The 69,439-nt window shown below is 42.7% G+C and overlaps 1 long non-coding RNA gene across 2 annotated transcripts; it reads right to left on the reverse strand.

Moving 5' to 3' along the window:
- Positions 1–20,056: 20,056 nt before the first annotated feature.
- Positions 20,057–54,620, reverse strand: LOC112640318 (uncharacterized). 2 transcript variants are annotated; one of them, XR_004816456.2, is made up of 7 exons: positions 53,370–54,620; positions 52,666–52,778; positions 52,222–52,320; positions 51,588–51,753; positions 49,193–49,282; positions 21,496–21,580; positions 20,057–20,454 (listed from the first exon to the last, which is right to left on the reverse strand). It is a non-coding gene; the product is annotated as an uncharacterized LOC112640318 (long non-coding RNA). The 2 variants fall into 2 exon arrangements; XR_003123969.3 differs by lacking the exon at positions 21,496–21,580.
- Positions 54,621–69,439: the final 14,819 nt, after the last annotated feature.

Here is a 69,439-nt window from a genome sequence, read left to right on the forward strand (position 1 = left end):
CCTGGCTGTGTTGCCTTTCTTTCTGTGGGCAGAGATCCTGCCCAGGTCAGCCAAACCCCTAAGATCCCACTTCCAATAAGAATTCTCTCCCTGTCAGAGTGGAGAAACCAGCTGTATTATATCCTATTCTTCTTTTTTTTTTTTTTAAGATTGTACTTATTTCAGAGAAAGAGAGAAAGCCAGAGCACAAGCATGGGAAACAGCAGACAGAGGGAGAGAGAAGCAGGTTCCCTCCTGAGCAGGGAGCCCAATGCGGGGCTCAATCCTGGGACCCCAGGATCATGACCTGAGCCAAAGGCAGATGCTTAACTGACTGAGCCACCCAGGCGCCCCTATTATATCCCATTCCTTAACATTCCCTGCTTAAAGCGTTAGCCTGGGGCTCAGAGCCTCTGGTGCATCTATGAAAGACACAGAAGGGGGTGCAGTTTTCAGATAACAAAAGACTGCATGCAGTCCAAACATCCCTCCCTCTCCCCACGTGAACCCTCCTCCTTTCTTCACTCCTTTCTTCCCTCCTCTCCCAGCCCTGACTCTCCCTTTAGCCAGTCACACGTAACCATCCCCACACCCCTGGGCAGACCAGAGGCCAGGCCCCTGTAGCACCCGCTTTATACAGAACACTTCCTATCCTCAATTTCATTCTAAAAAGATAATATAAAAATATCATTCCACGTGTACTGTCTCCTATCTCTCCAAGCACAGTTTGAATTTAATTTTTCTAGGAGACGAGGAAGAACTCTCAATATCCCTCTTTTATTCTCTGATTTCATTATAAATTGTGAGAATTAAAGCAACATAATTGTATCACTTAGGGAAGGTTTTCAGGAAATTGACATTACGAGGAAATTGAAGAAAAAGAAAAACCTGTTCATTTTTTATCTATTCAGTAAAAATTTGGAAAGAATACTACTCTGTACCTACACCTGCCTGTTCTCTCCAGTTGATGCTTTCCAACAGTGTTTAGAAAGTAAATGACACCTGAGGCGCCTGGGTGGCTCCAGATCGAGTCCCACGCTGGGCTCCTTGCATGGAGCCTGCTTCTCCCTCTGCCTGTGTCTCTGCCTCTTTCTCTGCATCTCTCATGAATTAATTAATTAATTAATTAATTGTAAATGACATCAATATCAAAAGTGGGAATGTATAAATATAAATATCCCCACTATTTTAATCAAAAGAAATGTAGTTTAGTAAGAAGTTTACTTTTTTTAAAATTCTTATTGATTTATGATAGTCACACAGAGAGAGAGAGAGGCAGAGGGAGAAGCAGGCTCCATGCACTGGGAGCCCGACATGGGATTTGATCCTGGGTCTCCAGTATCGTGCCCTGGGCCAAAGACAGGCGCCAAACCGCTGCGCCACCCAGGGATCCCTAGCAAGAAGTTTAAAGCAGTAAAGGCAAATTGGTGGCTCTCAGGCTGGATGTGGTCCATAGACACTCTGTGTGGTGGGATTTAAAAAAAAATAATTGCTTTATAGTTTTCTACCCCAATAACTATTTCCAACTCCTTTCTCACCAGTCATTGACTCTAGAGATTGAAAAAAGCCAGATACTTGTATTAATGTGTCATTTCCTGAATTTGATTATTCTACTGTGGTTATGTGTAAGAAGAAACTTGTACTTGGGAAATACACTCTGGAATGTGTAGAGATGAAGGGCATTCTTTTTGCAACTTTTTTTTTTAACTTTTTTATTTTTTAAGTGAGCTCTAGGCTCAATGTGGGGCTTGAGCTCATGACCCTGAGATCAAGAGTCACATGCTCTACCAACTGAGCCAGCCAGGTGCCCCTGCATCTTATTTTTAAATAATTCAGAAAAAAATTCGATATGAAAAAATACAGAATTATAAAGCAAAGGTGGCAAAAAGTTAAATGTTGGGGGATGTGGGTGAAAGATATTTGGAAGCTCTTTATATTATTCTTGCAAATTTACTATTTGAAATTATTTCAAAATAAGGTTACCAAAATTAATAAAAATAGTGGAAAATTTTTTAAAAGAAAAGAAAAGGGCAGCCCAGGTGGCTCAGCAGTTTAGCACCGGCTTCAGCCCAGGGTGTGATCCTGGAGACCCGAGATCGAGTCCCTCGTCAGGCTCCCTGCATGGAGCCTGCTTCTCCCTCTGCCTGTGTCTCTGCTTCTCTCTCTGTGTCTCTCATGAATGAATAAATAAAACCTTAAAAAAGAAAGAAAAAGAAAAGAAAAAAGTCAGATACTGTGTTACCCTATCTTGAAGCCAAAGGTGATCATGTGACCAAACTCTGATAAAAGGCACAGCCTGAGTGAGGAGCACTCAGGAATGCCATCCCATTCTCTTATTCCCAGCTGGAATGGAGATGTGATGCTGGAGCTATCGTGGCAATTTTATTGTCAGGAGACAAGACAAAGGGGGGGAAAAAAGCCAGTATGGGAAGGATGACTACAGAGAGAAAAAACCTGGTCCTTGCTGGACACTGGAATTACTGGGTCAGCTCCGTGACTGCCAGTCATTGGTTTCTTGTGTTTTTATGTTTTAAGTTATTCATAGAAACTTGCAGCACAAAGCATTCCTAATATAGTTACTGTGCTCAATCTTTGTTTAACCTCCCAGCATTTAAACTCTCAAAAATAGGACTCTCCAATAGGTCCTTCTTCCATTTCAAGGAAGTCAGAGTGAAAGATACTTCCTCCTTCAGTTCCTGGGACATGTGACCCAGGTGCACCACTTGAAGCGCACACTTAGTATTATGAATGGGGGAAGCAGTTGGAAGATGTCAAAAGTAATGTGTGTGTTGGGGGGCGCCTGGGTGGGTCAGTTGGTTAAGTGTCTGCCTTTGGCTCAGATCATGATCCCAGGACCCTGGGATCAAGCTCTGTGTCAGGCTCCCTGCTCCCTCTCCCTCGGTTCCTCTCTGCTGCTTGTACTCTTTCTCTCTATCTCAACTAAATTAATAAATAAAATCTAAAAAAAAAAAAAAAAGCCAGTGGGACTGATGGGCTGGGGCAGCGGGGGCATTGCCCAATGTCTCACAGCAGTGGTACCAATGTTAGCTTTTTACCAGCCACCTCTGTTGGCACAAACTGGCTATGTCCCCAGCTACTGGGCCTCTCATGGTTCTTGCCCATTTCCATTTTCCATTGCTCCCCACCTTCAGGTCAATTTTCTGAGCTAACTGGTATACCTTTCCCATGAACTCTCCTTTAGCTTAAGCCAACCAGAGAGAATTCTATTCACAGTTGATAAACCCTACTGCTGTAATTACACACATCTAAAAATCAGAAAATTCACATCAAATCCCACATTTCCGACTTGTTTTGAAAAGTCAGAAGATTATTCAGTAGTGGGGCTTACTTCCCATGCAGGAACAATAGACTGGTGCTGATAGCAGCTGCTTCCCACCTTTAAATGATATATTTTGAACCAAAAATAAATAAGTAAGTAAGTAAATAAATAAATAAATAAATAAATGATATATTTTGGTTTTTGGGCTTGTGTCTTCCAGTCATGGCTATCCATATTAAATGTTTTCTTTCCTTCATTTAAATCTTATCAAAAATACTCAAAACTTCGACGCCTGGGTGGCTCAGTGGTTGAGCATCTGCCTTCGACTCAGGTCATGATCCTGGGGTCCTGGGATCAAGTCCTGCATCAGGCTCCCCGCAGGGAGCCTGCTTCTTCCTCTGCCTGTGTCTCTGCCTCTCTCTGTGTCTCTCATGAATAAATAAATAAAACCTTTTTAAAAGGGAGAGAGATACTCAAAACTATAACACCCAGCTAACCCATTTAAACTCCATGTCAAAATTTACCAGAGATAGGTCAAGTTCAGTGACTGGATGTAGTAAGCACCACTAAAAATACACTAAACGTGGGTGAATAAATGAATATAAAGAATGATTGTAGCATCTGGAGGTATCCAGCCTGAAGAAAAGGACACTAAGTCTGTAAATAACCAAAGAGATAATAGGTGAAAGAAGAATATGTGTGTTTTGGATTGACCCAAAAGTCAGAGCTAGAATCATAGTGTGGAATTTATACAAAAGCGAATTTCCATTTAGACTAAGAAAAACTGCAAATAATTTGAACTGCTCATCATGGAAGCATCTGGCTCCTGAAGTACAGAATAAGACCCGAGGCTGGAGGCATTCATGCAAAAACTGAATCAGTATTGGGTAAGGATGTAGGAATCTCTGAGCTCCGTGGAGGACAAAGTAGGATTGCACAAAGTTGAATGTGCTGAGAAACCTCCCGGGAATCTTGTTAATGTGTAGACGGTGGTTTAATAGGTTTGGAATGCAGCTGGAGGATTTGCATTTTTTTAAATTGAAGAATAGTTGACACACAACATTACGTTAGTTTCAGGTGGAAGAGGTTCTGCATTCTTAAAATATTTATTTGTTTGAGAGAAGAGCAGCACAAGAGGGAGAGGGAGAGGGAATCTGAAGCCGACTCCACTCGGCACAGAAACCTTACAACCCTGAGATCCTGACCTGAGCCAAAACCAAGAGTAGGATGCTTGACTGTCTACACCACCCAGGCATCCCAAGAGGTTCTGCATTTTTAACAAGTTCTCAGGGAATGCTGATGTCCCTGGATCCAAGAGCACACTTGGAGTAGCTAAGAGGTTCTCTCCGGACCCCCTGAGGCCCCTAATGTTCTATGAACCTACTGAGAATGTCTGTAAGCTCCAAACCAAAAAAAACCACACCTGTCTTGTATTTTGTTATATCCCAATACCTAGCATGGAGCATGGCACATAGTAGGTGCTCAAAAAAAATCTGGGGATCCTTGGGTGGCTCAGCAGTTTGGCACCTGCCTTCGGCCCAGGGCATATTCCTGAGGTCCCAGGATCGAGTACCGTATCGGGCTCCCTGCGTGGAGCCTGCTTCTCCCTTTGCCTCTCTCTCTCTCCCTTTGTGTCTCTCATGGATAAATAAATAAAATCTTTAAATAAAAAAAAACACACAACAATGTCATTGAGGAATACTACTCAGCAAAAACAAAACAAAAAAAATAAAAACAACAAAAACCCATAATTGAATGACAAGAATCAGTCTCAGAATATTATCTAATGTTGTGTACTCACATCTATATGACATTCTTGAGAAGATAAAGCTGTAGCTTATCAGCATCTGCCAGGAGTTAGGGATGTGGGGTTAGAATGTAATTATAAAGGGAAAACACAGCAGAGTTTGTGATGGGACTGTTTTGCATTCTGATGGTGGTGGCAGCTATAGAGATCTACACTTATGTTAAATTTCATTGATCTGCACATCAATCAAGGCCATATATACGGTATGATGATTTTAAAATAGATATTTTTCAAAAATGACTTTTATTATTGAACACAACATGTTCGGAATCACATTAATTGGATACTTACCCTGGGCCAAGCCAGAGCCAGGTACTGAGGATTCAAAGACAAAGAAGACAAAAACCCCTGCCCCCAACCTGGTTCCTGGTTGTTACTAAAACAACTCTAGGACAACAATGATCCAAGAGCCGTGTGACCCGTGGAGGTGGAGAAACCATCGATGCTTCCATCAAGTCGTAATCATCATTGGAGACGCTGGGAATTAGGACAAGTGCTGATGACATTCTGCATGTTTGATGGGCTTGGAAAAAAAAAATCCAGGAATGCTGTTCAAATTGCCTTATTTATTAGCCTGGCCCCACTTGACAAGTACACATGCTTGCCTCCGGACTCCACCTCGTAGATTGTCAAATCCATCCAAGGGGGGAAGCCAATTCGCATAATCCAGTCTAGCTGCCAACTGACAGATGAAACAGATCCAGCCCAGAGCAGAGGAGATCTTGACTCAGAACTTGTAAAAATTCAAATATAGAAATCTAAAATGTAGAGACAGCCACTGCTGACAGTTTGGTATATATTCCTCCAGAGATTTTGTTTGTGTGTTTTTTTTTCCTATGCACATACTAGCATCGGTACAGAAATTATTTGTTCTACATCATGTGATCACACTGAGAGCACTGTTTCACAACTTGCTTATTTTTTGCACCTACAACAATATGAACAGTTTTCCATCTCAGTTTTAGAGATGGATTTTTGTTTGTTTTGGCAAGAGCTGCACTAAAAGACTGTTCTGGAAATATACCATCATTTATTGACTCAGTCCCCTAATGACAGATACTCGAATCTCTTCCAGTTTTCACTGTTACAAACTCTGTTGGTCGGGATGGGCCGGGTTAGGCTGCTGTAATTAGTACCTCAAACTGTAGTAACTGAAGACAAGGAAGGTTTATTTCTCGTTCGTGATGTATTCCCAATATTTCCACAGCTCTGCCCTATGTCGTGCCTGCTCCAGGATCCAGCCTGATGGAGGAGCCATTATCTGAAATGTGCAGCCACAGTGTAGCATGGAGAAAAGAGAAGGTGACAAGACACACACTGGCTTAAAGCTTCTGACAGGAAGTGACACGTGTGACTTGCTCACTTTGGGGGGGGAAGGGGGTGTGCAAAACAAGTCACATGACCAAGCCATTGGTCATTCTTTGCAAATGGCAAAGAAGTATAATTCTCCTACAGGGAAGGGAGCCAGTTGGGGTAAAAAGTCAATCTACCAGTGGACATCCTCCCACATGTATCTATATGTTCCTGGGTAGCTTTTCAGTAAGACAGATTCCTACACGTTGAATTGTTAGTCAAAACAAAGGCACACACTATATGTGTTTACTTGAACCATTGAGTAATAGATAGCAAAGGTGGAAACCAAGGTTTTCATTGTTGGAGTGGGAGATTATAAATAAGCAAGCAGAGGGGTGCCTGAGTGGCACAGTCGGCTGAGCAATGGATTCTTGGTTTTGGCTCAGGCCATGATCCCAGGGTCTTGAGATCGAGCCCCACATCAGGCTCCTCAGTCAGCACAGAGTCTGCTTGTGTTTCTCTTCCCCTCTCTCTCTCTGTCCTTTCCCCTGTCCATTCTCTCTCTCTCTCTCTTTCTAAAATAAATAAAATAAATACTAATAAGTAAAAAAAAATAAACAACCAGAGAAGGCTAGAATGACCTGTGCAGTAATGGTCTACAGTTGGAAAGATCAGTGGAACTCACGTGGAGTTTAATATAATTCAGATGGTTCCATATAGAAATATTTACTATTATATAGTATATAGACAGGTTAGAGTACAGATACTTTGCTTTACACTATTCTCTGAGAGGACCAAGAGGCAGGGACACCTCAGTAGCAACAAGCACATTTAACTCTCAGATCCAGGTTTGGTTGCTTTTTTAAAAGATTTTATTTATTTATTTGAGAGACAGAGAGAGCGTAAGCAGAGGGAGAGGGAGCAGCAGGCCCTTTGCTGAGCGGGGAGCCCAACATGGGGCTCGATCCCAGGATCCAGAGATCATGACCTGAGCTGAAAGCAGACGCTTTGTATGAAGAAGAGCAGTGGGAGGCACCTGGGTGGCTCAGTGATTGAGCATCTGCCTTCAGCTCAGGTTGTGACCCCGATGTCCCGGGATGGGGTCCCACATCAGGCCCCCCCGTAGGGAGCCTGTTTCATCTTCTGCCTATGTCTCTGTCTCTCTCTGTGTCTCTCATGAATAAGTAAATAAAATCTTTAAAAAAAAAAAAAGAAAAGAAAAGAAAATGGAACCAACTGAAAGAGTCCCAGTAGCCAAAGCTGAAATAACTTGAGATTCAAAATAAATAAAATAACATTGGATTATAGCCTAAAGTTTAAAAAGAAGAAGAAAAGAAAAAAGACTCAAGAGCACATACTGATGTAAATAAATAAATAAATAGGGAGATTTGACAAGAGATTCTCAAGGTGAGAGAATTCTAAATAATTTAGATAGATAAATAAATAAATAAATAAATAAATAAATAAATAAATAAATAAATAAATAATTTCGATAGATACTTTGCCCGGAAGGAGGCAGAGCAAAATGCTGTACTCGTCAAATGGGAATTGCACATCCTGACTTCCTCCCAGAGAGCACAGTATGAAAAGGGGAGCAGGCTCGTGTAAGCCACTCTGATTATCATCTTTTACTAAATGAACCCCTTCCTGCACTCAGAACAGGGGAGGCAGCCTCCTTGGAGGGGCAGGGACGTACAGATCAGACATTTCCTAGCTGTGTGACCCTGAGCACTTTGTTTCTCTGAGCCTAAAAATGCTTATACAGTGCTGGGAGCCAAGTAGACGTTCCATAAGTGCTCCATTCTAGTATACGTGAGTAGGGCAGCCTAGAGCACCCCAAGGGTGGGTATCTGTGGTTTAAGCCATCAGTTCCACTCTGGTCTTGAGACAAACTATAACCGATGGGGAAAAATAAAGACCAAAACTAGGGATCCCTGGGTGGCGCAGCGGTTTAGCGCCTGCCTTTGGCCCAGGGCGCGATCCTGGAGACCCGGGATCGAATCCCACATCGGGCTCCCTGTATGGAGCCTGCTTCTCCCTCTGCCTGTGTCTCTGCCTCTCTCTCTCTGTGTGACTATCATAAATAAAAAAAAAAAAAAAAAGACCAAAACTAGTATGTGTGAATCAGTTGGGGGGCCGTCCATCAGCAAGTGAGAGGAAACCCAACTGCCTGTGCCTTAAATCTAAGCATTCCAGGGGCATCCCAGTCAGTTAAGCATCTGCCTTTGGCTCAGGTCATGATCCCAGGGTCCTGGAATCAAGTCCCATATGGGGCTCCTCTCCATCTGCCACTCCCCCTGCTTGAACTCTCTCTGTCAAATAAATAAATAAAATCTTAAAAAACAAACAAACATAAGAATTTGAGCAGCAGAGAGCATCCAGGGCCAGTCAGTTCCGTGGCTCAACAAAATCATCCAGTCCTTCTGTCTTCCTGCTCTGCCACCTGCGTCTCCTCCTCTGATTGACCTGTGTTGTCACAAGACGGGTGCTTCAGTTCCAAGCATCGTGGGCAGGCAGGAGCATGTTCGGGGGGTGGGGAGTGTGGGGAGGAACAGGAGACTTTTTCTTCTTTGTGTAGATCTTTGGAAAGCAAAAACCCTTTCCCAGAAGCCCCCAGCAGACGCCCCTCATGTGCCATTGGGCCGAAAGCACATAAGGAAGGCTGGGCAGTGGGTGAAATTCAGGACTTAGACAGAAGAGCAAACGTGGTCTTCTCCAGCATAGCCTTGTGCATACAAGCAAGAATGAAGAGGATGCTTCCTTGTGTAATTAGAAAACCGAGTGAAGGGGTCCCTGGGTGGCTTAATCAGCTAAGCCCTGGACTCTTGGTCTCAGCTCAGGTCTTGATCTGAGGGTCCTGAGTTCAAGCCCTGAGTTAAGCCTACATTAAAACAGGGGATCCCTGGGTGGCGCAGCGGTTTGGCACCTGCCTTTGGCCCAGGGCGCGATCCTGGAGACCCGGGATCGAATCCCACATCGGGCTCCCGGTGCATGGAGCCTGCTTCTCCCTCTGCCTATGTCTCTGCCTCTCTCTCTCTCTCTCTCACTGTGTGCTTATCATGAATAAATAAAATTTAAAAAAAAAATAAGTAAATAAAACAACAAAACAAAACAAAACAAAAAACCCAAGTTAATAACCATGTTCCCATGACCACCACATACACCTCCAAAGCTAGATTTTCTCTAGAAGTCAGGCTACCTATGGTCCTACCCAAATGCAGAGAGATGAAAAAGATTATCATTTGAAGAAGACCTTTCTAATCTAAAGAGGCTAAGATTCTAAAACCTCATCTGTCTCTTTGACCTTGGACAAGTACCTGCCTTCCCTCTGAACTCCAATGTCTTTGATTATACGATAAAGGTGATACTATGTCTAATTCCTCACTTTTTTTTTAAGATTTTTAAAAATTCATTTATTCATGAGAGACAGAGAAGGGAAAGAATAGGCAGAGGGAGAAGCAGTCTCAGGGAGCCCGATGCGGGACTCGATCCCAGGACCCCAGGATCACGACCTGAGCCAAAGTCAGACGCTCAGCCACTGAGCCACCCAGATGCCCCTAATTCCTCACTTCTTTTTTTTTTTTAATTCCTCACTTCTTGAACTCAATCCTCACAGAGATTCCTTTTAAATGGCCAAGTGTAGTCTTCTAATTAATATTTTGTCATCAACATTACATTTTTTTTTATTTTTTTATTTTTGTCTAAATGTTTTTATTTGAAACAAATAGTTGCACCGAGCAAGAGCTTACTTCCCCACTCCAAATTAAAACAGAGTGTAATAGGGGCAAACGTCAGGATAGTTCCAGTACGTGAACATCCTTCTACTCACTGGGCCATTATTACATTTATTAAATAGGCACACAGCCAATTGATTAAGCATGCAGACTGTAGGACGATAAATCCGCAATTTACAGCAAATCCATTATCAGTGGCAGCGTGACATTAACTAGGTTAATCACTCACTTTGAACTTCTATTTCCTTGGCTGTAAAATATTACCATTTGCCTCCTAGAAGAATCATATGAGATGAGGCCTATGAGGTGCCTGAGATGTGTCTGGCACATAAACACTCGATAAACGGGACTCCTTGTATTCACGTTGAATCCATACTGGTGTCCATGCTCCCATTTGTATCTTCTCTTCTGCCATCATGTGGACACAAATTAGAATGATCAGGTGAGGGGTGCAGGGTGCATGTGACAGTGAGAATGATGGCCGCCCCAAATATGCCCACATCCTAATTCCCTGGAACTTGTGACTATGTTACCTTACGTGAGGGAAGGGCCTTTGCTGAGTAGCCTGGATCATCCAGGTGGGCCCAATCTAATCCCTCAAAGATGGTGGAGGAGGGAAGAGAGTCAGCCAGAGGAGTTAGATGTGAGAGATTCAACTCCACGACAACACTGGCTTTCTGGACAGAGAAAGGGAACCAAGGAAGGCACCGGCTTCTAGAAGCTGAGAACAGCCCTCTGCTGACAACCAACAAGAAAACAGGGGCTTTGGCCCCATAATCACAAGGAACTTAATTTTGCCAAGTCAAACAGCAGGGAAGGGAATCTCCCTCAGAACCTTGGCAGAGAGGCAGCCCTGCTGAGCCTTGATGTGAGCCCAGTGAGACCTATTTTGGGACTTCGGACCTACAGACTGGTAAGATAATAAATTTGTGGGGTCTTCTTAAAATTACCGTGTGGTAAACAAATAAACAAACAGGCAAAAACTCATAACAAAATTTACCATCTTAACCACTTTTAAGTGTACTGTAATGTTAACTACATACACGTTGTGCATCAGATCTCTTGAGCTTTCTCATTTCACAAAACTGAAACTCTGCCCTTGGAACAAACAAGGCCTCATTTCCCCTCCTTCCTCCCCCAGGCTCTGGCAACCACTGTTCTACTTTCTTTCTCTCTCTCTCTCTTTTTTTAAAATTTTATTTATTTATTTATTCATGAGAGACAGAGAGAGAGGCAGAGACACAGGCAGAGGGAGAAGCAGGCTCCATGCAGGAAGCCCGATGTGGGACTCGATCCTGGGACCCTGGGAACATGGACATGAGCAGAAGGCAGACACTCAACCACTGAGCCACCCAGATGCCCCTTACTTGGTTTCTAAAAGGGCGACTACTTAAGGGGCACCTGTCGAGAGCATGCGATTCTTGATCTTGGGGTCGTGAGTTGAAGTTCCACGTTAGGTGTGGAATTTACTTAAAAATAAAATCTTTAAATATAAAAAATAAGGGGTGTCTGGGTGGAACAGTTGGTTAAATGTCCGACTCTTGATTTCGGCTCTGGGCATGATCTCAGGGTGGTGGAATCGAGGTCCAAGTGGGGCTCTGCACACAGTGGGGGTGTCTTCTTGAGGATTTTGTCTTTCTCCTTCTGCCCCTCCCCCTGCTCATACCCTCTCTCTCTCTCAAATAAATACATTTATTTTTAAGGATTTTATTTATTTATTAATGAGACACACACACACACACACACACACACACACACACACAGAGAGAGAGAGAGGCAGAGACACAGGCAGAGGGAGAAGTAGGCTCCATGCTGGGAGCCCAAGGTAGGACTCGATCCCAGGGCCCCAGGATCACACCCTGAGCCGAAGGCAGACAATCAACCGCCGAGCCACCCAGGCGTCCCACAAATAAATACATTTCTTAAAAATAAATAAATAAAAAGCTGACTACTTTAGATACCTCATATAAGCAGAATCACACAGTATTTGTCCTTTTGTGACTGCCTTATTTCACCTAGCATAATGTCCCCAAGGCTCATCCCTGGTGCAGCGTATGACAGGATCGCCTTCCTTTTTAAGACTGAATAATATTCCATTGCATGTGTACAGCACATTTTGCTTATCCATTCATCAGTTCATGGACATTTAGGTTGCTTCCACTCTTCAGCTATTGTGACTAATGCTGCAGTGAACATGGGTATACAAATACCTCTTCAAGATCCTGTTTTTAATAATAATAATAATAAAAAAAGATCCTGTTTTTAACTATTTTGAACACATACCCACAATTGGGATTGCTGGATCATATGGTAATACTATTTATAATTTTTTTTAAGGAAACTACATAGTGTTTTCCATAGCAACTGTACCATAAATTCGTGTTATTTTAAGCCACTAAATTTGTGATAATCTGTTATGGCAGTGATTGGAAACTAATATGGAGACTTTATTGATTTTCCTTTTTTTTTTTTTTAACCTCTTGATGTATAACACACACACAGAAAAGTACACCTACTGCAAGCACACAGCTTTATAAATTTTCACAATCTGAGCACACCTGTATAACCAGTATCCTGATCTAGAAACGGAATTTTTCAACCTTCCACCCCCACCCAGGACTTCCTTCTTGCCTAGAGGGAGTCCGGAAACCATCTCTTCTGACTCCATTCTACAGAAGGAAAAACCAAGGCCCGAGAAGGTTGCAGGCAGTACCACCATATATTTATTTTTACACTTGATCTTAGTCAAAAGGCTGAGAAGTAACATTTATTTCTTAATTATGCAAGTTTCATGGGGCACCTGGCCGGCTTATCAGTGGAGCATGTGACTCTTGATCTCGAGGCTGGGAGTTCAAGCTCCACGCTGGGTGTAAAGATTACTTAAAGAAAAAATCTTTTTTAAAAATTAAAATATCCACATTTCAAATACAGAGTGTTCTTCAAAAATATTTAATACATGAGATTGTTGGGGGCACCTGGGTGGCTCAGTCAGTTAAGCATCCACCTCTTGGCTTCCCGTTCAGGTTGTGATCAAGCCCCAGTCAGGCCCCACACTCAGCATGGAGACTGCTTAAGATTCTCTCTCCCTCTCCTTCTGCCCATCCCTTTTCCCTTTTTCTTTCTCTCTTTCAAATAAATAAATAAGTCTTTAAAAGAAAATAGATGAAATTGTTGGAGGAAAGAAAATCTTTCCTCCTCTAGGGAAATTCATTTAAGATACCCATCTTTAAATGAGTTTTAAAAGATCCCCGAGAGGACTTTTAATGTGCCATGAACAGAAATCGTTCCACAAATTTGTGGAAAATTTGTATAAACCATTTCTATAAATGCAAACCCACACATGATCTAAATGAATGTGAACACAGGTGTTTTTTGTGTTTTGTTTTTTGTTTTTTTACTTTTCAACTATGGCCTAGCCTCTTGCGCCACCTGCTGGTGTGTTGTGGGAACCTCGTCACCGCATCCTGCTGTAGGCAGCGGTTTATTTTTTCAATAAATGCGTCTTGAGCACACAATATCTTGCAGAGGAGACAGACGCTCATATACATGTAATCAATGTAAAACTACGAGTTTAGTAAATTCAATGATAGCAAGTGATTCTCTAATCTGGCTGTTCATCATATTCCCTGTAAAAATGTTAGAATAAACTTTCACCAAAAAACCCACTCCCAGAGATTTGTGTCCACTGGTCTGGAGTAGAGTCCAGGAAATTGGTGTTTTCTACCAACACCCAGTAAGACTTTTGATGCACAGACACATGTGGACAAAGTAGATGTGTCCCACATCGGGCGCCCACAGGGAGCCTGCTTCTCCCTCTGCCTATGTCTCTGCCTCTCTCTCTCTGTGTCTCTCATGAATAAATTAATAAAATCAATAAGAAAGAAGAAAGAAAGAAAGAAGAAAGAAAGAAAGAAAGAAAGAAAGAAGAAAGAAAGAAAGAAAGAAAGAAAGAAAGAAAGAAAGAAAGAAAGAGAAAGAAAGAAGAAAGAAAAAGAAAGAAAGGGGATCCCTGGGTGGCTCAACGGTTTAGCGCCTGCCTTTGGCCCAGGGCGCGATCCTGGAGTCCCGGGATCGAGTCCCACATCGGGCTCCTGGCATGGAGCCTGCTTCTCCCTCTGCCTGTGTCTCTGCCCTCTCTCTCTCTCTATCATAAATAAATAAGTCTTTAAAAAAAAAGAAAAAGAAAAGAAAAAGAAAGAAAGAAGAAAGAAAGAAAGAAAGAAAGAAAGAAAAAAAAAAGAAAGAAGAGAGAGAAAGAAATCCTTAAAAAAAAAAAAAAAAGAAAAGAAAAGGGGATCCCTGGATGGCGCAGCGGTTTAGCGCCTGCCTTTGGCCCAGGGCGTGATCCTGGAGACCCGGAATCGAATCCCACGTCGGGCTCCGGGTGCATGGAGCCTGCTTCTCTCTCTGCCTGTGTCTCTGCCTGCCTCTCTCTCTCTCTCTCTCTGTGTGTGTGTCTATCATAAATAAATAAAAATTAAAAATAAAAATAAATAAATATAAAGAAAGAAAGAAAAAAAGAAAGGAAGGAAAGAAGGAAAAGAAAAGAAAAGAAACCCATTGAATGGCTGTAGAGCATACAATAATGTGCTCTGAGGTCAGGTTGCACGGTCATCCCTTGTCACAGGGACAAACACCTGAGCACAATGGAACCAAACTGCTGTACTTCAACTTTCTGACACATTGATTGATCCAAGATGTGGTCATGTGACCCCAAATGGGCCAATCAGCATCCTTCCTTAGTCTTTTGGACACTAAGTTCCTCCTAAGAGGAACTTACCCTTGAAGCTTTCCTTCCAGCTTCACCAGTCTGTAAAACTAAAAACAAGTCCATTTTGACCTGCCTTTGGCCTGGGACGTGATCCTGGAGTCCCGGGATCGAGTCCCACGTTGGGCTCCCCGCGTAGAGCCTGCTTCTCCCTCTGTCTATGTCTCTGCCTCTCTCTCTCTCTCTCTCTGTCTCTCATGAATACGTAAAATCTTTAAAATTTTTTTTTTTTATTTTTATTCAGAGACAGGCAGAGACATAGGCAGGAGAAGAAGGCTCCCCACGGGAAGCCTGATGAAGAACTCAATCCCAGGACCCGGGGATCACCACCTGAGCCAAAGGCGGGTGCTCAACCACTGAGCCACCCGGGTAACCCAAGAACAAGCATTTGTTAAGCACTTTTTAAAAAGATTTATTTATTTATTTATTTATTTATTTATTTATTTATTTATTTATGAGACAGAGAGTTTGAGAGAGAGCATAAGCAGGGGGAGGGGCACAGGAAGAGAGAGAATCCCAAGCAACTCCCTGCTGAGTGTGGAGCCTGAGACAGGACTCGATTCCAGGACCCTGAGATCATGACCTGAGCCAAAATCAAGAGTGGGCCACCTAACTGACTGAGCCACTCAGACACCCCTAAGCACTTTTTGTATGCCAAGGAATATGCTGTATGTAGTATTATGTCTCAACAATCTTAGAAGATAGGTAATTTCTTGTCTCCAATTTTCAAATGAAAAAAACTAAGGTTTATCAAAAATGAAGCAATTTGCCCAAGGTCAAACTGCCAGGAAGTGCCCAAGTTTGGAATCAAGCTTAGATTTCTTTGACTCCAGAGTTTAAGCTGGTACTTAATGGCTGAACTGACCTCATCTACATGATTTTCTCTAAACACATCCCTAGTTCATTATGATTTCTTTGAAAACGCCATTTCTAATGACTACATTATTTTCACATTATGGATGTAGTATAATTTAATTCCCAAGTGTTGAATATTTCAGATATTCTCAATATATGCCATTATGAATGACATTTTGTTCTAAATCTAAATCAGCAAACTATAGCTTTGCAAGCCAAATCTGGCCCACCATCTATTTTTGTAAATAAAGTTTTATTGGAACACGGCCACATGCATTCATTTACATATTGCCTAAGGCTACTCTCTGCAGAGTTGAGTAGTTGTGACAGAGACTGTATGTCCTACAGAGCCACAAATATGTACAATCTGGTTCTTTACAGAAAACGTTGAGGGCACCTGGGTGGCTCAGTTGGTTAAGCGTCTGCCTTCAACTGAGGTCAGGATCCCAGGGTACTGGGGTTGAGCCCCACCTCGGGCTCCCTGCTCAGCAGAAAGCCAGCTTCTCCCCCTACTTGCTTATGCCTTCTCTCTTTCTCTGTCTCTGTGTCAAATAAACAAAATCTTTTAAAAAAGAGAAGGTTTGACAACCCATATTCTAAATATTTGTGTCACTGATTATATTTTAAGATAAACATATAGAATAAGAGTCGGGCTAAATTGCTTTCCAGAAAATTGGTCCTGAACAACTTTGCCACTAGCAGTTTATCTGAAGGGTCCATTTCCCATACCTTCCACCTTTGCCAGCACTGGCCTTTATGCAAAGAGATGCAAGGTATTCCACTGTTCTAGGCACCAGAGAGAGCAGTGACCAGAACGTGCAAGTCGGTGCCCTCATGGAGCTTGCAATATTCTAAAGGGGTGAGGACATATAAAAAAAAAAAAAACACCTGCCAAGTAAACCTATTATTTGTCAGACTGTAAATAAGGTGCTGCGCTGAAGACAAAAGTGGTAAAGAGAACAGTGACTCTGAGGAGGTTGACGTGGGGGGGGGGGGCTCAAGGGGAGATCAACCACTTGTCACTGATAAGATGATATTGAGGCAGGGAATCCCTGGGTGGCTCAGCGGTTTAGCGCCTGCCTTTGGCCCAGGGTGTGATCCTGGAGTCCTGGGATTCAGTCCCTGCGTGGAGTCTGCTTCTCCCTCTGCCTGTGCCTCTGCCTCTCTCTGTTTCATGAATAAATAGATAAATAAAATATATTTATAAAAAAAAAAAGATGATATTGAGGCAGAGTGGAAGGAAGGGTATCCCAGATAGAGAAGAAAAATATACTGAACGTGGTGTTTTCAGAATTTACAGAGGAAGCTTTTCTTTTTCCTCCCCTCTACTCCCCTTCCCTCTTTCCTTTCCTTTTTTCTCTTTTCTTTTTTCTTTTCTTTCTTTCCTCTTTCCTTTCCTTTCTTTTCTTTCTTTCCTCTTTTCTTTCTTTTTTTTTTTTTCTTTTTGGAAGTATATATATATTTTTTGGAAGTATTTTTAACTCCACAGTAGCATTGTGCAGTGGCATAACTTCATGGAGCCTGTAAGTCAGAAGTCATTTCTATTTCACTCTGAAGTCCATCGTTCTCGGGCAGCAGCAGCTGATTTGCTTTGAGATTAGGTTATGCTAAAGCTAAAACCGAAATTAGTTTTCATCTCCTAAGTAAACAGCAGCTGGCAGTACATTTGGGGGTGGAGAGCAGCCCGAATGAGCTGGGTAAAAGAAAAGAACCACCAGGGATTTTGTATTTTCTGGGGGAAGGACAGGCAGGGATCGGTGGCTGCAGGAGATACTGCACAAAACACGCTGGGGTGGGGTGTTTCCCTAAAGCACAAGAAACCCTGCTGTCATCTAAGCTACTTCCCCTTTTCTCATCCCTCTCATTCATTCAATCACCAAATCCTGTTACGTCCGCCTCAAGGAGAGCTCTTGATTTTGGAGCCTCATCTCGGTCCCCCTTATCGCTGCTGATCCGGGAGGGCTACTCGCCCCTTATAACTCCTCTCCAGCCTTCTTCCTTCCTGACCACATGGTCATCCAAAAGAAAGACTACATTTCCCGGCCTCCTTTGCCGCCGGCGTGGTCACGTGACCACGTCCCGACCTATCATATGTGACCAGATGATTGCGCGCAGTTTCCAGGTTGGGATCGTAAGGTGGCCGCTGTGGTGGAGAATTCGAAATAGGAAGGTCGAAGAGCACTGGGTTCTCAAACCTCTCGCGCACGATTCTAACCCCAGACTTCCAAAAAAAAAAAGATAGAAATGAACATCTTATTCTAGCACCGTCCTCAATGGCCACTTTATCATTTACATAGCAATGTGCCCAGATGGGGGCCTGCAAAAACATGTAAATATACAAGGATATTTGCTGCTGCACAATTGTAATTAAAAAGAAATAGCAGGGGCACCGGTCTGGCTCTTGATCTCCATATCCTTAGTGCAAGCCCCAACTTGGGCAAAGAGCTTACGTTAAAAAAAATAGCAGGGGCACCTGGGTGGCTCAGTGCTTGAGCATCTGCCTTTGGCTCAGGTCATGATCCCAGGGTCTTGGGATCGAGGCCTGCATCGGGCTCCCTGCATGGAGCCTGCTCCTTCCTCTGCCTATGTCTCTGCCTCTCTCTGTGTGTCTCTCATGAATAAATAAATAAAATCTTTTAAAAAGGGGGAGGGGGGCTTGAGGAAGAAGCAAAGTGCCGAGCCGCACATAAAATTGTGATCCCAATTGGGGGAGGGGGAGATGGTGACATGCTTGTATATGCATATAGGAAAATGGAAAATTCTGGAATTTTATGAAATACCCAAGCGATCCCACCTAGGATGTGCGAAAGCACGTGGGGGGAAACTGACTTTTCCTACTCAGATAATTCAGAACTACTTGAGAGTGTAACCATAATCATAATTAATTTATAATGACCATGTTTAACGTGGGATGACCTAGACAGCCCTCCCTGCACCCCAAGTGGCACATGCTGAGATAGACTTTCCGGTTTGAGTGTGAATGAATTTGCACACCTACCTTGTGCAACTGAAATGGACCGTTCCTGCTTGTGATAGGGAACAGGAGGGCAATTGTCCGTCCTTCCGCACGTGGCCAGGAGAGGGCGCGCCAGAGTAGCCCAACCCGCCGAGGACCCGGGAGGCCCCCAGGGAACTATTCCTGAGCAAAAAAAACCATTTGTTTTCAAAAGGCTGATAGGGGTCCCCACAGGGTGTTCACACTCGGTCTCCTCATAAGTAAACGACGTAATTGCAATTTAATTTCTTCCAAATTGCATGAACAATTAAAGAGAAATTACTCCCTTCGCTCTTTCTTTCTTTCTTTTTTTTTTTTGCAATAGGCTCCTGGTAATTTCAGCAATTTAATGAAGTCCTCTGTGGGGGAAACAATTGGATTCCAATGACTTTCTCCCTGGAGCTCGACCCCTGGGTAGGATCTGCCTTCTCCATCTATTTTTGATTTACTGTGAATCTCCCAACATCTTAATGCATCGTTTTGCCTTTGTTGTCAGTTAATAAATAACCTCCTTCCTGAGAATTAGGCATATAAATGTCTCTCTGTGGCCATCATGATTCATTTCTTCAAGTTCAAAAGGCAGAAAATAGAAAGCTTTTCTCTGGTTCCTCCCTTCCTCCCTTACAGTGCCTTCTACCATAATTGCTTCTCTGGTCATTCATTCTTTTGATCTCAGATCTACAAGTCTTTTAGCAATGCCTATTAGTATCAGGGAGGATGGAAATTAGTAACACCTGGCCCACCTTTCCTTCCTCCATTCTAGGCCCTGGGGAAAAAAAGGGGGGGAGGGGTAGACAAAAACAAAAAACAAAAACCCTGCCCTATGTCCCAGACACCAAAAGATAGGAACACCCAAATGTCCGCAAATGAATGGATAAATAAAATGTGGCTAATCCATACCATGGAATATTATTCACCCATAAAAAGAACTGAAGTACTGATCCATACAACAGAGTGGTTAATCTCAAAAACATGTTAAGATGCCAGACACATGTGGGAGGACTTCATTTGTATGAAGTGTTCAGAATAGCCAAACCCACGAGACAGAACATAGATGAGTGATTGCCAGGTGTGAGCTAGAGGGGATAATGGGAAGGATTGCTTCCCCGGTACCCGAGTCTCCTTTTGGTGATGAAAATGTCTTAGAACTAGAGAGGGATGATGCTTGGAAAACATGAATGGCCCTAATGCCGCTGAGTTGTACGCTTTACAGTGGTTCACTAATGTGAATTTCACATCAGTTAGAAAAAAGCCTTGCCCTCAAAAGACTTTGCATCCTATTGGGAGTCGCTGAAAATAAAGAATATGTCACATGAGTTGAAGTCATGTAGGAGAGACAGACAAGTCAAGAAGTCATTTTATTCTAGTATAGGCAGTGTCCTGGCAGACACATGCTAAGCGAAGGAAGACATTCCAGATAACAATACTGTGCTGCAGAAGTTTCCAGCAGGCTCAGCTGGCATCCTAGTGTTGAGCCCCAGACCTAGCTAATGGCTACATGGCCTTGGGCAAGTCATGTATCTATGTATCTTTATTCATTTATTTTCATGAAATACATCGAATCTGCAGGGATGCTGGATGCTTCTGAGTCATTCTGTTCTATCTGCAGGTGTCCGTCTTCTCTGTCCATTTTCAAAGTCTTACATGCTATTTTAACCAGTCACAATTGGACAACTGTGTTGAGTGATGTTCCTCTGGGGACTCGGAGTGCACTCGGGTTTCTAAGTAGTAGGGCCTTCTTACCTGCAGGATATAAAGAGAGAAAATAGGAGGGAGATTTACTTGAGATTCTCACCTTCCTGATTTCTGCTGCTTTATGGGAGTCGGGGGCATTGGTTTGAGTGACCTGACCAGGAATCTCGAGCCACAGAGTAGACACTCAGAAGCCAATAAATAATCTTGGTCAGGATCCTCTGGAATGCCAACTCCCAATATTTAGTGACTCTGATGATATGGAAGCCTGTCCCCTACCCACCCTGGTGTTTATTCCTGGTTTATTCCAGGGGATCAAGGTGACACAATAAACAGTGGCTGCTTCTGGGGAAATTTTGTGGCTATTGGGGACACAGAGGTAGTTTATATTTACATACAAACAATATAAATTATATATAAATTTAATAAGGGCCCACCCTTTTTTAAAAAAGATTTTATTTAGGATCCCTGGGTGGCTCAGCGGTTTGGCGCCTGCCTTTGGCCCAGGGTGCGATCCTGTAGTCCCGGGATCGACTCCCACATCACTGCTCCCGGCATGGAGCCTGCTTCTCCCTCCTCCTGTGTCTCTGCCTCTCTCTATATATAGATATAGATATAGACATATAGATATCTATATCTATATATAGATCTATATATAGATATAGATCTATATATAGAGAGAGATCTATATATAGAGAGAGATATCATAAATAAAATAATAAATAAATAAATCTTTTTTTAAAAAGATTTTATTTATTTATTTTACAGAGAGAAAGAGAGAGCAAGAGAGCGAAAGCATAGGGAGAGCTCCACCCCAGGATGCTGAGATCATGACCTGAGTTCAGTTAACTGACTGAGCCACCCAGATGCCCCTAATTAGGGCCTATCCTAATGATTTCATTTTACTTAATTACCTCTTAAAAGGCCCTCTCTCCAAATACCATCACATTCTAAGGCACTAGGGATTAGGGCTTCAACATATGAATTTTGAAGGGACATAATTCAGCCCACAGTACTCTTTAACATACATAAGCATCTGGTATTATAGAGTCCTCCGCCAACTCAAAAAGATTTCTGACTCACCCTCCTCACCTCTTTCTGGTCCTGAGTCAGTCAGACAGTCTGGTCCCTGAATACAGCTGTCCCCAGAAAGTGACCATCAACTCTTGGCTGCTTCCTGAGTAACAATCAGAATGAAAGGGGGAGTGGCTTGACTTATTTTGAAAATTCAGAATTCCATCTTGACCATTTCTGTGCTATTGGTAGCCCAGACTATCCCTTCCTAGAGTGTAGTCTGAGTTCTCTGGAGAAACAGAAACAATAGGAAATAGAAATCCTATATGTATAATTATGAAAGCTAAGAATTCTAAGATGTTGTAGGCAAGCTGGAGACCCAGAAGACCTGATGGTATAAGTTCCATTCCAAGTCCAAAGGGAGGAGAAGACTGGTGTCCCAGCTTGAAGACAGTCAAGCAGAGAGAAAGAATTCTTACTTGCTTAGTCATTTATTCTATTAAGATCTTCAGTGGGTTGGATGAGGCCCACCCACACTGGGGCAAGCCATCAGCTTCACTCATTCTACTGCTTCAGATGTTCAAATCATCAGGAAACACCTGAGACACACACGGAATAATGTTTGACCAAATGTCTGGGCCCTTTGGGGCCCAGTCGGTTGACACATAAAATCAACCATCATAGGGTAGAAACCTGGCCAAAGAGAGCCAAAAAGAATCCAACTTCATTCTACCTCAGCCACCCGGACTCTCTTTTTGGATTAACATGGTCCTAGATCACAAAGAGAATGAACATTTCACTGGGTCCCCTGCTCACTGAGTCCCCCTTGAGTAGCACCCTAAAGTGGGGCCTGTGGTGGTTCTCTAATAAGTTTGATAAAAATGCCCTAGTCCCCGCGCCAGCCTTTCAGACAAGAGGGCTTTGTGTGAGCAGGAGATGATTGGAAAAGGTGAAGTCACTGGAATGGACACACTGATTTTGTGGCCGTTGAGGAAGAGCAAAGGGAAATGCCCTCATTTCCAAGCTGCCGCAAATGCCTTAGATCTGTCTACTGGGTTAACCACCCCTCCCCCGCCTCCCCCTCCAGGAGAAGCCTTTGATAATGATTTCATGAGCACTGTTCTCTTTAACCTTACTGAGAAATCTGTTGGGAACACCAGGCTTGGCCCCAGCTCCTGTGCCTCCCACACAAAACACCTGTCAACCTCTTTCCAATTCCATTCCCACAGTCACTGCTCAGTCATTTGTGGGGGGGTGGGGGGAGGGGTGTGAGGATGGTGCAGGGAGAAATGCCCCAGCTGGTGGCCTGACAGACAGCACAGGACTCACTGCTCTCTGGTTATTCCTCAACAATTCAAACTGTATTGGTGCCTTTGGGTCTACTCACTGGCCAGGAGATGTCTGAGACAGTGTCATCCTCTACCCTCTGACTGGTGTGGGTTCCATGTGGGACAATTGTGGGAGGCCCCAACAATTGTAAGCAATGCTCTCTTTCCACAAGGGTCATGTGCACTTCTTGTGTGGAAGCCAGGCATTAATTTGTCTCTCTCCTGAAAACACCATGACTTACACCATAGGGGTGGTCATAAGATATCTTCAGGTGTTAAGGAAGTATCACAAGTAGATCCTGTAGCCTCCATAGATCAGCAGAGATCTCTCCCAAATGAGGTACCCTACCACTCCCAGAGCCATAGCTGGCTCCTTCTTTTTCACACCCTGTGGGCAGTTATCCCTGCAATGGAAGTCATCCAATTAGAACAGGTGGTATAAAACTTGTTCCTGACTTTAGCTGGTGATCAAATGATACCACCTCATCCTTGGAAGACTTTCAGGTCAGCCTCAACTCACTGGCCAGAGTTGTTATGGATGATGTAAGTGCCCTAGGCTTCCTTTCTGCAGGCCACAGGGGGATCTGCGCAATTGCTAGTACATCCTGCTATATCTGGATCAATGCCTTGGGCCAAGAGGAAAGGTCAGTACAAAAATTTAAGGAGAAAGCCACCTGGCTTTCCAAGGTAGATCCAGATGGTTTATGGGATTTGTTCAGCTAGCTGAGTCCAGGACCAGGGGTGGGAGGATTGCCAAGGCCAATACTTTTGCGTAGAGTCCTGTGAACAGTAACCTTAATTAAATGTTGTTGAGGCAAAGTAAATAGATTTGGTTCTACCTTCTGTGGGTCAGATGAATCAAAATGGCCAATGGAATGGCATACTCATGGGAGAATTTGCCAAAAGCCATGACAGTGTAGAAATAACAGGCGTTGTTAGGAGACAATTCTCTGTGCGTCTCAGGTGTTTCTGCTTGCTTTATGAACGGAGCTTTTCCACATTGTAAGATGGTATAGCAAACAGCCCTGGAAGATAGAGATAGTATCTCCTTCCAAAACAAAGGACAAATTTGTTTACTGTCCAATGTAGAATCCTAATGTCTCCCTCTGGGCAAAAGCCAGGCAGTTTTATTTGGGGCCTAAACTTAAGCTTCTTTTTCTGTAATGCATCCCATTACATGCAGGCATCCCTTGTTCCTTTTGCCCTGCCCTTTGGGAATGGGGCTCGGGAAACTGGCACAAATGCTGGTACACCAGTCATTGCTCTTGCAGTGAATACTTGTCTTTTGGTCTCTGATGTAGGAGACTTGTGCTATCTGCTAGCATTCATGAAGATGTGGCAGGCTATCTTATTCTTTATTTTTATTTTTAAGATTTTGTTATTTCAGAAAGAGCGAAAGTGAGAGTGGATAGAGAAGCAGATGAGGAGGGAGAGAGAGAGGGGGAAAGAATTTCAAGCAGACTCTGTGCTGAGCACAGAGCCCAAATGGGGGTTCAGTCTCATGACCCTGACATCATAACCTAAGCTGAAACCAAGAGTTGGACACTCAACCGACTGAGCCACCCAGGTGCCCCCCTTTTTTAAAGATTTAATTTTTATTGAGAGAGAGAGAGAAAGAGCACATGAGTAGGAGGTGGGGCAGAGGGAAAGAATCCCTGACTGCGGAGCCTCCTGTGGGTGAGGCTCAATCTCCACCTCAGGACCCTGAGATCATGACCTGAGCCAAAATCAAGAGTCCGCTGCTTAAGCAAATGAGCCACCCAGGCGCCCCTGGCAGGCCATCTTATTAACTTGCACGTAGAAGAAGATCTCAGACCCTCCAAAGTTCTTGACAAACCCACCTAGAATGTTTTTATTGAGAATCTATTTCCTAAGTACTTCTGTAAATGTTGTGTCTACAGAAATGAACACAGCAAAGTCTCTATCTTCATGAAGCTTATATTCCAATGGGACAGAATGTGGGAGGGTAAATTAGGGCATCCTTTATGCAGAGCAGTTTGGCAAAGCATACTTAAAACCTTAAACACGGGGTGCCTAGGTAGCTCAGTGGGTTAAGTGTCTGCCTTTGGCTCAGGTCATGATCTCAGGGTCCTGGGATCAAGCCTCATATTGGGCTCCCTGCTCAGCAGCAAGTCTGCTTCTTCCTCTCCCTTTGCCCCTCCCCCCTGCTCATTCTCTCTCTCTCTCTCTCTCTCTCTCTCTTTCAAAGAAATAAATAAAATCTTAAAAAAAAATAAAACCTTAAAAATGTGCCTACTTCTTGAGATTTTTTTTTTAAAGATTTTATTTATTTATTCATAGAGACAGAGAGGGAGAGAGGCAGAGACACAGGCAGAGGGAGAAGCAGGCATCATACAGAGAGCCTGACGTGGGACTTGATCCAGGGTCTCCAGGATCAAGCCCTGGGCTGCAGGCGGCGCTAAACCGCTGCGCCACCAGGGCTGCCCACTTCTTGAGATTTTATAAGGTTTCATCTCAAATGAATTCTTATAAGAATTCATCATGGCAAAAAAATAAAATAAAAAAGAATTCATCATGGCTCAGGCAGTGGGGCATGTGACTCTTAATCTTGGGGTTGTGAGTTTGAGATTACCTGAAAGTAAAATCTTCAAAAAATATTCATCCCAGGACGCCTGGGTGGCTCAGTGGTTGAGCGTCTGCCTTTGGCTCAGGTTGTGATCCTGGGGTCCTGGGATCGAGTCCCACATCTGGCTCCATGTAAGGAGCTTGCATCTCCCTCTGCCTGTGTCTCTGCCTCTCCCTGTGTCCCTCATGAATAAAATAATAAAATCTTTAAAAAACAAAACAAAAACAAAACAAAGATTAATAAGCTGAAGAAAGCTTCTGGGAAAACTTTTGCCTTGTGAAATCAGGCCCTGTCCCTTTCTGCTTCCTATTAGTTCCTACTGGCAATACAGATATAGGGCTGCAAGTGGAGCAGCCATGTCACAATCATGGAAATTTATTCATGAAGGCAAATCCAGCATGCTGAAGATGGCAGAAAGGAAAGAGGAAAGGCCTGGGTTAGCATTATTATTGAATACTTCCCCAGGCATGGGCCACCTGCCTGCTTTCAGACTCCCTGTTTGAAAAGAAACAAACCAAAAAAAAAAAAAAGAAAGAAAAGAAACAAACCAACCAGAAATGGCTATTTGACTAAGCCACACAGGTATATCGGAAGATCAGTTCCAATTATTTCCTGCCCTGTATTAGAATTATCCATCTATATTAGCCTCATGGAGGGTGTCCCTCCCCATGTCTTGACTTTGGTCTTCGTCATGTGATTTGCATTGTATAATGGGATATTGACTGATGAAATGTAAGCAGGGCCTTAAAATATATATGCTTGTGAAGCTTGTGTTCCCTTTTGCTTTCGCCATCTCCATGAAAAGAACATGCCTTGAGAAACCTATGGGTCTCAGAAGGAGATGTGGGAAACAGGACTTAAATTCATGGCCTGGCACTAACCCAACCTACAATAGTCACCTTCAGTCAATCCACACATGTATGAGTCAGAAAAAAATGTTGGCTATCATATGCCACAGAGATTTGGGTATTGTTTGTTTTCCAGCAATAGCTAATGAATACATCCATTATAGTCACATATCGTTACTTGTACTCAAAAGCATTCTTAACAAATATAAACAAGTTAACACACGAAGAGTGCCTGGTACCTATTAGATATTTAATAAACATCAATCACTTTCTTTTTACCCTCCCACACAGGATCATTTCTGGAAAAGGAGGATATTTCTTTGAGTGTTAGTTGGCCTTTGGTTTTAGTGTATGGCTCTTTCAATGGATTTTCACCTGGGATTCAATCATTCCCATTGGGTCTATCTTTCCACTATAACATTATTCCAGACTTCAAGGAAGAAATTAAAACCAGCCCTCAGAAGCATGGGCTATGGACATAAAATTGAAAGAACTGAGGTTTCTTGGCATGGGATTAATAATTATAACCAAAAGATCTATGGAAAGTATCAGCATACTGACTTTGTGCTCAGTCATAAGAAATAGTAACTTAAATCACTCTGTGAACTTTCCCTTTATTTTATTTTATTTGTACATTTTATGTGTGTGCTGAGGCTATAATACAAGGCAACTGCTGTGTAATGGTCTCTTGCTGCTAGTAAATGCTCAGGCCAAGCCACAGAGATTGTTTGCATAGCAGGAGACATTGATCTCATGACACTGTCCAATTACAGTGACTGTGTGTATTATTCTGAGCCACTGAGGGGCTCAAGTGCATTTGACTTCAGAGTTCTGTTCTTGGGCAGCTGCCCTTTCAGGAGCTCAGGGGACAGAGCTGTTGGCTGTGTAAAGTGAACTGCTAAATCAAGAGCAGGCTACCGCCTGGACTTGCCACTTAGTATGCTCCAAGACCATCAACGTCCGCATAACCCAGGAATAGGTTAGAAATGCAGAATCTGAGGTCCAGCCCCAGACCTAATGACTCAGAATCTGCATTTTTAACAAGATCTCCAGATGAGTCTTTTTTCAGTTTAAAAAAAAATTGAGAGGGATCCCTGGGTGGCTCAGCGGTCAGGGGGCACCTGCCTTCGGCCCAGGGCATGATCCTGGAGTCCCAGGATCAAGTCCCACGTCAGGCTCCCTGCATGGAGCCTGCTTCTCCCTCTGCCTATGTCTCTGCCTCTCCCTCTGTGTGTTTCTCATGAATAAATAAATTAAAAATCTTTTTAAAAATTGAGATATAATTTGCATACTGTACATTCACCTTTTTAAAATGTACAGTTCTGTGGTTTTTAGCTTATTCACAAAGACGTGCATCCATCACTGTCTAATTCCAGAACATTTTCATTAGCCCAAAACAAACACATCCTCATTAGTAATCATTCCCCATTGCCCCCTCGCCCAGCCCCTGGCAACTACTAGTCTACTTCCCATTTCTATAGAGTTGCCTTTTTTTGGACACATCACATACGTAGAATTTAGCAGCCTAGGGCCTTTTGTGTCCAGCTTCTCTTCCTTTTTTTTTTTTTTTTTTAAGATTTTATTTATTCATGAGAGACACACAGAGAGTCAGAGACACAGGCAGAGGGAGAAGCAGGATCCCCGCAAGGAGCCCCATGCAGTACTTGATCCCGGATTCCGGGATCACGACCTGAGCCAAAGGCAGATGCTCAAGGGCGTCCCTGGTTTTTCTTCCTTAACAAAATGTTTCAAGTTTCATTCATACTATAGCATGTGTCAGTACTTCATTCTTTTTTATGGATGAATATTATTTTGTTGTATGGATATATCACATTTCATTTGCCTATTAATCAGTTGATGAACATTGGATTTGTTCCATATTTGGCTATTATTAATAATGCTGCAATGAACAGGTAAGTACAAGTTTTTATGTGGGCATATATACCCATTTCTCTTGGGTATATACATGTAGGAATTTGCTGGGTCAAATGGTAACTCTATGTTCACCCTTTAGCGGAACTGTTCCTAAACTGGTGACACCATTTTGCAATCTCATCAGCAGTGTTTGAGGGTTTCAATTTCTCCATATCTTCATCAACACGTGTTATTGTCCTACTTTGTTGTTGTTAATTATGGTAAGATATATATTAACTAACCATTTGAGGGGTGTCTGGGTGGCTCAATTGGTTAAGTGTCTGCTTTTGGCTCAGGTCATCATCCCAGGATCCTGGGATGGAGCCCTGCATTGGGCTCCCCGCTTGACAGGGAGCCTGCTTCTCCCTCTCCTTCTGCCTGCTGCTCCCCCTGCTTGTGTTCTCTCTCTGTAAAATAAATGAATAAAATCATTTTTAAAACATTGACCATTTGAACCATTTTTAAGTGGATAGTTCAGTGGCATTAATATTCATATTGTTGTGCGACCCTCACTACCATCCATCTCTAGATGTCTTTTTTGTTGTTGTTGTTGTTGTTGTTGTTGAAGATTTTATTTATTTATTCATGAGAGACACAGAAAGAGAAAGGCAGAGACAGGCAGAAGGAGAAGCAGGCCCCATGCAGGGAGCCCGACGTGGGATTCGATCCCAGGTCTCCAGGATCACACCCTGGGCCGAAGGCAGGCGCCAAACCGCTGAGCCACCCAGGGATCCCCTACATTTAGATCTTTAATTCACTTTATTTTAATTTGCATATGGTGCTAAATTAAGACCAACTTGATTCTTTTGCATGGGAATATTCAGTTTTCAGAACCAGTGTAGTTTCAAGTACTTTGTTCTTTTTTTTTTTCAAGTACTCTATTCTTATCTTTTACCTTTGCCCCTCACCCTTCACAGCTTTTCCTCTATGCATCCCACTCTTTTACTATCTTCATACTCTCTCTCTTGTTTTTTTTTCTTAAGATTGTATTTGTTTATTCGTGTCTCTCACAGAGAGACACACAGAGACACAGGCAGAGGGAGAAGCAGGCCCCAGGCAGGGAGCCTGATGTGGGACTGGACCCCAGAGCCCCGGGATGGCACCCTGAGCAAAAGGCAGATGCTCAACCACTGAGCCACGCAAGCGTCCCCCTTTTTTTATTTTTAAGAAAGCTCAAGCCCAGTGTGGGGCTTGAACTCACAACCCCAAGATCAAGATTACATGTCTACCAACTGAACCACCAGGCACCCATCTTCTTCATACTCTTAAAAAACAAAAGTCAATCAAGTAAACATGAAAGAGCAAACTGGTATCATTCAATCATTCATGAATCCAGCAGCATCCCCACAAACAAATAGGAAGAAGGTCCAATGAGTCATACAAAATGGGAGGTTCTTATAGGCGAAGAGGGCAGAAAAGCTAAGTTTTCTAACAAAGAATGAATTGGCAGGCAAGGTCATCTTCTTTAGGGGAAAGGGGGCTTCCACCAAGCAAATTACCTCACTAGCACTAACCAGTTGATTTCATGTTGATGGTTGAAGGTTACATTCCTGGGTGAGGCTGAAGTTGCAATTAAGTTAGATATTAAATCTTGGTTTGCTGACATGGGGCTTTGCACAAATGAGTCCATTTTGGGCCTATTGTCTCTCTCTTTTTTTTTTTCCTTCTTTAACAATACCACTGATTAAAATGAATTGTAATTGCCTATTTACTTATCTGTCTCCTCCACTAAACTACAATCTCAGTGAAGGGAAGAACCATGTATTTCTTGTCCTCCCCTGCAACCTTCCATTCTATCTCCAGCACTTGTCATAGAGTAGATAATCAGAAAATATGTACCAGTGTGGGATATAATAAAAAATATATATTTTTTTAAGATTATATTTATTTATTCATGATAAACACACAAGAGAGAGAAAGAGAGGCAGAGACAGAGGGAAAAGGAGGCTCCACGCAGGGATCCCGATGTGGGACTCAATCCCAGGACCCCGGGATCACTCCCTGAGCCAAAGGCAGACACTCAACCGCTGAGCCACCCAGGCGTCCCAATAAAAATTATATTTGATCTTTGTCTCTGGTTCCTGGCACAGAGCTCCAAATTCTCTTGTAGTCTCCAGAGTGATGGGAGCATCCTTTGTTATTCCTAACAAGCCCCTTTCATCAAGTCTGAGTTTATGCTAATAAAGTGATTATGGGTGGGACCCTTCAATAGCCTCAGGATGGGGCAGGTTGCCACAAAGACCAAGCTTGTGCTTAAAGGTGGAAATTTTCAGCCCCCCTGCTGACCTACAGGGAGGGAAGAGGAGCAGGGAGCTAGAGATCAAGCTGTGTAAAAACACTGGAACATGCAGTGGTGGTGAGATAGGTGAACTTTTGAGTTGGTGAACATATCAAGATGCTGGGAGGGTGGCACACCTGAGGAGAGCATGGACACTCCATGCACTTCTCCTTCCATACTTTGCCTGTGCATCTCTTCTACCGGTCTGTTCCTGACTTTTATCCTTTGTAATAAATTAATATAAATAAGTGACACATATTCCTGAATTCTCTAAAACATCTAGCAAATTATTAAACTTGAGGAGGAAGTTGTAAGAACCCCTGAATTTGTAGGCAGTTGGTCAGAAGTTGTGGGTGAACCGGGACTTGTGCCTGGTGTCTAAAGTGGGGGCAGGGGCGCCCGGGTGGTGCAGTTGGTTCAGTGTCTGACTCTAGATTTCCACTCAGGTCATGATTTTATGCTCATAATTTCAGGGTCATGAGATAGAGCCCCATGTCAGGCTCCGTGCTGAGTGGGGAGTCTGCTTCTCTCCCTCTCTCTTTGCCCCTCCCCCCGCTTTCTCTCTTGCTAAAATAAATAAATAAATCTTTTAAAAATAAATAAATAGAGGCAGCTGGGTGGCTCAGTCAGTTAAGCCTCTGCCTTCAGCTCAGGTACATGATCCCAGGGTCTTGGGATCGAGTGCTCAGTGGGGAGCCTGCTTCTCCATCTTCCTCTACCTCTTCCCCAGTTTGTGTTCTCTCTCTCTCTCTCTCTTGCTCACCCTCTTAAATAAATAAATAAAATCTTTAAAAATAAATAAATAGAGTGGGGGCAGTCCTGAGGCACTTGGCTGGCTTAGTTTGTGGAGTGTGTGACTCTTGATCCCAGGGTTGTAGGCTTGAGTCCCATCTTGGGTGTAGAGATTATTTAAAAATAACATCTTAAAAAAAAGTGGGAAAAAAAAAAGTGGGGGCAATCTTATGGGGACATAGCTTTTTAACTTGTGGGATCTGACACTAACTCCAGGTAGCATTAGAACTGAATTGTTGGACAGCCAGTTGGTGTTGGAGAATCAGAGAACTGCTGGAAAAAACTTCATGCAGCCAGATATATGGCAGGTGTCCAGTGAATAGCAACTATTTTTATAATCATTATTACCAGCCCCCTACTCCAGCCTTTTCCAACTCACACAGAGATATGAGTATTTTCCATTAGTGTTTCCTTCTGTATAGAATGTAAGCTAATTTAGACATCTATGTTTCTGATTAATGAGCTAGAGATAATGCTTAAATCTGGTGCTAGATCTCAAGATGGCTCTTTGAACTTTTCTGAAATTGTCTACTTTAACACCTTTGGAAGGAAAATGCATCCAGAATGATAACATCAAAGTAAAGAACTTCATATCCATTTAGTGATCAAAAAAAAAAAAAGGATAAAAACACATCTTGAGATTAAAGCAGTCTTCTGAATATGAGAGAGAGAGGCAGGGGATGGTAAGGGGGCATTTGCAGTTAATTGAATTGAATATTTCCTTTTCATCCTTGGCTGCTAAGATTAATGTTGGTTTTGAAGGCAGGATACAGTGGCTGGGAGAAAATTCAGCATGAAGTTTGCTGGAAACAATTACAGAAACTGTAGAGATATCAACTTGGAGACCTTTGGTGTGTGGGACTAGCAGGGCAGAGATTTCATTCAACTCAAGACTGGATTAAGTCCTTTGGGAACCTTAAATCCTTTATTTTATTTTTTTTCTTAAACCCTTAAAATATTGCAGCCTATAATGCCTTCTTACCTTTCTGATAAGGGACGAATCATCTAAGAAGTGTTCTTACCCCCAGACAGCCTGAATCCTATTAAGCCTATAGAACTAACTCCCAAAAAAAAAAAAAAGAACTAACTCCCAGTTTGTCCAAAGGACAGGCAAGAGAGTTAACACCTGATTCTTTGAAAAGTTAATATTATTCATTTCAGAAAGCTCCTTGTTAGTGTAAAGAAACACTGCTGATGCCTGGGTGGCTCAGCAGTTTAGCTTCGCCTTCGGCCCAGGGCCTGATCCTGGAGCCCTGGGATTGAGTCCCACATCAAGCTCCCTGCATGGAGCCTGCTTCTCCCGCTGCCTGTGTCTCTGCCTCTCTCTCTCTCTTCTCTTTCTCTCTCTCTGTCTCTCATGAATAAATAAATAAAATCTTTAAGAAAAGAAACACTGCTGATTTTTCTATGTTGGTTTTCTATCCTCCAACTTTAATGAATTTGTACTAATCTGTGTGTGTATATGTATGTATGTGCAGGGTTTTCTTCCTATAGCATCAGGTCATCTGAAAACAGAGATAATTTTACTTCTTCCTTTCCATTTAGATGTCTTTTATTTCTTTTTCATGTCTATGCTCTGGCTAGAACTTGCAGTACTGTTTGAATAGGAATGGTGAGAGTAGGTATTCTTATTTTATTCCTGCTCTTAGAAGAAAAGTTTTAGTTTTTTACCAATGACTAAGATGTTACCTGTGGGCTGTTCCTATGTGGTCTTTATTGTGTCAGAGTAAATTCCTTAAATATCTAATTTGTTCAGATTTTTTTTTTAAGATTTTATTTATTTATTCATGAGAGACACACAGATAGAGAGGCAGAGACACAGAGGAGAAGCTGGCTCCATGCAGGAAGCCCAATGTGGGACTCGATCCCGGGACTCCAGGATCACTCCTTGGGCTGAAGGCAGGCACCAAACCACTGAGCCACCCAGGGATCCCCAGATATGTTTTATCATGAAAAGATATATTGAATTTTATCAGATGCTTTTTCTGCATCAATTGAGATGATCATGTGATTTTTATCCTTCATTCTATAATTGTGGTGTTATCTCACTGATTGGTTTGGGTGTGTTAAACTATCCTTATATCCCAGGGATAAATCCATCTTGTCAAGGTGTATGATTCTTATAATGTGGGTTTTTTTAAGATTTTGTTTACTGGGGCACCTGGGTGGCTCAGGGGTTGAGCGTTTGCCTTCGGCTCAGGGCATGATCCCAGGGTTCTGGGGTCGAGTCCCACATCAGGCTCCCCACAGGGAGCCTGCTTCTCCCTCTGCCTATGTCTCTGCCTCTCTCTCTCAAAATTTTATTTTAATAAAAAAATATTAAAATAAGATTTTGTTTATTCATGAGAGATACAGAGAGAGTGGCAGAGACACAGGAAAAGGGAAAAGCAGGCTCCCCTAGGGAAGCCCGATGCAGGACTTGATCCCAGGCCCCTGGGATCACAACCTGAGCCAAAGACAGATATTCAACTACTGAGCTACCCAAGTGCCCCTCTTATAATGTGTTGTTGAATTCAATTTGCTAATACCATGATGAGGAGTTTAGCACCTAAATTCATCAGGGATATTGGCCTATAGTTTTCTTATCATAGCTTTGTCCAAAAAAAAAAAAAAAAATCTTTGTCCAGCTTTGATATCAGAGTGATGCTGGCCTCATAAAATGAGTTTGGGAGTGTTCCCTCTTCTATTTTTTGGAAGGGTTTAAAAAGGATTGATATCAATTCTATAACATAGATGAACTTGAAGGACATTATGCTAAGTGAAATAAGCCAGATACAGAAGAACAAATACTAAAGGTTTCCACTCATATCGGGAATCTAAAAGAGTCAAACTCAGAAGCAGGGTGGAATGGTGGTTTCCAGGGGCTAGAAAGAAGGGAAATCCAGGAGGTTGTTGATCAAAGGGAACAGAGTTTCAGACATGCAAGACAGAAAAGTCCTAGAAATCTACTGTACAGCATGTAGTGCTCATACATATAGTTAATGATACCGTATTCTTAAAAATTTGTTAAGAGGGTTGATCTTATGTTAAATATTTTTATCACTAAGTCGGGTCACCTGGGTGGCATAGTCAGTCAGTTAAGCATGGGATTCTTGGTTTTGGCTCTGGTTGTGATCTCAGGGTCATGAGATCAAGCCCCAAATTGGGCTCTGCACTCAGCAAGGAATCTGCTTAAGATTCTCTCTCCCTCTGCCCCTCTGGCTTATGTGCTCTCTCTGTGTCTGTCTGTCTCTGTCTCTGTCTCTGTCTCTGTCTCTTTAAAATAAATAAATCTTGGGACACCCAGGTGGTTCAGTGGTTGAGCAACTGCCTTTGGCCCAGAGTGTGATCCTGGAGTCCCAGGATCAGGTCCCACATCAGGCTCCCTGCGTGGAGCCTGCTTCTTTTTCTGTCTGTCTGTCTGTCTCTCTCTCTCTGTCTTTCATGAATGAATAAATAAATAAGTAACATCTTTTAAAAAATAAAATAACATTAAATAAAATTAAAAATCTTTAAAAAATATTATTTTCACCGAATAAAAGGAGAGAGAAAACTTTTAGAAGCAATGGTCATGGTTACGTCACTGTTAACTGTGACAGTTTCACAGATGTAAACTTAACTTCAAACTCAAGATACATACATTAAATATGTACAGCCTTTTTTGTATCAAAAAAAAGTCCATGTCATTGAGAAAGTAAGTAGATCAGTGGTTGCCAGGGGCTGGGAGGAGGAAAACAGGAAGTTAATGTGTAACAGATGCCAAGTTTCAGTTCTGTGAGATGAAAAGTTCTGGAGATGGAGGGTGGTGATAGCTGCACAATAATGTGAAGAACTTAACGCTGTTCAACTGTACACTTAAAAATGGTTAAAATGGCAAATCTTATGTGTGCTTTTTACATTTTTTTACATTAATATGAAAAAGGGAAAGATGGAAAGAGATTAGAGGAGTGTTCTGGATAAAAAGAAATTCAAGAGACCATAATACCTGGCACACTTGAGTTTTAACGGCATCCTGGTTTGAGAAAATGAAGTAGTCTCAAAGGTATTCTAAAGACAACTGGGGAGATTCAGATGTGGACTGCATAGGAGACACAGTCCAGAATTATCATTAATTCCCTTGTGCTGGATAATGCCCAGAGATCGTGTAGGAGAATGTCTTTATTCCTATAACACACATGCTGACGTATTTACGGATCAAGTGTCCACAATGCCTGCAATTTCCTTTCAGTTGGGTCTCAAAAATGAAGAATTAAGTCCAATAAAAACAAAAATAAATAAATAACAGAGAGCAAAAAATGACGAATGTTAACAATTGTTCAATCCAGGTGGAAGGTGCATGGCTACTCATTGTATCCTCTTCCTGAATTTTAGAGGTCTCTGAAAGTTTTCATAAGAGGATGATAGGATAAGATGATTATGATTCCTCTTCGTCCTTAGGCAGTTCAAGATAGAAACAAAAGCAACAGCAAGATGGTGGGAGGAGGGATGAATAGTTGAAGCATGGGGGATTTTTTGGGGGCGGTGAAACTATTCTGTGCAATACTGAAAGGGTGTGTACATGACATTTTTTGCATTTGTTAAAACCCATAGAACTGCACACCACAAGGAGTGAAACATAATATAAATAACTAACTTTAGTTAACAATAACATGCCAATTTTGGCTCCTCAACTTTAACAAAGGTACCACACCAATATAAGTTGTTAATAACAGAGGACATTTAAGGGAAGAGAGAATTATTGAGCAGAATGTACAGAGCAGAGAGTACAATTTTTCTCTAAACCTGCTCTTTAGTGTAAAGCTGCTCTGAAAAATAAAGTCTAGGGACACCCAGGTGGCTCAGCAGTTGGGTGCCTGCCTTCGGCTGGGGTCGTGATCCAGGGATGGGGTCCTACATTGGGCTCCTCATGGGGAGCCTGCTTCTCCCTCTGCCTATGTCTCTGCTTCTCTCTCTCAGTCTGTGTCTCTCATGAATAAATAAGTAAATATTAAAGAAAAAAAAAGTCTAGGGATACCTGGCTGGCTCAGTCAGAAGAGCACATGACTCTGTTTTTAATTTTAATTTAATATTTTTTATTTTTAAAGATTTTTTAAATTTATTTATTCATGAGAGACACAGAGAGAGAGGCAGAGACATAGCAGAGGAAGAAGCAGGCTCCCCACGAGGAGCCCGATGTGGGTCTCTATCCCAGGATCATGACCTAAGGCAGATGCTCAATGGCTGAGCCATTCAGGCATCCTGAGTACACAACTCTTGATCTCGGGGCTGTGAGTTTGAGCCCCATATTGGGTATAGAGATTACTTTAATAAACTTAAAAAGGAAGAAAGACAAGACAAGAAAAGAAAGACTATCAATTAAAACAACAACCATAATACAGTTAATCTTGAAAAATAAAGATAAAGAAATCAAGAAGAAAAACAAAGGTGTAATAATAATAATCCTAAAAGGTAGTAGTCAGAAATGCATGTGCTAGGGTACTATACAATAATAAAATATGGACCACAAGTGTGGCTCTGACCTTCACAGAAACCAGGCAAAGAGGGAAACACATGAAAAACATTTACTTAATAGAGGGTAAGAGGTTTTTTTGGAAGGAAGGGAAGAAATAGGAAAGAAGTCTCTCCCATGGGTCCAAAAAAATCTAATAAAAGGTTCTATTATTGTTCATCCTTGATATTCCTAAAATGTACTCAAAACCAAGCTTCGTATGTCAATTATTACAAATAATATTGGGAACATAATAATGGAGAGGAAGCCCTCTGGATAGCAAAAGGAGTGTAAGGAAGTGCACAAAATTTTCCTTTCTTCTATTTTCTCAGAATAACAACTTCACATTTCTTTGATCCAACTATCAAATATCACATTCTTTGGGGGGGGGGTTCCCCTCTTTGGCTCTTGGTCCTAAACTCAGTTGGGTAATCCAGCCCCAATACAGCTCTTTCCTTTAGCAAACATTCACTCAGCAAATATTGACATTTTGATATTTGTCAAGTGCCAGGCATTAGATTTGGTTCCGAGAGCACAAAGGTGAAAAACAAAAATTCCTGCCTTCAAGGAATTGATATACCGCAGGGAAAGAAGGGGACTAACCAGCAAATCTCACTGTATTGTAATAAGCCCAGAATGATCTGGTGTCAGGATGACTGTGGCAGCAGCAAGGCAGCTCACTATTGAGAAAGTGAGTCATCAGAGCTTGAAAAAGAGGAGCCACCTGCCAAGGCAAGGGGAGGGAGAGGCACCGGTGCAGCGGTCAGGGCAGGCAGTGCTGCGGACTATACCGGAGTTGAAGCTGGAACAGTGGGCAGGGACCAGGTCTGGGGGCTCCAGAAAGCCTCTTTCTAGAGTTCAGACTTTCACATGATGGTGACTGGGAGGCTGCTATGCAGAGAAGTCTCCTAGGCAGAAGTAGGTTGTTTGGGAAAATGTCCCCTGGCTATTTTGGAGGAGCCCAAACTGAAGGTAGCTAGACCAGTTCTGAGCTATTGCTGCACTGAAGAAATCACCCAGGAATGGAGCCAGAGGAAGGGGCGGATTCACTGGGCATTCTGGAATAGAACCAATAGGACTTATAGATGGATTATATGCTGGGGAGAGTGAGAGGGAGGAGAGGTAGGCTGACTCCTACACTCCAGGCAGGGCCCTGCGGTGATACTGGGTGTGGAAACCAGGTGAAGAGCTGCAAAAGGAACAGAGGAGGTAACCTGTAGGTCTGGGACACCTTGAGTCCCAGGGGACTTGTGGGTTCCAGGTAGACATGGTGAGCTGGCCACTGTGGGCAGGTGTGATGTTCTAGAGAGACCGTGGCTGGGCTAAGAGCAGAGAGTGTGCTGTGGGCCCAAGTGTCCCAGCAGGGGTCTGTGGAAGGACCACACGGGCCCCCCCTCAGCAATAAGTGTTCACACCATCAATGGTCTGTGTGCCCGCCCGGACCTGCCCAGAGGATGGAGGTTGTGAAAATAAACAAAGACTATCCAAAGGAGAACAAACCAATGCTATTTACTCAGAGCTGGCTATGGCAAGGGAATTGGCCACCATTATTTGTGTTTTGGCAGAGTCTCAAAGGCAGACAGAGGAGTGGGAAAGCTTTATTGTTAAAAAAAAAAAAAAGTAGGGGGAGGGGGCACTTGGCTGGTTCAGTTGGTAGAGCAATCGACTCTTGATCTCAGGGTTGTGAGTTTAAATCCCACATTGGGGGCAGCCTGAGTGGCTCAGCGGTTTAGCGCTGCTTTCAGCCCAGGGGGTGATCCTGGAGACCCAGGATCGAGCCCCATGTCAGACTCTCTTCGTGGAGCCTGCTTCTCCTCTGCCTGTGTCTGTGCTTCTCTCTCTCTCTCTCTCTCTGTGTCTCTCATGAATAAATAAATAAAATCTTTAAAAAAAAAAATCCCACTTTGGGTGTGAAACCTATTCAAAAGATGAAAGTGAAAAAATTATTAAAACTTTATTAAAAATAAATAAATAATGGGACTCCTGGGTGGCTCAGCGGTTGAGCATCTGCCTTTAGCTCAGGGCCTGATCCTCAGGCCTGGGGATCAAGTTACACATCGGGCTCCCTGCATGGAGCTGCCTCTCCCTCTGCCTGTGTCTCTGCCTCTCTCTCTGTGTCTCTCATAAATAAATAAATAAAATCTAAATAAATAAATAAATAAATAAATAAATAAATAAGGGATCCAGGTGTGTTCCCATTGGAGGCTGTTGGCATGATGACTTCAGAAGTGGGCTAACTTAAAAAAAAAAAAAAAGTGGGCTAACTAGAAGCAGAGCATCTTATGGGATTGGTGAGTCTTTCTCAACATTCGGCTTTCTCTGGTTGGTTCTGAGATAGAAGCAGGGACAAAACTCAAGGAAGCCGTCAGTTACTAATCAAATCCTGGCCTTTTGGGGCCAATTGTTACAGGAACTGTTGTTTGGTTCCCAAGCTGGTTACTATAGAAAATGGGTTGGTTTCCAGAGCTGCAGACTGAGGGTCAGAGTTCTATTTTTATATAAGGTCTGGCCATTGTCTGCTCATCTATTCAGTCTAACAAGTTTTAACAGAATCTACTATCTCCAGCTCTGGCCCTCAAGGAGGGTCCAAGAAGGTGAGACAAGCATGAAGCAGGCACATGAATCCATTATCAAGACCCTTCCATCCAGGTCTCAGTCCTTTCACTGTCCTTTTCAACTGGTTCGTTTTTTTTTTCTTTTCTTTTCTTTTTTTAAGATTATTTATTTATTTATTTATTTATTCATGAGAGACACAGAGAGAGTGTCAGAGACACAGGCAGAGGGAGAAGCAGGCTCCATGCAGCCCGACGCGGGACTCGATCCCAGGTCTCCAGGATCAGGCCCTGGGCTGAAGGCAGCGCTAAACTGCTGAGCCACCCAGGGTGCCTTGGTTCATTTTGTTCAAAGAAACACAGCAAGATCTCAAAGGATCTTCATACTAGAACTCTGGCAGGTTTTCAAAGAAAAATGTGTACATAAATGTTCATCACTGAGCTGTTTGTAAGAGCTCCAAAGTGGAAGCAACCCAGATGTCCATGAGTAGATGAATGAATAAGCAAAATGTGGTATATCCATACAATTAAATATTATTCAGCCTCTGCAAAGGAGTGAAGTGCTGATCAAGAAGACAACCTTGAAAACATTATGCTTAGTGAAAGAAGCCAGACACAAAATACCATATACTCCACTTAAATGAACCTTCCAGAACAGGCAAATTCCTAGATATAGAAAGCAGATTAGCTATTGCCAGGGGCTGGAGTGAAGTGGAAGCATGGAAATTGACTGCTTAATGGGTACCAGGTTTCTTTTGGGGATAATAAAAAAGTTCTGGAACGAGGTAGTGGTAATGACTGTACTACATTGTGAAAGTCCTTCATGCCACACAATCATACATTGTAGGGGCGCCTGGTGGCTCAGTGGTTGAGCATCTGCATCTGGCTCAGGTCATGATCCCTGGGTCCTGGGATCAAGTCCTGCATCAGGCTCCCCAGCAGGGAGCCTGCTTCTCCTTCTGCCTATGTCTCTGCCTCTATCTCCCTGTCTCTCTCATGAATGAATGAATAAATAAATAAATAACATTTTTTATTATTTTTTATTTTATTTATTTTTTTTAAATTTTATTTATTTATGATAGTCACAGAGAGAGAGAGACAGACAGACAGACAGACAGGCAGAGGGAGAAGCAGGCTCCATGCACCGGGAGCCTGACGTGGGATTCGATCCCGGGTCTCCAGGATCGTGCCCTGGGCCAAAGGCAGGCGCCAAACCGCTGCACCACCCAGGGATCCCAACATTTTTTTTTTTAAATCATACTCTTTAAAATGGTTAAAATGGCAAATGCAGTTCTGTGTATTTTATATGCAGGGTCAGTTCTGGAGATTTAATTAGATTAAAAATATTTACAGCCAAATATTTTATTTGGTCAACTTTGATCAAGCAGAAGAAAGTTAAATTTTTTAATGAAATATCAGTTCCTGGATAATTAATGAATTTCAAATATAAAAATCACAGTGATATCGTAGAAAAGACAGCTTTCGCTCAGTATGGACAGTTCACTTTCTCAACAAACTCAATTATTATTTATGCCGAATGGGTTATGATTTCTAAGGCTTTTATGTGATAACAAAGCCAATAGTTAATAATGATGAGTAAAAAGGTGATTGTGTATTTGATAAATATCACAGTGTTCACATTTAACAGATATCTTATGTAGAACAATAACTCAGTTTGAATAACTGCAAAATGACTTTAATGACATAATAATGTAACCACTTTAAGGCAATAGCAATGAACATTTTTTCTTTTGAGTCAAATGATTCTACTTCTTTGTCGTTTTTTTTGAGAGAGAGAGAGAACGCATGTGTAAGCAGGGAGCCGGGGGTGAGGGGCAGAGGAAAGGAGAGAGAGAATCTTTAGCAGACTCCACACTGAGAGTGGAGCCTAAGGCAAGGCTTGATCTCATGACCCCGAGATTATGACCTGCGCTGAAACCCAGAGGTAGATGCTTAACTGACTGAGTCACCCAGGCACCCCTGGGTTTTTTTTGTTGTTGTTGTTGTTGTTATTCATGGAAAAACCCTATCAATCTCACAAAGTGATTCCCAGTCTCACTTTCCTATTGGTACAATTTATCCTTCACTTTCTGGGCACTCAGTTGTGGGCTGTACATAGCCACGTAGTTTACATTATCACAGTTCCCTTGACAGGTAGGATTTCTTTTCTGGATTTTACAGAGAGGTGATGTCCTTTGCCCAAATTCTCTCTGATAGTTAGCTTTCTTTAATCCTAATCCTATTCTTTCTCTCTCTTTTTTAGAGATTTATTTATTTTAGAGAGAGCATGCATGAGCAGGGGGAGGGGCAGAGGGAGAGGGAGAGAGGGAATCCTCAAGCAGACTCCCCCCTGAGCATGGAACCTGCTGCAGGGACCCTGCGATCATAATCTGAGCAAAAATCAAGAGTCATCTGCTTAACCGATGGATCCATCCAGGTGCCCCAATCCTAGTCTCTTAATCAACAAATTTACTCCGGAAAGGGATAGATAGTAAATATTTTAAGGCTTTGCAGCCCATGTGGTCTCTGTTGCAGCTACTTAACTGCCTGGTAGCACAAAACTAGCTGCAGACAACACACAAAGAAGCATCATATTCCGAGCTGTGATAAGAGCACCAAAATTCTATTAATTTTCTATGTATTATGCAATATCATTCTTTCACCTTTTTTTCCAAGCAATTTCAAAATGTAAAAACCATTCTTGGCTTGCAGACCACACAAAAATAGACAGCAAACCAGATATGGACCAACAGCTATGGTTTGCTGACCCCTGCTCCTGATCTCTGCAAGGTCCCCAAATCCAGCATGTACAGTGGACAGCGAGATGATTAAGGTGAATGCAACGGGCCAGGCGGTACATTCGTGGTTAGTGGAAACTGTGACTAACAGAGGAGCCCAGGACTTCCTAAGGGAAGCTCTCCATCAGCTCTTAACTCTCATGCCCTGTGTGCATACAATGCATTATTGCCCATCCTCACAGGTTCTCAAAGGACAGAAACTAGAAATTCATGTTTGTATTTACAATCTCTCACTTGTAATATTTTTTAAATATTTTATTTATTTATTTTTAAAAGATTTTATTTATTTATTCATGAGAGACACACTCACGGGGGCGGGGGGTGCAGAGACACAGGCAGAGGGAGAAGCAGGCTCCATGCAGGGAGCCCGATGTAGGACTCGATCCCAGGACTCCAGGATCAGGCCCTGGGCTGAAGGCAGCACTAAACTGCTGAGCCACCCGGGCTGCCCAAGATTTTATTTGAGGGAGAGACAGCACGAGCAGTGGGGAGGAGGAGAGGGGGAGGAAGGAATAGGCCCCTGTTGAGCAGGGAGCCTGACATGGGACTCGATCCCAGGACCCTGAGATCATGTACTGAGCCCCAGGCAGATGTTTAACCCACTGAGCATTTAGGCGCCCTCTCTGTTGCAATATTAGCAGTGTTCAAATTACTGAACGAGGGGTTCCCAGGCTCAGTTGGTCGGGTGGTGGGCTCTTGGTTTCTGCTCTGGTCATGGTCTCAGAGGCCTGGGATCAGGCCCTGCATGGGGCTCTGTGCTCAGCCCAGGGTCTGTTTGAGATACTCCCCTTCTCTCTCTCTCTCTCCATCAGCCCCTCCCACCCCAAAACAAGTGAATACCTTTAAATTTTTTCCTTAAATTTCTGAAAGAAAATACTGCCTATCAAAAATAAAATCTATGATATTCCAAGCACATCTTGAATCAGACATGGCCCACAGGTCCCCTTGTCTGCAACCTCCTTACTCTGGTTGCATGGGTTCTCGACTCTGGCTATTCTTGGGAATCACTTTGGACTAAAAAAAGCCTCGGAGAAATCACTTTGGACTAAAAAAAGCCCTACCCCCAGAGATCAGATTTACATGGTCTGCAGTGGAGCATCTGTATATTTTTAAAGTGCCCCAGTTGATTCTGAAGTGTAGCCACTACTCCCGGCTTCAGCCAATTACACATACTAATCCCCGGAGCCCCGTACAATACACACCGAAGGAGGGCAGACTTCAGTGGCTCTTGGTCCAAAAGTCAATTCATTTAACCTGTTCTGTGCTCGCCTCAAAGATGTTGCCTATAAATACTGTCATAAAGGACTGGAGTCTCTGGCTCATTAATCCTTCTACCTGTGAGAGAAAAGCACCTCTTCTTGTCAGGACCACTTGCCAGTGAAGTCAGAAGGCAGAGGGAACTAGCTTGGGGCAGATTTGGGAAATAGTCTGACAGCAGCTCTCTCTGCATGGTGCCCTAGTCCATTTAGGATCCTGGGGTACTTGAATCCTGGCCATAATCCAAAGAGCCCCACCCACAGATGGAGACCAGTTGCCTGGTTCAGGGGCCTTTGACAGCTTCCCTTCCTCTACCTTGGCTTCCATGGTCTGGTCCATTGTATCAGTCAGGGTTCAACTCAGAAACACTGTAGGTTATGGGATGAGAGATTTATTCTAGGAATTAGACTTTACAGAGCTGAAGGAGGAGCTGAGAAAGGGACCATCCAGGAAGGAAGCTAGAGGATCAAAGGAAGTCCTGACCAGTGCATCTGAGCAGCCAAGCACGTTTGACTGCCAAAATAGAACAGCCGAGGGAAAGCCCTGTGGCAGGCGGTGCTTCCATGCAGCTACTGCCGCCGAGCATCTGGTGGTGGGACAGGGACTGCTCTTGGTCAGCAGGGTCAGCAGTCAGAAGAGCCGGATGCAGAGCAGAGGAGAGAAGAGACAAGTAGAACCTGCGGGCATCTCTGCTTCTCGTCATCCCTCACTGGGTCTGACCACAGTGACTTTCAGGCATGGCTGCTGCCTCACCTGCGCTTGCCTCTCTCGGCCACATTGAACAGGGAAACAGATTTCCAACTTAATCAAGTTGACCCGGTACAAACCACACATGCCTGCATTCCTCTGTTGCCTCTTCTGGCCATTACTCTCTGTGATGGCTAATTTATGTGGTATCTGGAGCTGGGCCATGGGATGTCCAGACAGACACCTCATTAAACATTGCTCTGGGTGACTCTGTGGGGGTGTTTTGGGAGGAGATTAGTATTTGAATCAGTAGACCCAGTAAAGCAGATTGCAGTCCCCAGTGTGGGTGGGCTTCAGCCCAATTGTTGAAGACCTGAAGGAAGAGAGAATTCTCTAGCCCGGCCTGAATGTAGAGCTGTCACATTTGTTTCCTCCTGCCTTCAGATGGGCACTCATGCCACCAGCGCTCCTGGTTCATGAGCCTTCAGACTTGGAATTTACACACCACTGGATCCATTGGTTCTCAGAACTTTGGGGTTATTACTTATTTTTTTTAAATTTTTATTTATTCATTCATGAGAGACACAGAGAGAGAGAGAGGCAGAGACACAGGCAGAGGGAGAAGCAGGCTCCCTGGTGGGGAACCCGACATGGGACTTGATCTCAGGACCCTGGGATCACGACCTGAGCCAAGGCAGACACTCAACCACTGAGCCACAGGCGTCCCAAACATTCGGGTTTAGACTGCAACTACGCCACTGGCTCTCCTGGGCTCCCAGCAGATTGTGGGATTTAGCCTCCAGAATCCTGTGAGCCAATTCCTTTCTCTCTCTCTTTCTCTTTCCAATGGGTTTTCTTTCCCTGGAGAATCCTGAAGAAGACACTCTCTTTCCTACACACTCTTTAATTTCTCAGAAGTTCCCAAATTCTTTCCCACCTGAAAGACCTTTCTCTTGAAGCTGAAATGTATTTCCTCCCCACCAACCCCTCACCGGGCTCTTCTTTTCTCATCCTCTCTGGCATAGTTGAAGTCACTTTCCCTGGACTTCCAATATAAGTTATCTGCCTGCTATTCTTGTTTCCTATGTACAACTTGGGGTTGTATATATACAACAAAGAGGGGGGCACCTGGGTAACTCAGTCAGTTGGGTGTCCAGTTACTGGTTTTGGCTTAGGTCACGATGTCAAGGTCCTGGGATCGAACCCTGCATGGGGCTTCTCACTCAGTGTGGGGTCTGCCTATGGATTCTATCCCTCCTTCAGCCCCTCCCTCCACTCACGCTCACTCTCTCTCTCTAAAATAAATAAATCTTAAAAAACAAACCAACAAATAAAGAGAAAAGGATCAATACAGAGCTTGGGGTTGTATATTTACTTATAGCATCTCTTTCTTCTACTAGCTCTGGAGTTCTTTGAGGTCAGGGATTGTGTATATTTTGTTCACCATTATAAACCTAGTGCCTGGCACACAGTAGGTTCAAAACAGACCTACTAAATGAACAAACATAGTCATTTTCTCTCTCTCTCTCTCTCTTTTTTTAGTAATCTCCATACCCAGCATGGGGCTTGGACTCACCATCCTGAGATTAAGGGTCCCATGCTCCACCGCCTGAGCCAGCCAGGTACTCCCAAACAGTCATTTTCAAGGCCAATGTTTGATACAGTGTTTTAGAGGAAAAAAAGATGGTCCCTTGTGTAATATGTGGCTTTATTTTGCTTTATAATTTATGATGTACATATGTCAAAACAAACCAAAGCAAAAATACTTAGTCTCTGTCAGCAGGCAAAAATTAACCTTACTACCCACTAACCCTGCTGGGATCCCCCACTGGCCTGGTAAAACCATTAGAAGCAATAGCTAAAACTTTGTTTGTGATGTAATTTAATAACTAGCTCTCAGCAGGAGTTTTAATAGTCACCATGCAAGGTCTAGAAAGTTTTTATGGCTTAATGGCCCACATACATTCACAGCTCTACATATTTCAGCATCTACATTATTTTCTCTGTGAGAATGCTTTATCCAAATAGACTACTTTGCTTAAGAACATGTTTTTCCAAAAAAAATTCCAGACAATTATAATCCCAGTGCAAATAATCCCACCACAATACATGAACTAATGAACAGTACATGAGCAAAGAAGTTGATGGCATCCCTGAGACATCCCTTAATAAATATTAAGTTTCCCACATCTCCAGGGTTATTTTTCTGTAAGGATTCAACAAATTGGCAACAGGTAGTAAATTAGTCCTAGAGATGTAATGCATAGTAATAGTGAATACTATTATCTAATGCATAGTAATAGTGAATATAGACCATAGTATTGTATCACAATCATCAAACTTGTGAAGACAAGATTCTCTTTTTTTTTAAGATTTTATTCTTTTTAAGATTTTATTTATTCATGAGAGACACAGAGGAGAGAGAGAGAGACAGAGAGAGACACAGGCAGAGGGAGAAGCAGGCTCCATGCAGAGAGCCTGACGTGGGATTTGATCCTCGGTCTCCAGGATCACGCCCTGGGCTGAAGGCAGTGCTAAACCGCTGAGCCACCAGGGCTGCCCTTAGGATTTTATTCTTAAGTAATCACACCCAACATGGGTCTCAAATTTATAAGCCCGAGTTCAAAAGTCACTTGCTTCACTGACTGAGACAACCAGGTGCCCCAACTAAGAGGCTAGATCTTAATTATTTCAACTACTAAAAGGAAATAATTATGTGATGTAATAGAGGTGCTAATTATCAGTACAGCAGCAATCATATGACAATACATAAACATATCAAATCAACATGTTGTACACCTGAAAATTTTTTTTATTTTTTTATTTATTTATGATAGTCACAGAGAGAGAGAGAGGGGCAGAGACACAGGCAGAGGGAGAAGCAGGCTCCATGCACTGGGAGCCCGACGTGGGATTCGATCCCAGGTCTCCAGGATCGCGCCCTGGGCCAAAGGCAGGCGCTAAACCGCTGCGCCACCCAGGGATCCCTACACCTGAAATTTATACAGTGTTATTTATCAAATTTATTTCAGTTTTAAAAATGCTACTGAGGGCAGTCTGGGTGGCTCAGCAGTTTAGTGCCGCCTTCAGCCCAGGGCCTGATCCTGGAGACCTGGGATCGAGTCCCACATTGGGCTCCCTGCATGGAGCCTGCTTCTCCCTCTGCCTGTGTCTCTGCCTCTCTCTCTCTCTCATGAATAAATAAATAAAATCTGTAAAAAAAAAGAAATGCTACTGAACTCAATAACTGATTATGCAAATGTCCATGAAAGAAAATGAGTAAGTAAGTAAAGGACTTTTCTTTAGGGAAGGTAAAAATGAATATTTAAAAAGAACTGCTGGGCCTTACCTCTGCTTTGTCTTGATGCTTAGCTGTCAATCTGTAGCATGCTTTTTTCTTTTTTTGTAATGTAAAAATAAAGAATTAAAAGCTGGCAGAAACATTGCATAGACTTGGAAAATAACTCTTTGGAGTAAAGAGTTCAGTATTTTCAGGAACTTATGTTGAAAATTCTTCCATCTGGTTCCCATAAGAGAATTCTTACTCCTTCCACCACTTCTCAGTGTCCCTGTGGTTACAGCTGAGCTCTTCTCCGCTTTGCTTAAGAAGCAAGGATGCGAAAGTACCTCTGGAGTGGAATCAGAGGCTTCACTGAAGCAAGCGTGGATGTTCTGCTACCAAACAGACTTGGTGGGAAATCTCCAGCTTGCCCAGGGCCAGGCATTCACTCTCACCATCAGCACCACCTCTCTGGGGACGAGGAGGCCACCAGCTTCTATTCTAGAAGGGCTACAACTGTCCTGAACCATCACAAAGCGGGTTGTCCACAAGGAATGGACAGGCTGGAGAATGACAAGGCTTGTGGCATAAAGCAGGTTCATGCACTGTCTGTAGATGGTGGACGGTCCTCTCCGGGTGGCAAGGCAAGGACAGCCAGCATAGCTTCCAAGCACTGGAAACTTATGCTTATATAAGTGCTAAAGTGAAGATCAATGTCTCCTCAGGACACACCTCTGTGTTCTCTCTTTCCTAGCCCACAGGCAATGGTTCTGCAAGCGTGTTCCCCAGACCAGCAGAATCAGCAGCAGCACTTTGTGGGAAATGCAAATTCTCAGGCCTCACCCAGACCAACAAAAACCCTGCAAGGTGGGGCCCATTGGTGTGTGTGTCTTCACAAACCCTTCTGATGATGCTGAGATACACTAAAGCTTGCAAATGGCTGCTTTCGTCTGGGGCAGTGTTTCTCAAACTGCATTGTAGTAGAATCTCCTGGGAAGCTTTGGAAAATCCTAATGCCTGGGCTTCACCCACGTAAATTAGGTCAAAATCTGGTGAGGAGAAGATCAGTAGTTCTTCTAGATTTCCCACATGACTCAGATGGACAGTTTGAGAACAAGTGGTCTATTCTAGGGCCTTGAGGCCCAAGAGTCTCTGGACCTGCAGCTTCTGCGTGGTTAGAAATGCAGAGTCTCAGGCCCCAGCCCAGACTTGCTAAAGCAGTCTGCACTTTCATAGGATCCCCAGTGATTGGTAAAGCACATGAAAACTTGACAAGCACTGCGGTGACTGGGTGGCTCAGTCTACTAAACATCTGCTTTGGCTCAGGTCATGATCTCCAGGTTCTGGGGTCCAGTTCCCTGCTCTATGGGGAGTCTGCTTCTCCTTTTTCCTTCCTCTCTCTCTCTCTCTGCTCCTCCTCCCCCCACCCCCACTCATGCTCTCTCTCTGTCTCTCTCTTTCTCTCAAATAAATAAAATCTTAAAAAAAAATGTGATGAGGCACCTGGGTGGCTCAGTGGTTGAGCAGCTGCCTTTGGCTCAGGGCGTGATCCCGGGGTCCTGGGATGGAGTCCCACATCAGGCTTCCTACATGCTGCATGGAGCCTGATTCTCCCTCTGCCTGTGTCTCTGCTTCTCTTTCTCTCTGTCTGTGCCTCTCATGAAAAAATAAATAAAATCTTAAAAAAAAAACCTTTTATATTTATGGTGAATATAATGAATAAATAAAACCAGAGGCAGAGGGAGAAACAGGCTCCATGCAGGGAGCCTGATGTGGGACTCGATCCTGGGACTCCAAGATAATGTCCTGGGCTGAAGGCAGGTGCTAAACCACTGAGCCACCCAGGGATCCCCTAAAAGGTTTTATATTTATTCATAAATATATTCATATATATATTTATTCATATATATATTCATATACGTATATATAAATGTGACAATCACTGACCTTTGGGGCACAAAAAACACATCTGAAGTTTCTTACTTACAGATCAATGATTTACTGAGTTGAGTCCAGAGGTTGTTTCTTTTGTTTTTGCTGATTCTCTGGTGACACTCCTGGCCCATCAAAGGATGCTCTGGTTGGGGGAGGGTAGAACAACAGAAAAAGAGGAATTAAATTCAGTGAGCACCTCAAGGGGGCCCTACAGAATGAGGAAGGAAGGAAGAAACATTTTAATTAACATTTGGACACATTCTGGAGGTACCTGTTCACCAGATTATTAAGCACTACATTATATATTAACTATTCTCGGGAGGCCTCCCCATAAACCAACTGGTTCTTGCTCTCCCACCTCCAATTTCCAATTTCATTTCTCACCATCTCACCAGATCACTACTGAGTGATTTAGAAAGTGAAACCAAGGCTGGCTCAGAATTGGAGTAAATATTAACCAGGATTTATTATTTCTTTAAAGAATATGAAGAGTTCCAGATTAGAATAGACCAACTGTGGGGCGCCTGGCCGTCTCAGTAGAGAATGTGACTCTTGATCTCTGGGTCATGAGTTTGAGCCCCATGTTGGGTGTAGAGATTACTTATAAAACAAAAACAAAAAAGGCTGACTTTGTGACCAAGGGCGATAGAAATTTTATTTTGATTTATTTTCAATTACAAGGTTTTTGAAAATTATCTCAGTCTACATTTTTAGTTTTTCCCTCATCTTGAAAATGAGATGTGGCTATACACTCATCTCTGTATGTGTGTATTTATGCAGTCATGACAGACATGGATTTTTACCATGTCGCATATCCTGGGCAGCAGAGTGTGGGGAAAGGCTGGAAGTGAACTTCTCTGGATCCCTTATAGCAAGTCACTATACTACACAGGGCCTCCATATTCTCACTTCTATAACAAGGGAGTTTGACAGTTGAGGTTGCAAATTTAAATGTCTTCAGGAGCTTAGATGGAAATCTCTTTTTTTTTTTAAGAGTTTATTTATTTATTCATGAGAGACACACAGAGAGAGGCAGAGACATAGGCAGAGGGAGAAGCAGACTCCCTGAAGGGAGCCAAATGCGGGACTTGATCCCAGGATCCCGGGATCACAACCTGAGCCAAAGGCAGATGTTTAATTGACTGAGCCACTCAGATGTCCTTTTGTATTTTGGTGTTTTGGTTTGTTTTGTTTTGTTTTGTTTTACAGAATTTGAAAACTGCTCACAACACTCCTGAGGCCTAGCACTACCTGGGGCCAGCCAGGTAATGATCTCTACACTAAGTGATATCCCAGGATTCCTAGAATTCCATGCTGTTCCTTAAATGAAACTTTTTCTGTGGTCATATCTGCGTCTCTCACTTATTCTTTCAATAAATATTTGAGCACCTACTATAAGCTAGATCAGTCTATTTAAAAAAACAAAAGAAAAAAAATGACATAGGGTTTCTCCTTTGGTGAGCAAATGAAAGAGCCAAGTGAAATGCAGTGATATAGAATAAGGCTTCCCAAATAATTAGGCTTGTTGAAAAGGCCTACAGAAAGGCAGACTTGGTTCTTTAGCCAGACACACAATTTTTCTGAGGCTTGATATTTTTATCTATAAAATGGGGGAGAATAATAGCTCTCCATCAAGACTGTGTGAATGTTAGAATTCTGTCTATAAAGTGCCTGGCATGTGGTAGATGCTTAATAAATAATGCTAATCAGCACTACTACTGTTATTATTACATTCTAAACTCCTTGGAGGGGCACCTAGGTGGCTCAGTGATTGAGCATCTGCCTTTGGCTCAGGTTGTGATCCGAGAGTCCTGGGATGGAGAACTGCATCAGGCTCCCCACAAGGAGCCTGCTTCTCCCTCTGCCTATGTCTCTGCCTCTCTCTGTGTGTCTCTCATTAATAAATAAAAAAATTTTAAATGAAAAATAAATAAATAAACTCCTTGGAGTTAGAGGTTGGGTCTGGTTAAAATCATGCAGTGGCATTTCTTAACCTGCAAGCAGCAGGTTGCTTTCACAAAGGACATACTTTGTTTCCCCTTGGAGACGGCATCAACTGGTATTTCCTAAGACAAATCTGGAAATGCCTATCTAAACTATAGGGTAGCCTAAATATTGCACAATTGTTATTTTTCTAAAAACCAGAAAGCAAGTCTGATGTGATGCAAATGCATTAGAGAAGATTTTTTCGGTCTTTTTCACCAACAATGAGAAGAGGCTTTTTCCTTCTTGTGAGTGGTGCTTGAGATTCTAAGGCAGGTTTAATTAGAATACCAAGAGCAAGAGTTGCATACTTGGTGATTTTGAAGGGGGCTTCTAGAGATGTGTAAGGGCCATTAGGTTGGATGATTCATTGTTGTTTTTTTTAATTTTTCTAATTGCTCTTGAAAATGTATAACTTTCCTTTTTCTTGAGACACTTATTTCTAACATTGATTTCACACTTACCCTTAAAGCACCATCTCTAAGCTGATGACTCTTGAATTTGCTCCTTCAGGCCATGTTCTCATACATCCAGCTCCCAGCTTGCGTCTCTCCTTGAAGATCTCATACACATCTTGGATTTGGTCAAAACAGAACTTTTTGCCCAAATTTGCCTCCTCTCAAGCCTTTCCTATGCCAATAAATGGTATCATCATACACTGGTTGCTCAGGTCAAACGTTGGGAAATATCTTAATTTTTTTATATTACACTCCACATCCTATCCCACACATAAGCCTTTGTGCTTTGACTCCAATATCCCATAGTGTTATATGGAAAGTGTGATCACTTCCTACCACGTGTATTTGATAGGTCATTTCAAAGCTACTATTATCTCTACTCCAAAAGCCTGCTAACCAGAGTCTCTACCTCTTCTACTTCCACGCTTACACAGCAGCCTGAGTGATCTGAAAGCATAGATGGCGTTTGTCCCTTCCTCACAATCCTCCAAAGGCTTTCCCTTGCAGGTGGAATAACACCCAGACCTGTTATGATGCCCCACAAAGCTCTGTGTGATTTTGCCTCTGCCTCTTTTCCCCTAGACTGGCCCTACTTGTGTATGTCAAATGTGCCAGGCTTTTAGCAACACAGGGCCCTTACCAGAAAGTTCTTCTCATGGCCTCTCTCTCTTCTCATCTTTATCTCTTCCTCAGAAAGATCTTCCTTGACCCTCTTGGCAGAGACTTCTGGTTGTCCACCCTGTCCATAGAAATGGAACCTCTTATTTTTAGTTGGACCCATAATTGCCCTGCTTCCCTTAACTAGTTATGACCACATGACTAAGTTCCAGCCAATGCAACATAAGCAGAAATATAATGTGGCCATTTCTTTTTAAAAGATTTTATTTATTATTTATCTGAGAGAGAGAAGGAGAGAGAGAGAGAGAGAGAACATGAGTAGGCAGAGGGAAAGGGAGGAACAGGCCCAATGGAGGGCTCAATCCAAGGACCCTGAGATTATGACCCGAGCAAAAGGCAGACCTCCAACTGACTCAGCCACCCAGACGCCCCAGGAACCATCCTTAAAAAAATCATTGGCACATACCCTTCTTTACCTTTCTTTCGAAATCTTCTATTCATTCTGCTGCCTGGAATATGACATGATGGAGGCCTTTATGGAGCAAGACCACCATAACAGACCTGGATGACTTGTTCCTACTTGAGAGAGAAACAAACATTTATTTCATTTAACCCACTGTTATTTTGGATCCTACTACCAACCTAATTCTTTTTTTTTTTTTTTTTTTTTTTAAATTTTATTTATTTATGATAGTCACAGAGAAAGAGAGAGAGAGGCGGAGACATAGGCAGAGGGAGAAGCAGGCTCCATGCACCAGGAGCCCGATATGGGATTCGATCCCAGGTCTCCAGGATCGCGCCCTGGGCCAAAGGCAGGCGCTAAACCGCTGCGCCACCCAGGGATCCCTACCAACCTAATTCTAATTGATAGATTAGAATCTTTGGCTAAGGCAGCCTTATTTCATGTTCATCTGTACTCTCTTCTTTAAAGCACTTAGGACCTGAAGTTACCCCATATATTTATTTATGCTTCTATTATATTTTTATTGTCTGTCTTCCTCCCTTCTGGATTGTAAACTCCTTAAGGCCTGCTATATCCCCTCCCCTTGGAAGAGTGCCATAATAGGTGCTTAGTAAATATTTGTGGAATGAATCACTGAATGAAGATCTACTACGTGCCAAGGAATGGGGATACAGAAATGATTCACAAGTGTTTCCTGAGTCCCTTACCTGCGAAGCTCACCACGTAACAGGAACTCTCTAGTTTGAAGTGGCAGTCATTCTCTTAAGAAGCATCTGAAACAGTGGTTCTTGTCCAGGGGCACTTTTGCCCCCAAGGGACATTTGTCAATATCTGGAAATATTTGGATTACAAGTTGGGGACTGCTACCAGCATCCAGTAGGTAGAGTCAAAGAATGCTGCTACCCACCCTATGAGGTGCAGGACAACCCCCACAACAGATAATTTTCTTGCCTCAACTGCCAGGAGTGCTGAGATTGATAAACCATGACCTGGCAAAGGTCAATGCCAGTTAGATTTTTCAGGGAGAAAGTTGTGTGGGCTGCATGAGAGTAGAAGCTATGGAGTGTAGGAAACACATGCCATGTGGCCTCTCTGGTGTCATTAGTAAGCATGTGGGATTAAGCCCCAAGTAGAAGTTGGCTGAGTTGTCAAATTCTGCAAAGCTCTCCATTGAGAGGTCAGCCCCAACTGTCAACATTCTTGACTTGTCACAGGGCCCACATTGTGAGGACAATGTCAACTCAGAACAGGTGAAATTATGTCCAGAACTCTAGAAACCATGCCAGAGAAGCTCTTGGAACATAACATCATTATGATGATAACAGTATCTTCATAAGAAGTCCAACATGAATTTTCACTTTGCCCGGTTTTCTCAGGAAGGCTGAGAGACCTCTGAGGATCTATTGTTCTTTGTCGTCGTACATCTCTTCTCTAACAGGTGATAGAAGTGTATCCACATTCATGGCCCTCCTGCAAAATGTAATTATCTGTTGCAGGTAGATAAACAAATGATAGATGAGAGTAGACTAAAGGCCAGGAGACTATTGAAGTGATAGTTTATGTTTTAATTTTTTTTTTAAGCTTTCCAATTTGTTAGTCACCGATGTACTTGGTGACCTTGGGCAGTGTGCATAATCTTCCTGAGCTCCAGTGCCCTCATCAGCAGACTCAGGTTGGGATCAAACCATGGCTTAGTTGTCTTCCATTCTAAGGAATCATAATCATATCTACCACCTGTTACTATCAGATAATCAAAGGCAACAAATTTTGTCTGGGTTTGAAGAAATAAATTTTTTTACTTCTATTTTTTTAAAGATTTTATTTATTAATGGGAGACACACAGAGAGAGGCAGGGACATAGGTAGAGGGAGAAGCAGGCTCCCTGAGGGGAACCCGATGCAGGACTTGATCCCAGGACCCTGGGATCACGACCTGAGACAAAGGCAGATGCTCAACCATTGAGCCACCCAGGTGCCCCAAGGAAATACATTTTTTTTTTTTTTTTTGGAAATACATTTTGAAGTAAAGAAAAGACTGTAGTGATTACTAGCATCAGTGTTCACCACCACCGTCACCACTAACACTTTCAAAAATAAAAAATCAGCATTAATCTTTGGAACAGTATTTCCTAAAATATGTTTATTAGAACATAGATACTTAAGATATGAAAATGGGACTCTATGTCAGAAAAACTGGGAAGGGTACAGTGAGTCATTTTAAGTTTTGTAAACCCAGTCTTTTCACTTATTTGACTAGAGAATTCACTTTTCCTTGAATAATGATTAGCATCCTACAGAACTGGTGTTTCTTGAAAGACTTTTGGAGACTCTGCCTTGGTATGTAATGACATTATCTTTTGCTCTGTACCTACTGGGGGAGGGAATGATAATACTAGAAGAGAATGCCAAGGAAAATAAGCAACATGCTTCCAGACATCCCTGGCCTGCAACGAAAACTTGAGAATTCCCATATACCTGATATCAGGCAACAATAACATACTTGGACACACTATTAATAAAATCATTTATTGACCTAATTCTGTTAAATAGCCTGTGATGCAAAGAGAGAGAGAAATTTGATCTTGTGCATGCATGAGTGGAATGAGGGAGCAGAGGGAGAGGGACAAGCAGACTACAATGAGCGCTGGAGCCTGACATGGGGCTCAGTCTCACAATGCTGAGGTCACCACCAGAGCTGAAATCAAGAGTCTGACATTTAATCAGTTGAGACACCCAGGCATCCTATTTTATTTTATTTTATTATTTTTATTTATTTTAATTTTTTTAATTAAAGATTTTAAGTAATCTCTACACCCAACATGGGGCTTGAACTCACAATCCCAAGATTAAGAGTTACACACCCTGTTGACTGAGCCAGCCAGGTACCCCAAAGATTTTTTATTTTTAAGTAATCTCTACACCAACACGGGCTTGAACTTAACAACCCTGAGATCAAGAGTCATGTGCTCTGACTAGCTCAGTCAGGTGCCCCCCAAATCAGAAACTTCTTATAAACTACTCACTTTGGTTTAATTGGAGAATTAAGACTTAATGTATTTACACGTCAAACTGAGTGGTTAAGATAATTCTATAGGGTCCGAAAAGGGAGATTTCCTTTAGGTCTTAGGATAAAGATAGATTTTAAGTAAGAGGTGATTTCCAGAGGTGGAGGCCGCCTGGAGGCTCAGTCAGTTTAGTTTCAGACTCTTGATTTCGGCTGAGGTCATGATCCAAAGGTCATGACATCTAGCCCAAGTCAGGCTCCATGCTGGGTGTGAGCCTGCTTAAGATTCTTTCTCTCTTGGGATCCCTAAGTAGCTCAGTGGTTTAGCACCTGCCTTCTGCCCAGGGCACAATCCTGGAGTCCCAGGATTGAGTCCCAGGATCGAGTCCCAGGATCGAGTCCCATATCGAGCTCCCTGCATGGAGCCTGCTTCTCCCTCTGCCTCTCTCTCTACGTGTCTCTCGTAAATAAATAAAATATTAAAAAAAAAAAAAAAGATTCTTTCTCTCCCTCTCACTCTGCTCCTCCTGTCGCCTCTCTCTTAAAAATAAAAAAATAAAAAAATAAATTAAAGAATTGATTTGGGCCTTGAAGGGTAGAAAGATAAGGTCTTGTGAGGAGACCTGGGGAGATGATTCTTGGCAGAGACTATGATGAACTAACCAATGCCCCTGGGATAGATTGTATCTCTAGAGCCATCCAGATACAGTATCAGCATCCTTTAGACAGTGCTCAATAAAGGATACATTCTTATCCTTTATCTACCCCAGCGTTGTCCAACAGAAACATAGTTTGAGCCACATATACAATTTTAAACTTGCTACTGGCCACCTTTAAAAAACGAAAGTGAAATAAGTGACATTAATTTTATTTTATTTTTACTTTTATTTTTTTTAGTGACATTAATTTTAATAGAATACTTGACCTAACCCAATGTAGGTACAATATTATCGGTTCATATAATCAATATAAGAATTATTAATAGGGGGATCCCTGGATGGCGCAGTGGTTTGGCGCCTGCCTTTGGCCCAGGGCGCGATCCTGGAGACCCAGGATCGAATCCCACATCGGGCTTCCTGCATGGAGCCTGCTTCTCCCTCTGCCTGTGTCTCTGCCTCTCTCTCTCTCTGTGACTATCATAAATAAATAAATAAATACCTTAAAAAATTTTAAAAAAAAGAATTATTAATAGGATATTTTATACTCTATTTTTACATAATAAGTCTTTGAAAGCTGGTGTGTATTTTACTTACGGCATGTCTCAGTGAAAACCAGCCACATTCCAAGTGCTCAATAGCTACAAGTGGCCAGTGGCTTCCATATTGAATAATACCAATCTAAACTACCACTTTTTTTTAAAAAATAAGTTCTAGGCCCAATGTGGGGCCTACAGAGATTGCTTAAAAATAAAATTAAAAATTTTTTTTATCTGTATTGTAGCCTATGTCAGAATTTCCTTCCTTGTTCTCATTTTTCTTTCTTTCCTTCCTTTTTAAGTCTGGTTAATACTCCACTCTATGTATATACTATTTGGCTTATCCATTCATCCATCAAAGGACACTTGGGTTGCTTCTAGCTTTTGCCTATTGTGAGCAATGCTGCTCTGCACGTGGGTATATATATAATCTATGTGAGTCCCTGCTTTCCATTCTTTTGGGTACATATGCAGTTGAATTGCTAAATCATATGATACTTCTATTTCTTAATTTGTTGAGGAGCTTCTGTACTGTTTTCCATAGTGGCTGCACCATTTTATACACTCACCAACAAAGTGCAAGGGTTCTGTCCTCACCAACACTTGTTATTTTCTGCTTGTTTGTTATTTACTTATAATAGCCATTCTAATGGGTATAAAGTGCTATCTTACTGTGTTTTGTTTTGTTTTTTAAGTGGGCTCCACACCCAACATGGGACTAGAATTCATGACACTGGGATCGAGAGTCACATGTTCTACTTCCTGAGCCAGCCAGGTGCTCCTGTGGTTTTCTTTTGAATTTCTCTAATGATTAGTGATGATGAACATCTTTCCGTGTGCTTTTTAGCCATTTCTATATATTCTTTAGAGAAATGTCTAATCGAATCCTTTGCTCATTTTTTCAACTGAGTTGTTTGTTCTTTTGTCATTGTTAAGATGTAGGAGTCCTTCATATATTCTGGATATTGACTCCTTTTCAGATATATGATTAGCAAATATTTTCTCCCATTCTATGGGTTTCCCTTTCACTCTGTTAACAGTGTCCTTAGATGCAGAAAAGTTTCTAAATTTTGTGGTAGTCCAACTTAATCTACTTTTGTTTTTTTTTGTTTGTTTGTTTTTTTTTTACTTTTGTTTTAATTGCCTCTACTTCTGGTGTCCTATTAAATTGGTATCTTTTTTTAACTTTTTATTTTTTTATTATTTTGTAAAAGATTTTATTTATTCATGATAGAGAGAGAGAGAGGCAGAGACACAGGCAGAGGGAGAAGCAGGCTCCATGCAGGGAGCCCAATGTGGGACTTGATCCCTGGTCTCCAGGATCACGTCCTGGGCCAAAGGCAGGTGCTAAACCGCTGCGCCACCCAGGGATTCCCTTTTAACTTTTTAAAAAAGATTTTATTTATTCATGAGAGACACACAGAGAGAGGCAGAGACATAGAGGGAGAAGCAGAACCCCTGTGGGGACCCCAATGCGGGACTTGATCCCAGGATCCGGGATCACAACCTGAACCAAAGGCAGATGCTTAATTGACTGAGTCACTCAGGTGCCCTTTTGTATTTTGGGTTGTTGTTGTTGTTTTAAGATTTTATTTATTTATTCATGAGAGACACAGAGCAAGAGAGAGAGAGGCAGAGACACAGGCAGAGGGAGAAGCAGGCTTCACGCAGGGAGCCCGACATGGGACTCGATCCTGGGACTCCAGGATCACGCCCTGGGCTGAAGACGGTGCTAAACCGCTGAGCCACCCAGGTGTCCCAAACTGGTATATTTAGATACAGAAATCAATGTCTTCCTAGTCAATGAACTCTGCCACATAGTCTAAAAGTTAAACAGAGAGACCCTTAACATTTTAATCTATTGGGACACCTGGGTGGTTCAGCAGTTGAGTATCTGCTTTCAGCTCAGGGCATGATCCTCAAGTCCCAGAATCGAATCTCATATCAGGCTCCCTGCACGGAGCCTGCTTCTCCCTCTGCCTGTGTCTCTGCCTCTCTCTCTGTGTGTCTCTCATGAATAAATAAAATCTTTAAAAAATATATTTTAATCTACTGACCCTTTTCATGAATTCTGTTTGTTTTTTTTTTTTTTTTTCCTTCTGGAAAACATTGTGAAATCTTTTGAATGCATGTACTCAATACTACTTCCAAATAGGCTTTCAGAAGTTGGCTTATTTATGGGTACAACCTCTCCTTCCTGTGCGGAGCCTGGGCCTGTTTGTCCCCAGAGCCATTGCCCACCTGCCCTGCTCTGTCACATAGACATTGATCTTTGAAGGCTGCAATTTCCAGGCTCTCGTGTGAGCTGACTCCTAGCTGGGTTCAACCAGTAACAATCACTGGCATGAGACTGGAGGCCAAGAGGATGGCATAAGCCAGGGCATTTATCTTCTTCTCTGCCTCTGCCTCTGCCTCTGAATTACCTTTATGGCTCCATCGCGAAATGGAAAGACCTGGCCCACATCTATCAGGTGAGATCCGGCCTGCGTTCTCTGGCAGCATCACCTTTTGTCTTTCCAGCTCCAGGAGCGGTAGTGGCTCCTGCTGATGTGACTCCTGGATTGCCTCACTCTATCAGTCAGGGGCTTTCAGGAAACAGAGGGTATAACCGACCAAGGAAATAATAACAAAATTTACAGAACTATTTACAGAGGGATGGGCAAAGTTCCGATACACTAACAAAGGAGACACCTTAACCCAGCAAGGGGCCTCTACCACCCTTAGACCCTGGGACAAGTAGCTGGATGAAGACAGCTGTAGGGCAGGATGTGTGGCCTTCGGTGGTAGGATGCAGACACTTCCCAGTGAGCTGCAGGGATGAGGCCGGAGGAATAAGCATCCAGACATCGCTCTCCTCTCACTCTTCCATCCAGGGAAGCCTCCGATTGGCAGAACTCAAGCAGAGGATGGGGACAAGGACCCTGCCAACGCAGTCTGTACAGGTCAACCTCTGGGGCCCCCAGCAGAGTGGAGAAGCCAAACAGCAGATCTGGACGGACAAATGGAATGTAGCAGGGACACCCACCTACACGTTGTGCCTGTTTGGCTTCTCAGCAGCCAAGGAACACATTACCATGGCCCATGTGTGGAAAATGGACAGCGTTATGATTATCATCCTTATTACTTTGCAATGACAGACCTTTGTGAAAGATTGTGCTCTACCAGGGATGGGCCAGCTATAGCCTGTAGGCCAAATATAGCCAGCTGCCTGTTTTTGTGATTTGATTTTTTTTAAACATTTTATTTATTTATTTATTTATTTATTTATTTATTTATTTATTTTTTATTTATTTTTAAGATTTTATTTATTCATGAGAGACACACACAGAGAGAGAGAGAGATAGGCAGAGACACAGGCAGAGGGAGAAGCAGGCTCCATGCAGGGAGCCCGATGTGGGATTCGATCCCAGGACTCCAGGATTGGGCCCTGGGCCAAAGGCAGCTTCCAAACCGCTGAGCCACCCAGGGATCCCCTGTGATTCAATTTTTTACTGAATCACCACCATTCGTTGACATGGGCTGTGGCTGCTTTTCCACAACTGTGCCAGAGTTGAGTAGTTTCAACGGATATCACACAGCCCGCACGGCCTAAAATATTTACTCCCTGGCCTTTTACAGAAAAAGTTTGCTGACGCCTGTGCTATAGCCGTTATACCAGGTAGAACAGTTACATAATTCATAGGTCTTATTGAAAAATGAAAATGCAGGGCCCCTTCTTCAAAATCCATTAGATATTTCAAGATGGTAGCAGCAGAGCATGAAGGAGAATTTAAGGCTTTTCTAAGTGTGGGATTATATGGAGCTGCACAGATTATACCCCTATGCGTGGACACATATAGAATGCTTTCTAGCCAAATGCCACGGCTGCCTGGCAATGCAGTTATTCCGCTATTTTTTTTTTAAGATTTAATTTATTTATTCATGACAGACACACACAGAGAGAGAGGGAGAGAGAGAGAGAGAAAGGCAGAGACACAGGCAGAGGGAGAAGCAGGCTCCATGCAGGGGCACCCGACGTCCCGATATGGGACTCGATGCCAGGTCTTCAGGATCACACCCTGGGCTGAAGGCGGTGCTATACCACTGAGCCACCCGGGCTGCCCCACTACGTTTTATTTATTTATTTATTTTTTAAAGATTTTATTTATTCATTCATGAGAGACACAGAGAGAAGGTAGAGACATAGGCAGGCTCCTTGCAGAGATCCTGATGTGGGACTCGACCCCAGAACTCTGGAATCACACCCTGGGTCAAAGGCAGACGCTCAACCACTGAGCCACCCAGGCAGCCCCGTTTTATTCCTTAAGATTGTATTAATTTATTCATGAGAGACACCAAGACATAGGCAGAGACACAGACTCCCTGCAGGGACCCTGATGCTGGACTCAATCCCAGGACGCCACCGGGATCATGACCTGAGCCAAAGGCAGACACTCAACCACTGAGCCACCCAGGTGCCCCAGTTATTCCATTATTGATGGGAGTTTGAGGAACAGGAGATACAGAATTTGCTATAATAGGCAGCCAGGAGGGATCCCCGGGTGGCTCAGTGGTTGAGCGCCTGCCTTCGGCCCAGGGCATGACCCTGGAGACCCGGGATCATTCCCAGCATCAGGCTTCCTGTGTGAAGCCTACTTCTCCCTCTGCATATGTCTCTGTCTCTGTCTCTCTCTGTGTGTGTCTCTCATGAATAAATAAATGAAATCTTAAAAAAAAAAAATAGGCAGCCAGGAGGCATCATGTGTTCTAGGGGTGCAGAGATCTACCAATTCAGGAGGATTGTTTGAAGGAGAATTTTCACAATGTAACATTTTTTCAATTAGAGAAAACTTAGAGACTAGAACAAAGAGACCAAGAGACATTAACAGTCCCAATATTTTAATATATAACCGCTACTATCCTTCTGGGGTACCTCCCACCACTTTCTCTAGATGAACATTTATCGAGAAAAAAATTAAAGCTGGTGGGATGCCTGAGTGGCTCAGCAGTTGAGCATCTGCCTTCAGCTCAGGGTGTGATCCCAGGATCCAGGATCGAATCCCACATCGGGCTCCCTGCATGGAGCCTGCTTCTACTCCCTCTGCCTGTGTCTCTGCCTCTCTCTCGGTTTCTCTCATGAATAAATAAATCTTAAAAAAAAAGCAAACCTGGTTCTCCAAAACCTATCTCACTGGTAAGAATGACTAGGTGTTTAGAATTCTACGCATCATTTTGGTACATTATAAGATGGTCAGAAAAATGGTCCTCCTTATATGCCCCTCAGGTGGTTTTCAGGTAGGGAGTGACTTTGGCATTAGGTACCCAGTTTCTGTCACTTATCTAGCTGTGTGGCCTGGGGCAGTTAACTCACCACATTTTCTGAGTGCAGTTTCTTCTGATGGAGGAGGAAAAAGGATTTGATAATATTTACCTCCTTGAGTTTGAGAAATAGTGATGGTTATAAACAAATATAATTAAGATGAATGGTCATTATTATTTTAACAAAATGGTGGAAAAGGTGGGTTCTGCTTTTAAATTGGGGGGCACAGGGCCAGGCTTTGTCATTAATTAGCTCTCTACTATCTCTGGGATTCGCTGATAATATAATAAACACTTCCCAAACACTCACTGATGATTTGGAGATTAGACTATTATTTTTCTACATCCTTTTATTTTTGTACTTGTTTCCTTTACCCGAGGTGATGTAATGCTTGGCCATCTGCTTCCCCTTCATCCAAAAGCCACCTGAAATCATGCTTTTTCTGAGAAGCTTCTTCCAGGGCCCAGCAGGAAGGATCCCCTAAGAGGTGGCATGCTTGGGGGACAGTTCAGATTCCATGCCAAGCAGTGTGACCTTCAAATCATGTTAGCACAAAAGACCTTCCCGAATAAGCCTTCATTTGCTCCCTTGGCATACGACGAAGGGATTGTTTGACTTATGATACATACAGCAGTCCACCAAGAGGCCGAAAAATTCTATTTCAGCAAGATGCTCTGGAGGGAAATATTTATCTCGGTCTTACTTGGTAGGCAATTTAACTCTTTAGCTGAAATGAATTAAACTACTGACACCTGAGGTCCCTGGCTAGCTCAGTTGGTAGAGCATGCAACTCTTGATATCAGGGTTAGAAGTTCGAGCCCCATGTTGGGTATAGAGATGACTTAAAAAAATCATTAAAATTTTTTTAAAATTCTATATACTAGCAGCATCAGCTTGGGCAAGTTGTGTCTTTAATAACCTCTGCTATATCATCTATAAAATGAGAATAAAAAGAGTAACCAACTTTATGTGGTAGTCTTAAAGATTCAGTGAGCAATGAGCTAGTTATGTAAAGTCCTTAGCATGGGACTGGCAAGTTACAACCAATAAATGTTACTTAGTGTTATTATGAATTGTGTGTCATCAACATCATCCTCAGATTTGGGTGACTTCTAAGCAGTGATGACCAAAACTGAAGGCACTATTCTCCTTTACCCTGACTTTAACTTCCATCTGTATTCTCCTCCTGTCCCTATCACAAGGGACAACTCAGTTGTGGGGGTCCCTGACTTCAGGCAAAAAAATTTTTTTAAAGATTTTATTTATTTATTCAAGAGAGACACACAGAGAGAGGCAGAGACATAGGTAGAGGGAGAAGCAGGCTCCCTGTGGGAGCCCGAAGTGGGACTGGATCTCAGGACCCCAGGATCATGACCTGAGCCAAAGGCAGAGATGTTCAACTACTAAGCCACCCAGGCATCCCTAGGTAAGATGTTTAAGAAGGCTTTTACTGGTGAGGAACTCAGGGAAAGATTCTAGAAGTGAGGGATTAAAACACAAGGAAGAATCTTAGGGCCAGACTGCTAGGAGCTCCTTCAGAAAGCCAGCGACAAAGGAAGATGTGATACTTCTGGCCCAATAGACCTTGACGATTGGCATTCAAAGTAAAAAGCTCTTCAGAAAGAGATTGACCAGGTAAAGGAAAGAGATATACACAGGATATCTTTTTAAAATGTTAAATGATAGGGATGCCTGGGTGGCTTAGTGGTTGATGGACTGCCTTTGGCCCAGGGCATGATCCTGGAGTCCCGGGATCGAGTCCCACATTGGGCTCCTGCATGGAGTCTGCTTCTCCCTCTACCTGTGTCTCTGCCCCCCCCCCAAAAAAAATGAATAAATAAAATATTTAAAAAAAATAAATGTTAACTGTGCCAACAAGAGATGGGAATTTTATTTACAAGTGATTTTATTTACAAAATCTACATTTTATTTACATATGTCTCAGATATTGCTTTAATCTTGAGAGGCAAAGGAGCTGGTTTCTTTAGTCGCAGCCAGGCAAATCCCTGGGTGCCTACAGGGTCAACCATTGGAGAAGCTCACCCTGTGTTTTCTCTACTTGGTAAGTCACAAATAGCTTTGGCTGGGCATCATCGTCCTTCCATTTTATTGTTTGGAGAATGCATGAGCCACTGGGCAGCACGTCTTGTGCCCTGATTCATAGAAGCTTGGCCCTTGCCTCAAGCTGAGGCAGCCCGAATGGAGATTTCAAATGTGTCATGAGTTTCCTGGCCAAATTCCTTCAAGCACCAACTCGAAAACTCAAAAATAGCCCTTACCAAGGGAACTTGACCTGTGACAAAGATTTCCTAGCTGGGAGCATGTATAAGAGGGCAGCTGTTTTTCTTTTTAAAAATCTGCTTTAATGTCTCTATGTGAATTGGCTTTTAAGATTGTGTTTGAAAAATCACTCTTATACTTGAGTCTCCTGTTTGAGAATGGAGTTCCTCAATTCTTGGTGCCAAATTGGGGTTAATCCTGTGCCAGATCTAAGGATTAAAGGAAATAAAAGAGAAAGCCTTATCTCTTGTTTACTGAGGGTATCAATTTAAGTTTCTATCTAGGAAATTTGGAAGATCTATCTAGAAAAATCCTGGTGGTTAAGGACTCCGAGGTTGCCTATGTTCAAGTTCTGATGCCAGAGTCTTTTAGAAGTTAAAGGCTTAGGTCGGGTCAGAGATTTTGAGGTTCTGATATAAAAAATATAAGAATGTATAAGAAATTAAAAATGGGACAAAATTTATGGTACATTTTAGGATTTCTCTTTTTACAACTGAGTGTTTTTAACACAGAGGGGGAAAAATACAATAATGTAAGAGAGTTACTTATTCACCAGGTAATTATCATTATTAGGAAATATTCATGCATTACCCCTACAGGTAAGTGACTGGTAAGTGTGCACTATTTTATTTTTTATTTTTTTAAATATTTTATTTATTTATTCATGAGAGACAGAGAGAGGTTAGAGACACAGGCAGAGGGAGAAGGAGGCTCCCTGTGGGGAGCCCAATATAGGACTCCATCCCACGACCCCAGTATCATGACCTGAGTCAAAGGCAGATACTCAACCACTGAGCCACCCGGGTACCCTGAGAGAAAATTTTCAAGCAGACTCCCTGCCAAGTGCGGAACCCAACACGGTGCTCGATCTCACAACCTTGAGATTATGACCTGAGCTGAAATCAAGAGCCCATTGCTTAACTGACTGAGCCACCCAGGTGCCCACTCCTCCTTTTTTTTTAAACTGAGTTGAGGAAACAGTACATGTTCACTTTTGAATCTCATGATTTTTTTCAGCACGTTATTATTTTTTTAATATTTTATTTATTCATGAGAGACACAGATTGGGAGGCAGAGACATAGGCAGAGGGAGAAACAGACTCCATGCAGGAAGCCCGATGGGGGACTTGATCCCCGGACAGGGATCATGCCCTAAGCCAAAGGCAGACGCTCAAACGCTGAGCCACCCAAGTGTCCCTTTTTCAACACATTAACATAATATATTCCTAATTTCATTAAGAGTTCTTCATAAATATAAGTTTTAATGGCTGCAGAAAATTCCAACTATGAATAGACTATCCCCTAATTAATTTTCTATTGTTGAGCATTGAGATAATGATCCTTTTTTTTTTGCTAAATAAGTAAAAATGAGATTAATACTTTTGTATCAATCTTGGTCCATATTTTAGATCATTTCCACTTCATTTATCCATTAACAACTATTTTTTTAGTGTTTACTCTGGGTCAGGTGCTATGCTGTGTGCTGAGGATCCGAGGGTAGAGATGGACAGGTGTGGACTTTGCTTTCATGGGTAGAGCTCCTATTCTATTTAAAATTTTTTTTAAAAGATTTTATTTATTTATTCATGAGAGACACACAGAGAGAGGCAGAGACATAGGCAGAGGGAGGCTCCCCAGGGAGCTGGGGATCATGACCTTAGCCAAAGGCAGATGCTCATCCACCGAGTCACCCAGGTGCCCCTAGAGCTCCTATTCTAAGGGTGAGACATAACAAATGTGCAAAGAAATGCAATACTTCAGATGGTGATCGGTGCTACCTAGACAAGAAATAGGCTATGTGACAGAGTGTCCAAGCATTGACTAGCTTTTCTGGGCAGGGAGGTCAGGGAAACCTCACAGAAGAACTGGGATGGACTATGGAAAACAGTGCAAGGACTAAGGTGAGGCAGATGAGATGCCTAGACCCCCAGCTATTAGAGGGAGGCACTCACTGGCAGGTCTGTGTCTGTGCAGGGTTGGCACTTGCGTGACCTTGAGAGTGAGTGCCTCCTTAAATTTGGCACCCTAGGCACTTCACTCACCTCACCCAAGTCCCAACCCCGATGGCAACAAATGTAGGAAAGTCATTCTAGGCAGGAGTAGCAAGTGCAAAAGCTCAGAGTCTGGACAGGCCTGGTGTGCTTTAGGAACAGAAAATCAATCCCTATGACTAGAGTGGAGGGGAGAAGTGCTAATGGAACCTTGAAACAGAACCACCAAAAGAAACAAGATAATGTTTTTTGAAGGTTTTGAGAGTTGATCACATTTGATGTATTTTTTTTCTTAGAGTATCCAAGTAGTTGCCATGGGGAAAAACTGGGCTTTCACTTTTTTTTTCCCCAGTGGTTTAGAATTGTTTTTAAAACTCACATATATTGGGAGGCAAGGTTGGAGATACAGGGACACCAATAACTTTTACAGGGCTTAATGGCTTGAAAGTGGTGTTTTTCAGTCATGGTTGTACTTTAGAATCTTCTGTGGTGGGGTGCCTGGGTGGCTCAGCAGTTGAGCGTCCACCTTTATGCTCAGGAAGTGATCCCAGAGTCCTGATATTGAATCCCACATTGGGCTTCCTGCGTGGAGCCTGCTTCTCCCTCTGTCTATGTTTCTGCCTCTCTCTCTGTGTCTCTCACGAATAAATAAGTAAAATCTTAAAAAAAAAAAAAAAAAAGAATCCCCTGTGGAAGCCTTAAAAATATACTTCTACTCAAGGGCACTTGGTTGGCTCAGTCTGTAGAGCACGCAACTCTTGATCTGAGGGTCATGAGTTTGAGCCCCACATTGGGCATAGAGATTACTTTACAAAAAATACTGACACCTGAGATTCAGATTTAATTAGTCCAGGGTGCAGCCTAGATGTGGGGATTTTACTATGCAGACAAAATTGATAACCTCTATGAGAATCTTGTTCTGGGTATGAGCTATTTCGGTAGGATGTTTGCAGTGTAGAAAAAACTAGCTTTTATAGACTCTTGCAGGCTTTTAGTTTTATCTTAAGAAGAATGGGAAGCCATTAATGGGTTTTAAGTAGGATGATGACACGATCTGATTTTTATTTAAAAAAGAAAATCATGGGCAGCCCGGGTGGCTCAGCGGTTTAGCGTCGCCTTCAGCCCAGGGCCTGATCCTAGAGATCTGGGATCTAGTCCCACATCGAGCTCCCTACATGGAGTCTGCTTCTCCCTCTGCCTGTGTCTCTGCATCTCTCTCTCTCTCTCTCTCTCTCTCTGTCTCTCATGAATAAATTTAAAAAAAAATCTTAAAAAAAAGAAAAGAAAAGAAAAGAAAATCACTGGAGCACCTGGCTGGAACAGTTGGTAGAGCATCAGACTCTTGATCTTGGGGTTGTAAGTTTGAGCCCCACATTGATGTAGAGATTACTTAAAAATGAAATCATAAAAAAAGATTAAAATCACTTTGGCTTCAGTGTGGCAAAATTCCTTAGGATAGGTTCCTGGAAGCGGAATTCCTAGGGGAAAGGTATTAACAATTTTAAGTCTTTGGATACACACTCTTAAATTGCTTTCCAGTAAGTTGCTGCCAAATGACACTCACCTACCTTCTGTGTCCTCACACTACCACGTTGCCAACACTGATTGCTTTTGAGGGTTAATTATTTCTATGGGAGAAGTATAAGAAAACAGCAAACAAGAAGCAGTTATTGGAGCAACTGAGCACAAACCTGGCCAGCTACTTTTTTCCCCCTCCTTCTTCATTGGTCAAATATTATCCAAATAGCATGTGCTTCAGAGTCGTCGATCTGATTTCTAGCTAACATTTATTGATTGTTTACTGTGTTGCAGATATTGTGCAAAGCACTTTACATGCAAGATCTGTGTTAAATCTCTCAACATTTTTTTAAAGATTGTATTTATTTATTTGACAGAGAGAGAGAGAGAGAGAGTGCACAAGCAGAGGGAGCAGCACAGGGAAGGCAAATGCGGGTTTCCAGCTTAGCAGGGAGCCCATGGTGGGACTCCATCCCAGGACCCTGGGCTCATGACCTGAGCCAAAGGCAAATGCCTAACCTACTGGGCCACCCAGGCACCACAATTCTCTCAACATTCTTAAGAGGTCAGTACTATTATCTCCATTTTACAGATGAGACAATGAAGCACTGTGATAGTCAGGACCCTGTTGACACTCCCTCAGTTTTAAGTGGAGGAGTTGGAATTTGAATACAGAGCCCATCCTTGAATTACTCCGCTGTTGTTCTGTAATTTGAAAAAGTTAAAGGACTCTGGACATTTTTTTCTTTGAGGTCTAACGTTCTGATTATTGTGCTGGTTCCAAATGATTCCAAATCATTTTGGAATCTGACATAATTCAGTCAATGCACCATTGTTACAATAAACTATGAAGGAAGTCAAAACAATTAATTGGCCACATCAGCTATTTGCTTATGGGTCTGACGGGAGGAGAGAAGCATTAACTCACCTGGAACATAGAAAGGTCAAGATCTGAGGAAAGCAGGTCCAAGGAAGCTCAGAACTTACAATTAAGGAAAGGCTTTGGGAGGGGAGCCTTTCAAGTCAGATTGCAAGACAGGCATGCATGGTGGTGGAAAGAAGGGAAATTTAGCAAAAATAAATATTTCAGTCATTTCTAATAACCGAGGCGGGGTTCATTTCCAGGACCCCAAGATCATGACCTGAGTGGAAGGGAGACGTTTAACTAACTGAGCCATCCAGGTGCCCTTAATGTAGGTCTCGTTATTATTAATTATTATTATTAAGATTTTATTTATTTATTCATAGAAACACAGAGAGAGAATGAGAGGCAGAGACACAGGCAGAGGGAGAAGCAGGCTCCATGCAGGGAGCCCGACGTGGGACTCAATCCAGGGTCTCCAGGATCACGCCCTGGGCTGCAGGCGGCGCTAAACCGCTGCGCCACCCGGACTGCCCTATTATTATTTTTTTAAACACACGTAGATGACCATGCTTGGGTCTGATCTAGGTGGGATTTCTGTGTTGAGTCAAGTATCAGTCTCAGTTCAG

This window comes from Canis lupus, chromosome 6 (genome assembly GCF_003254725.2).
Source record: "Canis lupus dingo isolate Sandy chromosome 6, ASM325472v2, whole genome shotgun sequence".
Classification (NCBI taxonomy): domain Eukaryota; kingdom Metazoa; phylum Chordata; class Mammalia; order Carnivora; family Canidae; genus Canis; species Canis lupus.